The sequence below is a fragment of the Salvia splendens genome, chromosome 21 (assembly GCF_004379255.2).
Source record: "Salvia splendens isolate huo1 chromosome 21, SspV2, whole genome shotgun sequence".
In the NCBI taxonomy this organism is placed as follows: domain Eukaryota; kingdom Viridiplantae; phylum Streptophyta; class Magnoliopsida; order Lamiales; family Lamiaceae; genus Salvia; species Salvia splendens.
In genome coordinates, this window is record NC_056052.1 from 13832949 (window position 1) to 13905037 (window position 72089).

General features: G+C 39.5%; 1 protein-coding gene across 3 annotated transcripts; it reads right to left on the reverse strand.

Moving 5' to 3' along the window:
- Window positions 1-29786: 29786 nt before the first annotated feature.
- On the reverse strand, window positions 29787-55590 carry LOC121783550 (kinesin-like protein KIN-14A). 3 transcript variants are annotated; one of them, XM_042181653.1, is made up of 8 exons: window positions 53758-55590; window positions 53418-53613; window positions 52919-53042; window positions 50182-50622; window positions 49741-49895; window positions 49483-49581; window positions 49253-49393; window positions 29787-30106 (listed from the first exon to the last, which is right to left on the reverse strand). In XM_042181653.1, exons 5-8 carry the CDS (start codon window positions 49855-49857, stop codon window positions 30101-30103), a joined length of 363 nt encoding a protein of 120 aa, XP_042037587.1. In that variant the 5' UTR covers window positions 49858-49895; window positions 50182-50622; window positions 52919-53042; window positions 53418-53613; window positions 53758-55590; the 3' UTR covers window positions 29787-30100. The 3 variants fall into 3 exon arrangements, with proteins under 3 accessions (XP_042037587.1, XP_042037588.1, XP_042037589.1); XM_042181654.1 differs by having other exon boundaries at window positions 49741-49948; XM_042181655.1 differs by having other exon boundaries at window positions 49741-50002.
- Window positions 55591-72089: the final 16499 nt, after the last annotated feature.

The window sequence follows — 72089 nt, forward strand, 5'->3', positions numbered from 1 at the left end:
AAGTTCCTCGATGAAGCCTTCATTCTCCCGGTTGGGGAGCCCACGTGAGACATTCATTGAGCAAGTGCTCGGCTCGTTCGCACTAGAGTCATCCCAATCGAATGACACCATGGCAAAATTGTCTTTCAAATGCAAATTGTCGATGTGTTGAGCTTTGGAGTGCATGTCTCCCTTATGTGCCTTGCCTTACCTCTTCCTCGACACCAATTGGAATCCATCCTCGTCCATGCTTGGTTGACTCCCAAGGGGCGCTCGAGGAGCCAACGGATCGACGTTCATTGTACCCTCCTTGTTCTTCTCTTGGTTGCCACTATCTTTTTCTTTGTTCGTGTGATCAATGTTCAGTGAGGTGCCAACCCTAATCGCCGCCTTTGGACGCCATTCTCAACGGATGATCTTGTGATCGTGGCTAGGGTAGAACGCCTTGGTTGGTGTTCGGTAATCCTTGCCTCCAACACGACCCTTCCTTCCCAACGCATGACACTCATCAATGACATGCCCAACATGCTTACAATTCTCGCAAAACAATGGAATACGGTCCCATGCTACTTTGTGTCTTGAATTTTTGCCTAGGATGTTTAGCATGATCTCCTCCGTCGGGGGGTTGGAGATATCAATCTCAACACATATCCTAACAAAAGAGAGCTGGGTTTGATTGATTGTGGCATGGTCCGTTTGTAACGGCTTGCCTAGTAGCTTGCCGATCGCCATGAGGGCCGATTCCTCAAAAAGATGGGCCGGTAGTCCCATGATATTGCACTACACGGCAACGATGGGCGACTCAAAGAACGTATCAAAGTCCGGAGCCCATTTAAACACCCTCATTGGGTGAATGTCAACAAACCAAACCGGACTCCAATTAGGGCCACTTAAGACCTTAGCATAATCTGCCATATCTTGGAATTGAAGTAGGATGTGCTTGGCATTCAAGTATTTCCAAGTGAAAGAACCAACTAGCCCCATACCCCCTAAGCTTTTTTGAATTTGGAAAGAAGAAGGGAGTGAGTGGGAAAACTTCCCAACAATGGCTAGTCCTAGTTTCTCCGAGAGATATTCCGTTTCAACATCGGTAAAGGAGAGATAAGGGGTACCTTCAAAGTCTCCGGCTGTCCCCAAAAGTGTGAACTTGCCGGCGTCGAGTGGGATTGGCTCGTCCTTATGGGTTTTGAGCGGTGTTGAGGCTTCCACAATGCACCCCGTCCCCCCATGTGCGAACAAGTTTTTAGCCTCCTTCCATGCATTCGCCGGCGGGACCAGGTTTTCCGGTGGGTACTCCGGCGGCCGGCCGTCGGTGACATGGTCCCTCTTGTCTCCATCAATGCTGATTTGGGTGTGGATAGTACATGGTGCTGATTTTGAATTCAAAATGGCATTTACCTCAAATGGACCATCATTCTCTTGCCCAAGCAAAGTAACCTTTGTCTTTTCCTTCTTTTGTGAGTCACATGCCAACCCATCCTCTAGCCTAGGCGTCACATGGAGGGGTGTACTTGCATTGGTCTCCTTGTTGACCATCTCATACTCCAAGCATGAGACATCAAGGTCCCGGCCAGCCGGCGCCGGCGCAATTCCGGCCATCCCCTCACCATCAAGACCTTCCAAATATTTAGTCGAAGCTTTCTCATCCTTTATCATTTGAGCTAAGGAGCTCAACATCTCCCCAATAAGAGCTTGCTTAACATCCGGCGACCCCCTCCCTTCACCATGGAGTTTGCCGACGAGTCCATCAGCCATTTCGAACACCATCTTCTTCTTAGCCCGACTCACCTCCGAACCAGATTCAAGACCGGCTCGTTTGAGGGCTTGTCGAGCTTTCTCCGGGTGGGGCGTGCCAACCCTTTTGGTTTTGGGCCGTGCAATCGAACGAAACTTCCACTCCGGTGAGGAAGGGGGCTGCATCGTGTGTATCAAGGCAGCGGCCTCCCCCTCCGGCAGCTCACCACCGGACTTCACCATGTGTTGGATGCAACAATCACATTTCACATCCCTCAAAGGGGAGGGGAGGGAGAGTGGGCGAATTCTAGAGAGAAAGGAGAACTTCTCTCAGTGTTAGGCCTCCGTGGACAGCATTGGCATTTCGACGCAAGCTCTATCTTCCTCCATTGGAGCTTGGAATCGACCGGGATCCTATTTCACAAGAGTCGCCAATTAAAGATTGCAATAGATTTTGTGAGGCCAACCCTTCAAATGTCGTCGAGACCTTGAATTCTCAGCCTCTGCGTGCGTATAGTCTCCCAAGTTGTAGCAAGCGAGAACTCCCCGAGCCGAGAGAGCTTCCATCGAGGGACGTCCGGTACCCCCGCGACGATTGGAGTATCAAGGATTTGTTTGATAACCTCTTGTGGCATTCCGACCTGATTGTGAAGTTGGAGTAACTTAGCCTCGGCCCAAGTTCCATCCCTAATGTAGTCCGAGACCTTGGCCGCTAGGGCGCCTCTATAGTCAAGACAGAGCTCGCGAAGGGGAGAGTCACCAAGCCATATGTCATCCCAAAAGTAGGCATCACCCTGACCGATCACCCATCTAATGTGCGGATTTGCTTGATTTCTCTCTTTCATTAACCGTTTCCATGTCGGGCTGTGTCTCCCCGAAGGGGAGGTCGCAAAGGGGGAATTTTTGTGACAATACTTGGCTTTCATGTACCTAGCCCATAGGGAGTTTTGCTCTCGGAACCTCCACCATAGTTTGATACTCAAGGCTCGGAGGACTTCTTTGGATTTATGATTGTCGAGACCCCCTTCGGGTGTGGGGAGGCAAATCTGATCCCACCCAATCCAATGTGTCTTTGTTCTCTCGTTTGACGATCCCTAGAAAAATCGAGCCATCTGCTGATCCAATTGCTTAAGGGCCCCGGAGCTTGCTTAACATCCGGCGACCCCCTCCCTTCACCATGGAGTTTGCCGATGAGTCCATCAGCCATTTCGAACACCATCTTCTTCTTAGCCCGACTCACCTCCGAACCAGATTCAAGACCGGCTCGTTTGAGGGCTTGTCGAGCTTTCTCCGGGTGGGGCGTGCCAACCCTTTTGGTTTTGGGCCGTGCAATCGAACGAAACTTCCACTCCGGTGAGGAAGGGGGCTGCATCGTGTGTATCAAGGCAGCGGCCTCCCCCTCCGGCAGCTCACCACCGGACTTCACCATGTGTTGGATGCAACAATCACATTTCACATCCCTCAAAGGGGAGGGGAGGGAGAGTGGGCGAATTCTAGAGAGAAAGGAGAGCTTCTCTCAGTGTTAGGCCTCCGTGGACAGCATTGGCATTTCGACGCAAGCTCTATCTTCCTCCATTGGAGCTTGGAATCGACCGGGATCCTATTTGACAAGAGTCGCCAATTAAAGATTGCAATAGATTTTGTGAGGCCAACCATTCAAATGTCGTCGAGACCTTGAATTCTCAGCCTCTGCGTGCGTATAGTCTCCCAAGTTGTAGCAAGCGAGGACTCCCCGAGCCGAGAGAGCTTCCATCGAGGGACGTCCGGTACCCCCGCGACGATTGGAGTATCAAGGATTTGTTTGATAACCTCTTGTGGCATTCCGACCTGATTGTGAAGTTGGAGTAACTTAGCCTCGGCCCAAGTTCCATCCCTAATGTAGTCCGAGACCTTGGCCGCTGGGGCGCCCCTATCGTCAAGACAGAGCTCGCGAAGGGGAGAGTCACCAAGCCATATGTCATCCCAAAAGTAGGCATCACCCTGACCGATCACCCATCTAATGTGCGGATTTGCTTGATTTCTCGCTTTCATTAACCGTTTCCATGTCGGGCTGTGTCTCCCCGAAGGGGAGGCCGCAAAGGGGGAATTTTTGTGACAATACTTGGCCTTCATGTACCTAGCCCATAGGGAGTTTTGCTCTCGGAACCTCCACCATAGTTTGATACTCAAGGCTCGGAGGACTTCTTTGGATTTATGAATGTCGAGACCCCCTTCGGGTGTGGGGAGGCAAATCTGATCCCACCCAATCCAATGTGTCTTTTTTCTCTCGTTTGACGATCCCTAGAAAAATAGAGCCATCTGCTGATCCAATTGCTTAAGGGCCCCGGACGTTGGTTTGATGGCCTGGAAAATGTGAAGCGGCACCGCTTCAAGGGTGCTTTGAATTAGGGTAAGCCTACCTCCAAAAGAGAGGTGTCGATGGGCCCACCCCGAGATTCGTCCATATCTGTACGTTTGGCACCGCGATAAATGGGAACTCCAAGGTACAAAAAAGGGAAGGTACCTCGTGCGAAGCCTCCTTAATTTTGAATTAGGTTGGCGCACTCTTCATGTTGTTCGGCAATGTAGAAGTTGCTTTTTGCCAGGTTGATCTGCTGCCCGGAAACCCCCGCATATGCCTCCAAGCATATCCGAAGCTGCCGAAGATGCCCCTCCGCTGCTTGTGTAATATCACAATGTCATCGGCGTATGCGAGGTGGCTTATTTCCATGCAATGGCGAGTAGCTCTAAAAGTCATCTCTTTCTTTCCCAAAATGAGCTTGTCTAATTCCCTTGAGAGGTAGTCAGCTGCAATCACGAAAAGTGCCGGGGATATTGGATCTCCCTGTCTGAGGCCGCGGGTGAACTTAAAAAACCGTGAGGGGGCGCCATTGACCAGTACCGAGAACCAACACGAACCCACACATCTTTCAATCATAGAAATCCACGAAGCTAGGAATCCCATCCGGTGTAGCACTTTCAAAAGGAAGGGCCATTGTACTCGGTCGTAGGCCTTAGCCATATCGATTTTGACTGCGACATTAGGGGCCGGCGCACATCTCGAGAGCTCATGGAACATCTCCTGTGCCAAAAGGACATTGTCATTGAGGAGCCGTCCCTTCACAAATCCACTCTAGTTTGGTGAGATAACCCTAGGGATGAGTTGAGTCAATCTCTTCGACAATATCTTCGTGATAATCTTGTTGACGACGTTGCACATGCTAATGGGGCGGTAGTCGCTCCACGACTCCGGCACTAGCTTTTTTGGGATGAGGACTATGCTTGTGGCCGTGACGCTACGTGGGAGGTAGGCACCCCCGAAGAATTGTCCAATTGCCGCCACCACGTCTGGCCCGACCGTCGCCCAACAGGCCTGGTAGAAGAAGGCCGTGAATCCATCCGGCCCTGCGGCACTGTCCCCGTAAATGTCAAAGATAGCTTTTCTAACTTCATCTGCAGACGGGGGTCGGGGAGAGAAGCCACTTCATCCGAGGGTGGGAGTTGGTGAATCAAACTAAGGTCTGGCTCGGAAAGTGTGAGGCGGCCCGGGGCCAGGAGGTCTTGGAAGAACTCCACCACTGAGTTTCTGATCTCCATTTCATCCGAGATCTCTCGGCCGCCCACATTGATCTTGTGAATGCGCATGCGAATCCTTTTTTGCTTGACCCAGCTTTGGTAGAATTTAGTGTTCTTGTCGCCCTCCGCTAGCCATCTTAGGGTTGCCTTTTGGCACCGAAAATCCTCCTCCATTTTGAGGAGTCGAGTGTACTTGGCGATGCATCTATTGATCTCTGTTCTGTTCTCCGGGGTTGGCTTTTCTTTGAAATCGCTTTGGGCCATTGCAATTTTCGCCTCCATATCCTTGAGGTTGTTATGAATGTTCCCGATAGGCCAATCGAATTCCTTAGCCAGTTCCAAACCATGGTGTAAGGCCATAAGCTCGGCTTCAAGGGCCGACTGTACGGCAAGGGGTGTGGCAAGGGCTGCAAGCAACTTACCGTCAGAGTCCCGGACGACCCCTCCCCCTCCGGCTCTTTCGGTTTCCGTGTTATATGCCCCATCCGTATTAACTTTAATCCATGGTTGGTCAGGGGGTTTCCATTTAATCACCATGGGCCGTGGCCTTTCTATTCGTGCGTCGGCCCGGCTCGGGATGATGATTGTGGGCTGAACTCCTTTCCAGTGCTTTGGCTTAAGCTGTCCGTTGGCCATGCTATTCCGAATAAACATTTGAACCTGCCACACTACATTGTACGACTTGAATTGGACCTGATGGTCTCAGCTTCTGTTTCTTTCGGCCCAAAGAAACCGGAGAATGAGGTAAGGAATGACATAGCTCAGGTGTCTCTTATTTTGTTGTTGCGTCCTACTGGCCCATACTACGAGCCTCTCCGGGATTGTGTCGTTGATCCGCAATTGTGGAGAGGGGCCCAAAAACCAATCATCAAACTCCTTCCAAACATTGGCCGCCCCACATCCTTGGATGAAAAGGTGCTGAAGTGACTCCGTGTTCGGGCAGCGAGGGCAACATTGACACTTGGACGCCAGCTCTATTCTTCGCCACTGGAGCTTCGAGTCAACCGGAACCCGGTTCGAGAGGAGGAGCCGGTAGAAAATGGCTATGGACTTAGTAAGGCCCGTCTTCCAGATATCAGCGAGGCCTTGGATAATTGGCCGGTGTGACCGGATAGTCTCCCATGTAGTGGATAGCGAGAAGTCTCCAAGGCTGGAGAGGGACCATCTCGGCACATCATCATCCCCCGACATGATCGGACTCCCGAGGATTTGAGTAACTACTTGTTGTGATAATCCGACCTGGTTTTGCAGCAGTTGAAGTCGTGGCTCGTCCCAAGATCCAGCCCTAATGAAGTCCACAACCAGAGCCTTGGGGTCGCCCCTGTCATCTAAGCAATGGTCTTGGAGGGGCATATCTTTGATCCACACATCATCCCAAAAATAGATCTGCCCCCGTCCCACCATCCATCGAATAAACGGTTGTGCTTGAGCCCGGGCTTTTAGAAGCCTTTTCCAGATTGGGCTGTGCCTCCCGGAGGGTGTAGCTGCAAGGGGCGAGACAGAGTGGCAATACTTAGCCAACAAGTACTTGGCCCACAATGAGTTTTGCTCGTGAAAACGCCACCAAAGTTTGATATTACATGCGCGCAACACTTCCTTTGTTTTCCGGACACCAAGTCCTCCTTCTGCAACGGGAAGGCAAATCTGATCCCAGCTGGTCCAATGAGTTTTCCTCCTATCATTAGAGGCTCCCCAGAAAAACCTCGCTAGCTGCTGGTCCAACTGTTTGAGAGTTCCTCCCGTGGGCTCGATTGCTAGAAACATATGAAGTGGGACCGTTTCAAGAGTGCTTTTGATAAGGGTGAGCCTCCCACCTAATGAAAGATGCCGATGCGCCCACCCCGAGATCCGTCTAGCAATTTTCTCCCGGAGAAACATGAACATATCCGTACGTTTGTGCCCTCGGTAAATAGGGACACCCAAGTAGAGGAAAGGAAAGGTACCTCGGGAGAAGCCTCCAGCGACTTGGATTTGGTCCGCCTAGCCTTTGTGTTCCTCGGCAATGTAGAACCTACTTTTAGAGAGATTGATCAACTGTCCCGAGACCCCCACGTATTCATCAAGGCATCTTCTAAGTTTTCGAAGGGAGTCCCCAGCTGCTTGGGTGAAAATGATTATATCGTCGGCATAAGCTAGGTGGCTTATCTCCATGCATCGGCGGGAGGCTTTGAAGGTCATGTCTCTCTGTCCCAGGATGGCCTTGTCGACGGCCCTGGACAAGTACTCGGCGGCGATCACAAAGAGGGCCGGAGAGATAGGATCACCTTGCCTTTTGAAGAAGCCCGTGGGTGCGCCATTAATTAAGACCGAGAACCAACATGATCCAATGCACCTCTCTATCATCGAGACCCAACCCTCCGGGAAGCCCATGCGCCGAAGAATCCTAAGGAGGAAGAGCCACACATCATATGCCTTGGCCATGTCAATCTTGATCGCGACATTGGGGGAAGGGGAGCACCGTGGTAGCTCATGGAACATCTCTTGTGCAAGGAGGGCATTGTCGTTCAAGAGTCGGCCCTTCACAAAGCCGCTCTGATTTGGTGAGATAACCTCCTTGAGAAGCAAAGTAAGTCTCTTCGTTAGGATCTTAGTAATGACCTTGTTAATCACGTTGCAGAGGCTAATTGGCCGGTAGTCACCCCATGTTTTCGGGGATGGCTTTTTGGGAATAAGGACGATGCTTGTGGATGTAACACTCATGGGTAAGAAGGCCCCCTGGAAGAATTGTGTGATCGCCTCGACCACATCCGGCCCCACACATCCCCAACAAGATTGGTAAAAGGTCGCCGTGAGTCCATCTGGGCCTGGGGCGCTGTTTCCTGAAATGTCAAAGATGGCTCGTCTAACCTCCTCGGTATCGGGTGGGTTGGAGAGTCTCTCCGTGCAGGCCGAGGGTGGGAGTTGTCGGATGATCTCAAGGTCGGGCTCCGCTAACTCCAATGATTCGAGCGCAAGGAGGTTCTGATAGAATTCAACCGCCGAGTTCTTAATCTCCTCCTCTTGTGTAAGCTCGCACCCATTAGCCATGATTTTATGAATGCGCATCCGGATCCTTTTCTGTTTTACCCAACTTTGATAGAACCTTGTATTTTTGTCTCCCTCCGCAAGCCATCGGAGCGTTGCTTTCTGCCTCCAAAAGTCCTCTTCCATTTTGAGAAGGAGGATGTAATTAGCAATGAGTTTGTTGATCTCCGTCCTATTCCCCGATGTCGGCCTATCCTCAAAATCCTTTTGGGCCGAGGCAATGTCCTCCATCATTTTAATATTCGCGTGGATATTCCCAAAAACATCTTTATTCCAACTCTTCAATGCTTTCTTCGCTCTAGCCAATTTGATTTGAAGGTTGAGCAGGCCCCCGGCCTCTGTTGGTTGCGTCCACACTTGGTGGATCAGATCCAAAAAGCTTTCATGTCTTGTACACATATTTTGAAACCGAAAAGATCTACCTCCATGGTTTGTGCGCGGGAGCGTGCACTTGACAAGGATTGGGCCATGATCCGAGGCAACACGGGGGTAGATTCGTCACCCTCGTGGTCTCAAAGGCGCTAGCCCATGACTCACTCAGCAAAGCCCTATCCAACCTCTCAAATAAGCCATTCTTGGCCCAAGTGAAATCTGCTCCATCAAAACCCGGGTCTAGGAGTCGACAATCTTCAATGGCCTCCGCAAAGTCGATCATCTCGGCCTGCCGATTTGTTTCGCTACCGTCCCTCTCTCTAGACGACAAGATGGTGTTGAAGTCGCCCCCAATAAGCCAAGGGAGCCCCTCCTCAAGATGGGCGATATCTTTCATTTTCTCCCATAGTGGGTACCTGTCGGCCTTAGAACACTTTGCATAGACCGCCGATAGGGCAATGTGGTTAGCCAAGCAGGGAGATGTGAAGGAGCCATGTAGGATTTGGTCCGAATCATCCTTGATCACAAAGTCAGCCCCTTCCTCCACAAAAATCCATATTTTGGGTCGTCGCGTTAGCGATTCCCCTAGCGTTCCAAAACAAAATGTTGCAAGACATAATTAACAAGGGAGAACCGTACCCGGCAGGCATGAAGGGCCTCCTTGGAATACAATCATTTGGTGTTTTCCGTGTGCTTGCTTCGCGCCAGCCTTGGGGTTTAGGGATTGGTCTCCACCTCCCTCATCGCCCTCGGTCATGACCATCGCCGCATGTTCGAGGTTCTCGAACTCCTCACCCACAAAATCATCATCAGCCATTAACGAGTAGTATTGGTTTGCGCTAAGAAGATCTCTCTCCTGGTGGGCATCCCGACCCCTCGGCACGGAATGTCGCGCCGAGCCTCGCATCCCCCCTCGTTTCGACGTGAAGTCACCCCTTCTCCAGGCAACTTTTCCCTTCGAGCATTCGAGGAAGCAATCGTCCCGTGAGGAGGGTCCAGAAAATGGCACCCTAGGATGGGAGAGGGTCGTGCTTCCCCTCCTATCGATGGGGTTGATGGCGCCCGAGCCACTTTCATGACCTCCTCGGAGATCACCCATAATATCCGGCCCTAGCCACTCGTGGTCATCGTCATTCTCTGCCATTGGGGTGGCCTTAATTAGGGTAAGCTCTCCACTGATTTCTTCTTGGCGATTCCCATTATTAGAGTTGCCATTTTGCCTCGCCTGTCCTTGCTTTCCTTTCGTGGGTTGCTGTCCGTTTTGCGGTTGTTTGGATGCCCCAACATTGTAGTTCTTTCTCGGTGGTCGCACCCCTTTCCCGGCAGCGTAGCATACTTCACTTCTATGGCCCACGTGTTTGCATTCATGGCAATAAGGAGGGATTTTATCCCACTTAACTTGCTGCACCAATTCTCGTCCGCAAATATCCAAAATTATTTCCTCGGGAGGTGGCTTGGTGATATCAATCTCGATACAAATACGGGCACAAAATAGACGGGCCTTGTTGGCCGTAGCACGGTCCAGTTGGATCGGATTACCGAGGAGCTTCCCGATGGCAAATAAGGCCGCTTGATCATAGAGATGTATCGGGAGGCCGATAAAGTTGCACCAAATGGCCGCAATGGGTGACTCACAATACGCATCGAAATCCGGAGACCATTTGAAGACCTTTGGGGCCGCTTAGGAGTCGAGCATAATCCGTAATATCCTCAAATTGAACAAGAATATGCTTGGCATTATTATATTTCCACGAGAAACCACGACAAAATTTTGAGGTAGATGCAAAGCCAATGTTCGGGATGTTCTCGGGGACGAAGACTTGTGGCCCATCAGTGTGTGGAGTTCCCCGGAGCAAATCCGCCATGGTTTTTGGAGTATGATTGTGTCCCGAGTTAGTCGCGCCATAGCCGGCCTGGTTCGGGTCATGCAAATTATTGTTCGATGCCCAACCTGATTTGGCCGAGGAGTCTCGGCTCGGTTGCCCAGGGCTGACTCATGGCGTCTCCAGCAACGGCCCCATCGTGTGAGGACCCGACGGCCCCGCGCAAGGAACATGAGAGGTGTCGGCCTAGCCCTCGTGCGTGCCTTTCGTCGCTGCTGAAATGCTCGGCATATTCGAGTCACCCGCGACACCCGACGAGCCCGCCAAGCTTGTAGCTACCGCGACGCCCGGCGCACACGGCATATCCGAGATGCCCGCGACACCCGACGCACCCGCCATACCCGATACGTCCGAGACGCCCGAGACGCCCATCATACCCGATACGTCCGAGACGCCCGCCATCCCCGATACGCCCGAGGCTTAGCCGGTCTTACCATTAGTCGGTCCCGTGTTCGCCAGTCTAGATCCCCTCTCGAAGTTCTCCCGGAGCTTTGATGTTCTACCCTTTTCCAACGGCGGGAAGACTTCCACGGGCGGGACATAACCTCTCGGGTGCTTTATCATTATCGGTTCGACCTCCATTGGCAACGCAATGCAAGGGGTCCCGTTAGGTGGCCCCACCTCCGGTTGGCCACCGGCGAGGAGCGGTTGGGCGGATAAGGTGTCAAGCATGTCGGCCGAGTTCAAAGCGGCCAGCTGGAATAACTCGTCTCTTTGCTGGTGCGTTGGGTAGTCAACGAACTCTACATCACGTGATGTACCAAGAGGGGAAGGTGCCAACCCACTTTCCAAAGGGAGATTTGTCTTCATTTCCATTTTCGGCGAGGAGACATTACCAATTTCCAAAAGTGAGTTTGTTCCTTTTTCCACTTCGGTTATGTTGACTAGCGCACCCTCCAAGGCGTCCTTTGCAGCACATGGGTCTTGTATACTCGGTTGGTAAGGGACAAAGAAGCTTTCCAAAGGTAGTTTTGTTCCTTTATCCATTTCTGGTAACTTAGCTCTCCCAACCCCCAATGGGCCTTGGGAGTCACGTGTGCCAACGGTAAGCAATTGGGGATCAAGCAAGGGCATGTCTCCACTCGAACCAACGGTCGACAAGACGCCACTGGAGCCTTGGCCAGAAAATGGGGCCTCGGCAGTTGCATCACTCGAACCATGAGCAAGAATGTGCGTTACCTCCCCCTCGTCGTGGCTGAAGAAAGAGCCACCAGTCTCAGGGAGAGCCAACTCCTTGTCGCGACGTGGGCTCAGAGGAAAGATGGCTGTCCTGCAACGTGGGGTCTCCGGACCGGGGCTATTTTCAACGCCGAAGGATAGTTTTTTCCGCAGCTGTTTATCTTCCAGGAGAGGGGATGGTACGAATCGTTTCCGGCCATTCCCTTTGGTAGGAGGGGCCGGCGTATGTTTCCTTAGCTTGCATCGGGACTTAGCTGCCTTAACTCTTAAGGCTTTAGTCGACTGGGTGAGAGGAGTGTCTTCGGAGTACCGGAACACCATTTGTTGGTCCGAGAGCTCTTTCGCATTCTCAGTCTCAAGGTCGGGATCCGGAGGGGGTCCGGCATGGCCGGAGGCTGGTAAGGGGTCGAGGCACGGAGGCGGTTCTGAAAGAGGGGCGCGAGCGTGAGACGGCAAAGGGCCGGGAACCAACGAAGGAGATGACCGGGAGGTGGTGGGAAACGGCTGCACACGGGGTGTATGGAACGATGGGGCAAAAGTGGGGTGGTTCGGTGGGTGGACGGACGTGAGACGGTTCGGTGGGTGGTGGTCGGCCGTGACATGGTTCGGTGGGTGGTGGTCGGACGTGAGATGTTTAGGGGAGGGTGAAATCTAGAGAGAAGGAGGAGCTTCTCTCTCTAAACTTAATTTTTAGGATTGAAATGCGCCGGGTACGAAACCTCACTGTTAATTATATCCATTAACTTCATGTTTTGGAACGTTAGGGGTATTGCGAATGCGCCAACCCAAAACGTTTTAAAAAGATTAATTGAGTCTCATAATGTTCATTTTATTGCAATAATGGAGCCACTCACAAGGCTAAACCCGGAGAGATTCTCTAGAGCACTGGGGCTGGTCTTCAAAGGCTCAAATACTAATGGAAAAATTTAGATTTTTGTCGAAGAGGGTGCAAACTTCATTGTAGAGGATGATTCAGACCAGGCGCTACACGGCCGCTTCTCATCCCCGCGCCTTGTAAGCCACATTTCCGTCTCGGCCATCTACGCCAAGTGTACAAGGACGGATAGACAACACCTTTGGGATAAGATGACGGAAATCTCGGTCCTCACCAATGGAACTCCTTGGATCGTCAGCGGGGACTTTAACACTATTCTGTCCCCACAAGAGAGAGTCGGTAGCGACACCAACCGACAAGTGGAGATGATTGACTTTAACACTATTCGATGGATCGGCCTACACATGAGAAAAGAATGGACTCTTGGAGAGGCTTGATAGAACCTTGGTGAGCGACGCATGGCCACAGATCTTTGAGGCGACAAGAGTCACTAACCTACCACGTGTCTCATCGGACCATGGCCCGATTTTGTCTAGATGCAGAGGTGCTAGCCGGCACACCGGAAGAAAGGCCTTCAGATTCCAAAACATGTGGATCCGCCATGAAAGTTTTTTGGATCTTGTACATGATGCCCAACCTACCGAGACCGAGGGCCAACTTAACCTCCAGATCAAGCTTGCGAGAACCAAGAAGATACTCAAGCAGTGGAATAGAGAAGTATTCGGGAACATACACGCCAATGTCAAGGAAATGGAGGACAATGTGGCCGCGGCCCAGTGTGAGTTCGAGACAAATCCTTCGGCCGAGAATAGATCCTTGGTGAACAAGCACATTGCTAACTACATCCTCCTCCTCAAAATGGAGGAAAACTACTGGCGCCAGAAAGCGGCTCTCCGGTGGCTCGCGGATGGAGACAAGAACACGAGATTCTACCAAAGTTGGGTTAAACAGAAGAGGATCCGGTTACTCATCCATAGGATCTCTGTGAATGGACTTGAAGTCACGGGTGAAGAAGAGATCAAGAGCTCGGTAGTAGACTTCTTTAAAAACCAACTTGCCCCCACATCCCCGATCCTTGCAGAACCGGATCTTAACTTGATCCATCAACTCCCACCCTCGGATCAACTAAGGGACCTCCCTAAGCCACCAGCTGAGGATGAAATTAAGCGAACTGTGTTTGATATATCCGGAAATAGAGCGCCAGGACCGGATGGCTTCCCGGCCACCTTCTATCAATCGTGTTGGGATATTGTTGGACAAGACGTGGTGAAGGTGGTGAGACAGTTTTTACTTGGGGCGTTCCTTCCCCGGAGCATCCCGACAACGAGCATTTTCCTCATCCCCAAGAAGCTCACGCCCGAAACGTGAGGGGGACTATCGCCCCATCAGCTTGTGCAATGTGATCAACAAAATCATCACAAAAATCATCACAAAAGGTTAACCCCATTCCCCCCCAAGTCATTGCCCCGAACTAAAGTGGGTTCGTGAAAGGACGGCTTCTAAAGGACAATGTGCTCCTCGCCCAAGAGATGTTCCACGAATTGCCAAGATTTGAGCCCGCCCCGAATGGTGCCCTCAAAATGACATGGCTAAGGCTTATGACCGCATCCAGTGGCCGTTCCTCATCAAGATCCTATGACAGATGGGATTCCCGGAGGCATGGATCTCCATAATTGAAAGATGTATTGGCACATACTGGTTCTCGGTGCTAATTAATGGTGCCCCCTCGGGTTTCTTCAAATCTACCTGAGGCCTTCGACAGGGCCACCCCATATCCGAGGCTTTGTTCGTGATTGCGGCGGAGTACCTATCAAGGGCGATTGATAAGCTGATATTGGGACACAAAGATATGGCATTTAAGGCGACTCGGTACTGCATGGAGATAAGTCACCTAGCCTATGCCGACGATATCATCATCTTCACACAAGCGGCTACGACTTCCCTTAGGCGTTTAAGGTCTTGCCTGGAAGACTATGCGGAGGTTTCAGGCCAAAAAATCAACCTCGCCAAGAGTAATTTCTATATCGCCAAGATACATGATGAGTGGGTAACCTCAATTCAGTTGGAAGGAGGATTCACACGAGGTACCTCTCCTTTCCTATACTTGGGCGTCCCCATTTATCGAGGTGTTAAGCGAACCGACATGTTCATGTTTCTTCGGGACAAAGTTGCATCAAGGATTTCCGGATGGGCCCATAGGCACCTCTCTTTCGGGGGATGGCTAACGCTCATTTAGAGTAATTTAGAAGCGGTGCCAATCCACATCTTTCAAGCCATCAAACCAACAGCCGGTGCTCTCAAACAGCTTGATCAACAACTGGCCAGGTTCTTTTGGGAATCCTCAAACGAAAAGAAAGGGACACATTGGATCGGGTGGGATCAAATCTTCCTTCCCACCGCCGAGGGAGGCCTTGGCATCCGCAAGTCCAAGGAGGTACTAAGATCCTTCAATATCATATTATGGTGGAGATTCCAGGAACAAAATTCACTCTGGGCGAAGTACATAATGGCCAAGTATTGTAGCACGGTTTCACCGCTTGCGGCTAGGCCTTCGGGATGGAATAGCTCAACATGGAAAAGGCTCATGAAACTTCGGGCCCAAGCACAGCCGCACATTCGGTGGGTGGTGGGGCACGACAAGATTTTTTTTTGGGACGATATTTGGCTCGATGAAAGAGGATGCTCGAAGGACCTGGTTGGAGACTTCATCCCAAACGGACAATGGTATGAACCCAATCTCCACTCCTTCATGCCCAAGCCGGACTCTCACAACGAGCTATCAAGCAAATCCTTGACACACAAATCGTATCCGGTGAACCGGACACCCCAAGATGGAGCCTCTCCCGGCTCGGGGACTTCTCTGTTGCCACGACATGGGAGACCATCCGAACTCAGAGGCCTATCATCCAGGACTTGGATGACATCTAGAAGGCTGGCCTTTTTTTTTAAAACACCTTATCGGTGGAGGGTTCGAGGGTCCCTCATCCTTATACATCCAACAATTTCAGTTACAGTTCTCGGTTACAAATGATCTTAATCGAAGCCAAAATACAAAACTATTACAACCAACTCAAGAACAAAAGCTATCAAATGCAACTCACAAACATCAAACTTGGCTCTAAGCACTTAAGAGTAGGTCGGGGTCGTGTCATGGCTGGCTCGACACCTGCATACTCTATGGTGATCAATTAAGTCTCTCCATCTTCACGAACGCGGATATTCGGGGGCCCCCTTCTGCTCCAATCGGACAATATCTGTAATGGCCTCCGGCACATCTTGTTCGGACCAGGTTTGGCTGCAGATCATGTCCGTACCCATCTTCGCGAGTAAGTCGGCCGCCTTGTTGCCTTCCCGATGGATGAAAGTTGTTCGGAGGGTGAGCCTGCGCTTTAGCAAGGCAATGTGCGCCATGGCGTGGCGAGTATGGGCAGGGCCCCATTGTGCCCCTTTGATAAGGTTAATGGCTTGCTCGGCATCCGACTCGAGCCAAATTGGTTTCGCAAGGGCCTCGGCCATCTTTAATCCATGCTGTATAGCAAGCAGCTCGGCCTCGAGGTGGTGATTGTGCTTCGAGGGGTAAGGCATAAGCCAGTATTTGTTTGGAGGCTGCTATCTAACTGAATCCCAGTCGATACAAAGCTTCAATAGAGGAAGATGGAGATGGCATCTAAATGCCAATGCTGCCCACACAGGCCAAGTATTAAGTCACCCCAACACCTTTTTATACAAGGTTCTGGGGCAACCAAAGTGTGGAGAGAATTTGACGCCTGGTTCGAAGGGTCCTCACCCGCAATCCGGATCAACGATACCATCCCAGAAAGACTTGTGGCCTGGTAGCGAAGAAGCCAGCAGCCAAGCAAAAAACATCTTAGCCATACCATGCCATACCTCATTATGTGGTTCTTGTGGGCAGAGCGAAACAGAAGCCGTCACCAAATGGTCCAATTCAAGCCGTACAACGTGGTCCGGCAGGTACAAACTTTTATCTGAAATTGCATGACTAATGGGAGCATAAAGCAGAAACAATTGAAAGGCGTGAAACTCCACATGAAAATACCAATCGAAGCCGATACAAGGGTCCCGAGGCCACTCGCCATGTCGATCAAAAGACAACCCCCGGACGGATCATAGATAAAAGTCAACACGGATGGTGCGTTTTTGCACACATTGGGCAAGGCCGGAGGGGGAGGAGTTGTCCGAGACTCCACGGGGAAGATGATATCCGCCTTCGCAATACCACTTGATGCACACTATGCCCTGGAGGCCGAGCTTAAGGTAATTCACCTTGGCTTGGTCTTGGAAAAGGAGTGTAATCGACCAATATGGCTCGAGGTGGATTCCGAGCAAGCGCTCAATCTCCTCAACGGTGCAATTTGGGGGCTGCCTCATGTTAGACACGAAGTGGCACGGATGGTTGTCTTCAAACGCCAAATTCACTTCCGTGCATCCTTTATCCATCGTGAAGGTAACAAGGTGGCTGACTTCCTTACAAAAATGGGTGCCGAGAAGAGTGAATACCACCACATGACCATCGATACAGCACCACAGCTACTGAAGGCCATGGTCCGCATGGAGGAATTGGGGATCCCTAATATCCGAGTCTGAGGGGACGACCCTACCTAGAATAGTTGTTCGTTTGTTTTGTATTTTGGATGGAGTAGGATGAGGTCCGAACCATGTTGGATCGGACCGCTTACTACTCTCGTAGCTTTTTGTCGAAACACCACTTTGGGTTGTGGCCATGATATATAATTCTCTTATTCTGAAATATAGGGATGAGGGACCCACGAACCCTCCACCGTGAAGGTGTTTGATTAAAAAAAAGAAGAAGAACGTTTGTGCTTGATTTTTGTGGATGTAAAATGGATGAATTATTTTGTGGTTATTTGCAATTCTGTGAAATTTTACATGTTTATATTATTGGTGTTTATTCTCAGCTTAAACGAAAGATGATTACTACTTGGGAGATTTATTATGCGATACTTAGTTCGAGGAAGCATGATTCTGAATTATATAAGGGATTGAAAAATAGACTTGATGTTGACCTCTTGGTCAATGACTTGAAGTTGGTTCTCAGTGAGGACCGTCCTCCTACATTCCATTTACAAGATGAGGACAAGGAATTGCACGCTCGGTGGCATACTGCGGATTGTCATCTCAAGGGGTTTCTGTTGTCCACTATTGGCAATGCCCTTGAGAGGTTTGACGAACCCAATAGGCCATTGATCAACAAGCCCAAGTGGTTTGAAGAAGTGTCCTCCAAGGCAAGAGCTGGACTTGCTGTGAAGCATTAAAGGAGTGAAGTATTGGAAGGGGCCCATGACATGGGCAAGTATGTCCTAGTCATGCATGGCTACTTCCATGAACTTCTGTTGTCGGGGGTGGGGGGGAGGGGGAATTGACCCAGAAACCCTGTAGCACCCCGAAAATTTGCGACTTATTTTTATTTTATTAATGAGGATGTTGATTGGGAAATTCAATTATGAAATTTAATTTCTATGTGATTGAGTTAATTATGCGAAAATAGTTGTTGTGAGTTATGTGAGATGATGTGATTTAATTTCCAATGTGTGAATTAAATTAAGTTGGATCATGCATAATCATTCTAGCCACTTTATTGGAATTTTCGGCCACTCCAAATTATTGGAAATGATATTATTTATCTTGGATTTAACTAATTTTTTGGGATATTTATCCAAATTAAATCCAAACCAAATTATCTCTATGTTATTCTACATGATTTTCCACCCATTGTGCACTCCTTGAGAATTTTCGAATTCTCCTATTAATTAGGAGAATGAATTATTTTATAGATTAAATTGGTATCTTGTTTATTCATTCCTTCAATTAAAATCCAATTAAATCTTACCATTTTTTTAATTAAAAGCACCACGAGGGTGGAGGGTTAAGGCGGACCCACACCTGTGCATTACTAAGGACATTTGCAACGAACAACCAAGAACACCGAGCCGCCCAAAAGTGACGACTCGCCAAAACTAGTTAGAGTACAACGAGGGCCTCCCTACCAACTAGAGTGGTCATCAATGTACTCTCCTTACAATTAACACGGTGCAACCTTCGCATCACAAAATCCAAGGGCTGTCACTTAATTGAGGCCCGCAATAGGGATACTCCCGCAATGAACGATCCCTCCCGGATCGAGTTCCTCGATGAAGCCTTCCTTCTCCCGGTTGGGGAGCCCACATGAGACATTCATTGAGCAAGTGCTCGGCTCGTTCGCACTAGAGTCATCTCGATCGAATGACACCGTGCTGACATTGTCTTTCTATCGCAAATTATCGATGTGTAGATCTTTGGAGTGCATGTCTCCCTTATGTGCCTTGCCTTTCCTCTTCCTCGACACCAATTGGAATCCATCCTCGTCCATGCTTGGTTGACTCCCAAGGAGCGCTCGAGGAGCCAACGGATCGACGTCCATTGTGTCCTCCTTGTTCTTCTCTTGGTTGCCACTATCTTTTTCCTTATTCGTGTGATCACTGTTTGGTGACGTGCCAACCCTAATCGCCACCTTCGGACGCCATTCTCGACAGATGCTCTTGTGGTCATGGCTAGGATAGAACGCCTTGGTTGGTGTTCGGTAATCCTTGCCTCCAACACGGCCCTTCCTTCCCAACGCATGACACTCATCAATGACATGCCCAACATGCTTACAATTCTCGCAAAACAATGGGATACCGTCCCATGCTACTTTGTGTCTTGATTGTTAGCCTAGGATGTTTAGCATGATCTCCTCCGTCGGGGGGTTGGAGACATCAATCTCTACACATATCCTAGCAAAAGAGAGCCGGGTTTGATTGATTGTGGCATGGTCAACTTGTAATGGCTTGCTAATAGCTTGCCGATCGCCATGAGGGCCGATTCCTCAAAAAGGTGAGCCGGTAGTCCCATGATATTGCACCACACGGCAACGATCGGTGACTCGAAGAACGTATCAAAGTCCGGTGCCCACTTGAACACCCTCATCGGGTGAATGTCAATAAACCACACCGGACTCCCATAAGGACCGCTTAGGACCTTAGCATAATCACCCATATCTTGGAATTGGAGTAAAAGTGCTTAGCATTTAAGTACTTCCAAGTGAATGAGCCCACTAGCCCCATACACCCTAAGCTTTTTTGAATTTGGAATGTAGATGGGAGTGAGTGGGAGAACTTTCCAATTATGGCTAGTCCTAGTTTCTCCGAGAGGAATTCCGTTTCTAAATCGGTAAAGGAGAGACATGGGGTACCTTCAACGTTTTCAGCCATCCCCAAAGGTGTGACCTTGCCGGCATCAAGTGTGATTGGCTCGGCCTTTTAGAAATTGTGCGGGTTTGGGACTCCCACCACGGGTCCCGTTCCTCCTTGTGAGAAGAGGTCTTTAGCCTCCTTCCAAGCGTTCGCCGGCGGAACCGGGTTTTCCGGCGAGCACTCCGGCGCTCCGGCGGCGGGGCCACGGTCCCTCTTGTCTCCATCCTTGCCGAGAGGGAGGTGGATAGCACATGGTGCTGATTTTAAATTCAAAATGACAACTTCCTCAAATGGACCATCATTTACTTGTCCATGTAAAGTTACCTTTGTCTTTTCCTCCTTATGTGAGTCACATGCATCCAATAACTCACATGCCACCCCATCATTCACGTGGTGTATGGTACTTGCCATGGGCAGCGGGTTGACCATCGCCCTCTCCATGCTTGAACCTCCAAGATTCAGGCCTGCCGGCGCCGGCGACATTCCGGCCATCCCCTCACCTTCGTGCCCTTCCATTTCGCTCGTTGGAACGCTCCCTTCTTTTGCCATTTGAGCAAGAGAGCTCAACATCTCCCTAATTGGGACTTGCTTATTTTCCGACAACTTCTTCATTTCACCATGGAGTTCGGCAACGAGTGTATCAGCCATTTCAAAAACCATCTTATTCTTAGCTCTACTAACCTCCGAACCAGATTCAAGACCGGCTCGTTTGAGGGCTTGTCGAGCTTTCTCTGGGTGAGGCGTGCCAACCTTTTTGTTTTAGACCATGCAATCAAATGAAACTTCCACTCCGACGAGGAGAGGGGCTGCGTCGTGTGTTTCATGGCCGGGGCATCCCCCTCCGGCAACCCTTTTCGGATGCAACAATCACATTTCACCTCCCTCAAAGGGGAAGGAGGGAGAGGGTGAATTCTAGAGAGAAGGGAGAGCTTCTCTCACTTGAAATGGTTTTTTTTTTACCATATCTTGCCAAATCTTTCCTTATTCTATTTTAATTAGGATTTAAATTATTTCCTTGTGGAAATAATCACCATTTTCGATCCACCCCTATTTTTTTAAGGGATTAATATTTTATTCCTATTTTGTGGGATTCTTTCTATCCAAGTAAATACCAAATCAATTCCTATGATAATTAAATAGCAAATATTTCGAACTCTCTCTCTCTCAATACACACCTATTTTGTTTTAATTGTGGAATTTATTCATTGACCTCTATATTTTTCTTCCATAAATTTTAATTGTTTTATTTAACTGTGGGAATAAATCCTTGAATACCCTAACCCTAATCTTCCCCACTATCACACGCCCTCCCTCCCCCCTCCTCACTCTCTCCCTCTCTCCCACACGCCATCTCTCTCCCTCTCTCTCAAGTGCTCCAAATTGATTCTTCACAAAATTCTTCATCTTTGCCTTGATTCGAGTTGGAAACTCAAGATCCGTTGAAGAATCAAACCACTTGTCGTTTCTACCAATTGTTCTCCAAGGGAAAGGTATACTTTGATCGATGTTTCTCATTCTTACTGTTTAATCTGTAATCTTGAACCCCCCATACATATAGTTGAGTGGGGCAGAATTGTAGATCTAAGAACTAAAATGGTTGGTAAGGAGTTTGCACAAGAATATGTGTGTGGGTAGGTGAGTGTAGTGTGTGGTGGCTCGTGGGATGTATAATCACAAGAATATGTGTGTGCGCGTGTATGTGTGCGTGTATGTGTGTGTGCGCGTGTGGATGTATCAATTGTGAATATTATGTGTGATGAGGAAGGCATGGTTGTGAATCTGTTTTTAAGCATGAATGTGTATGTGGAAGCATGAATATGTATGTGAGGAAGTATGATAGACAAACTAGGGTTTGTGGGTGTTGAGCATGAAAACTGTTGTGTACGGGCAGTAGGTTCCGACGACTGTTAGACCAATCAAACGATCTTATTTTGGCACAAAATTTGAACTGGATGAGGTTTTAGATGTCTTCTGTATTGTGTCCAAATTTCAGCTTCAATCGATGACGGATGATTTTTAACGAATTTTACAATTGAACTGCGCAGTCCTGCCAGAATCGTGTTTTGCCTTGTAACAGTTCAGTGAGTTTCGACTTTGATTTGACCGATCAAAAGATATGATTTTGGTGCGAAATTTTAACTGGATAAACCCTTATGTGTCTACTGTGTGGTGATCAAATTTTAGCTTCAAAGGATATCGGATAAAATTTTAATAATTTTTACAAAAGGACTGCACTGTTCTGCCAGATTCATGTTTTGCCGTAATAGTCCTTGTTGACAAGTTTTGAATGAAGTGCATGATACATGTATGAGTAAGGATCTGATCCTATGAAGTGGTTATGTGTTGCACGTTGATGCGTGCTAAAGTAATAGTTTTTTAATTGTTAACCATTATGATGGGCAATGTAAGAAAACGATGAAAGGAACGATAGGGCATGCATGATTAATGTGTTGGTGGAAAACTGATTGTGTTATGTGCTTATGGTGTTGACAAGGGTTATTGTGCGTACGTGAGTACGAAGAAGCAAGAGTCGTGATAAAGTTGTGAACTGTGAATTAAAAGCAAGAGAGGTGGGCTTTCTTTTACTGAACTCTTCTACGCTTTCAAAAGTATGATTATGGTGTAATAAGGGTGGTTTAAACTGTTATGTCATGCCATGTTTGTTTGATGATGAGATTGCTGTCTGATGCCTAGATTGTGAGTTCGCTCCATTAGGTTATAGGGCTATGTTAAACGAATTCGGGTCTGAGTAGGGCCGCAAACCACAGGTGGGATCGTGAGCCGTCCTTGCTAATCGGCCGGTCTCGTGGGCGAAGAGTGTGGACACACTTTCGTCGCACTATGGTAAGAGGTTGTGATTGATCGATTGTTGAGAAAATGAGAGATTGTTTTGACTGGACAGTCTATGATATTGTTTTGTGTGTTCTCGATTATTTTTCTCAAGTTAAAACTCGAGTTCACTGTGGTATGGATGACATAACTTTTATCAACTGTTTTCGGCATAAGTCCACTGAGTATATTAAGTACTCAGCCCTACATGTGTTTTCCCTATGTGCAGGTTGAGTGGTGATGTAGCGGCGGATGTTGAGTCGAGCCTTAATAATTTCTGGATGCGTCGTATTGTCATACATGGGCGTTATCCCATGACTCTCTAGATACCTTTATTCCACTGTCTTGTTTTGAATTGTTTTTCTATAAGTCTTCCGCTTTACCCTATACTGCTTCTATGACATTAACTACTTTGAGATATTAATTCCGTTGTTTGACTATTTAATAGTACGAAATATTCCTTTTGAAGTTTAGTTAAGTTTCGAGTTAAATGTTGTCTTTTATTGTTTTCCCCATTTCTTCCCCGCTTCTTAGTTCCTCCCCTAGTCACGATTTCCCCGTCTTTACTATCCTTAGTAAGGGCGGTCGTGGCAGAGTGGTATCAGAGCCTCGTTCTTTCGCTCTAGTCCGAGAGTCTTCTTTTAGATTTAAGTCTAGATTAGTACCCCTAGACTAAAAGTGTCACGAAGGCTCAACATCTGAAGCATCACGCTCAACCGAAAAATGAGGTATGTTTAAGTTGTTGAAAGGATATGAAATCGATGATGTGTTGGTATACTCGAAAAGTGAGGAGGAGCATGGATGACACCTGCGAACCGTGTTGGAAACATCGCGGGAGGAAAAGTTTTATGCCAAGTTTAGTAAGGGTGAGTTTTGGCTGAATAAAGTGAACTTTCTTGGTCATATAGTGACGGCTGATGGAATTCAAGTGGACCCAGCAAAGGTCAAGGCTGTGCAGAACTGGAAGTCGCCGAAAACGCCGAGTGAAATTCGCAGTTTCTTGGGATTGGCTGGATACTACCTACGCTTCATCGAGGGATTCTCTAAAATTGCGAGACCGATGCAACTGTTGAAGAAGGGAGTCAAAGTGGGTTGGACGTCTGAATGCGAGGCAAGTTTCCAACTTTTGAAAGAAAAATTGACTACAACACCTGTTCTAGCGGTGCCGGAACCTGACAAGGACTTCGCCGTCTATACTGACGCGTCGAAAGTAGGACTTGGATGCGTGTTGATGCATGATGGAAAGGTGATAGCATATGCTTCCCGATAATTGAGGCCCAATGAGCTGAACTTCCCGACTCATGACTTGGAGCTAGCAGCAGTGGTGCATGCACTAAAAATTTGGAGACATCATCTATATGAAGTGAGATGTGAAATTTATACGGATCACAAGAGTCTCAAGTACTTCTTCGAGCAGAAGGAGCTGAACATGCGACAACGACGTTGGCTGGAGATCATGAAGGATTATGACTGCGGTATTCACTATCACCCGGACAAGGTGAACGTGGTAGCTGATGCCTTGAGTAGGAAGAACCAACCTCAACTGGCTTCTTTTTTAACTCAAGAGGAAGCGTTGATCCGTGAGTTCGATAGGATGCAATTGGAAATAGTGGAAGCGCCCGAGATAGTAGGAGAAAGAATAGCGACACTAGTAATTGAGCCAGACTTAAGAACCAAGATCATAGAAGCTCAACGACGTGATGAGAAGTTAGAAGAGACACGTGCGAAGGTGAGGACCGAGAAATATGACCACTTTCGTGAAGAGACGGACAATGCTTTGACATGCGATGGACGATTGTGTGTGCCGATCGACGAGGCGCTGAAAGATGAGATTTTGAGTGAAGCACACGACATGCCTTACACTGCTCACCCTGGAAGCACGAAGATGTATCAAGACTTGAAGCAGCGTTTTTGGTGGAATGGAATGAAAGGGGACGTAGCATCGTTTGTGGAACGATGTATAGCGTGTCAAGGTTTGTGTAAGGATCAAGGAAGCTCAAGATAGGCAGAAGTCGTATGCTGACGTGCGCCAAACGGAGATCAAATTCAATGTTGGTGACAAAGTCTTCTTGAAAGTATCCCCATCGAGAGGAGTTGTGAGGTTTGGGGTGAAGGGCAAATTGAAACCACGTTTTGTAGGACCGTACGAGATAATTGATGAAGTAGGTCCTGTAGCGTATCGCCTGGCGTTACCACCTAGTTTTGGGAATGTGCACAACGTGTTCCATGTGTCGCAGCTGCGCAAGTACGTGTTTGATCCCAAGCATGTGATTCAGCAAGGAGAAGTTGCCCTGACCCCGACATGAGCTACGAGGAGAGACCCGAAGCAATCCTAGTTCGAAAGGTGCAAGAGTTACGAAACAAGTCAATAGCATCAGTGAAAGTGTTGTGGAAACACCATGGTCCCGAGGAAGCCACGTGGGAGTTAGAAGATAGGATGAAAGAAAAGTACCCTGAATTGTTTATGTGAGACGACCAAATTTCGGGACGAAATTTCTGTTAAGAGGGGAAGGATGTAGCACCCCGAAAATTTGCGACTTATTTTTATTTTATTAATGAGGATGTTGATTGGGAAATTCAATTATGAAATTTAATTTCTATGTGATTGAGTTAATTATGCGAAAATAATTGTTGTGAGTTATGTGAGATGGTGTGATTTAATTTCCAATGTGTGAATTAAATTAAGTGGGGTCATGCATAATCATTCTAGCCACTTTATTGGAATTTTAGGCCACTCCAAATTATTGGTAATGATATTATTTATCTTGGATTTAATCAATTGTTTTGGGATATTTATCCAAATTAAATCCAAACCAAATTATCCCTATGTTATTCTACAAGATTTTCGACCCCTTGTCCACTCCTTGAGAATTTTCGAATTCTCCTATTAATTAGGAGAAGGAATTATTTTGTAGATTTAATTGGTATCTTGTTTATTCATTCCTTGAATTAAAATCCAATTAATTCTTACCATATCTTGCCAAATCTTTCCTTATCCTATTTAAATTGGGATTTAAATTATTTCCTTGTGGAAATAATCACCATTTTCGATCCACCCCTATTTTTTTAAAGGGATTAATATTTTGTTCCTATTTTGTGGGATTCTTTCTATCCAAATAAATAGCAAATCAATTCCTATGCTAGTTAAATAGCATAATTTTTGAACTCTCTCTCTCTCTCAATACACGCCCATTTTGTTTTAGTTGTGGAATTTATTCATTGACCTCTATATTTTTCTTCCACAAATTTTAATTGTTTTATTTAACTGTGGGAATAAATCCTTGAATGTATAAATATAGAAAAACCCTAACCCTAATCTTCCCCACAACCAATCTTTTTTTTATAACACCTTATCGGTACCCAAAATACGCAATACACACTACACTACACACACACTACACAAGATACAAGCACACGCATTAAACACATAAATATAAAACAAACAATACACTGTACACAAAAAACTAAATACAAATATTATAAAACATACTATACATACTCTGCACATACTACGAATATTACACACACTATAAATAAAATACACAAAACACATGCACAACATAAATACATACACACATTGTGCACACACTACATATACTATTACAAAATAAACTATATATACACTCTGCAACAAATGCACAAATAAAATACACAACTAATACACACGTGGTACATACTACAAACATTAAAAGCGTTATAAATAAAATACGCAAACACAATATAAATAAAACAAACAATACACACAATATTATAAAACATACAATACATATGAGGCACATAATACAAATAGTAATACAAAATACACTACTTAACACTATACAACAAATGCACAATTAAAATATACAATTTCACACATGGTACACACTACAAACATTAAACACGATATAAATAAAATACACAAACACAATATAAATAAAACACACACACACTAAACTGACTGACACACTATAAAAAAATGAATAACACTACATACATACTATGTACTATACATCATAGCACACCCTCTGCACATCACACATATACGCACACTTTACACACATACATATTAAACAAAAATTACACATTGTACACGAAATACATATACAAAATACAAACATTAAAAAAACACAACACTCAGTACGCGGCACATACTAGAAACACTAAACATATTATAAATAAAATATACAAACATACACAAAACATATGTACAACAATAATACTTACATACATTGCAAACGCTACGCTACATATACTAAAACAAAATACTCTATTAACATACTATACAACAAATATATACATAAAATTCACAATATATACAGACATGACACCTACTACGCACACTCACTACTGACAATTTATACTACGCATAAAATTTACAATTTATACTACGCACTAAATGGACTGCACATACAACCCACAGTCACTACGTACACAAAATACACAATTTAAATATACTATACAACAAACGCACACATAAAATACACGATATATACATGACACATACTACAAATATTAAATACTTTATAAATAAAACACACAAACACAATATAAATAAAACACACTTCATACACATTGCGCACTATATACACACTATACATACCACAAATATTAAACACACTATAAATAAAATACACTACACATGTACTATAAACATACATGCCTACATTGCACACACTACGGGTAGAAGCACAAAATACACAATTTCTACACTATACAACAAATATACATATAAAATACACAATTTATACATACGTGGCACATATTACAAATATTAAACACAACATAAATAAAATACACAAACACAAAATAAATAAAATAAACAAACATTAAATGGACCTCACATACCACTCACATTATACAAAATACACACTAGTACACAATTTACAGAATTAACATACTAAACATCACTATACAAAAATAAAAACTTTACACTATAGACAATACACACACTACACTACACAAAATATGCAATACACACACTACACTACACAAAATACGCAATACACACACTACACTACACAAAATACGCAATACACACTACATAAATATAAAACAAACAATACACACTGTACATAAAAAACTAAATACAAATATTATAAAACATACTATACATACTCGGCACATACTACGAATATTACACACAGTATAAATAAAATACACAAAACACATGCACAATATAAATACATACACACATTGTGCACACACTACAGATACAATTACAAAATAAACTATTTATACACTCTGCAACAAATGCACAAATAAAATACACACCTAATACACACGTGGTACATACTACAAACACTAAAAAAGTTATGAATGAAATACACAAACACAATATAAATAAAACAAACAATACACACAATATTATAAAACATACAATACATATGAGGCACATACTACAAATAGTAATTCAAAATACACTACTTATACACTATACAACAAATGCACAATTAAAATATACAATTTCACACAAGGTACACACTACAAACATTAAACACGATATAAATAAAATACACAAATATAATATAAATAAAACACACACACACACACAACTCAACGACACACTATAAAAAAATGAATAACATTGCATACATACTATGTACTATACATCATAGCACATAATACACATTGCACATCGTCTGCACATCATTGTACACGAAATACATATACAAAATACTAACATTAAAAAAACACAACACTCAATACACGGCACATACTAGAAACATTGAACATATTATAAATAAAATATACAAACATACACAAAACATATGTACAACAATAATACTTGCATACATTCCAAACGCTACAATACATATACTAAAACAAAATACTCTATTAACATACTATACAACAAATATATCCATAAAATTCACAATATATATAGACATGACACCTACTACGCACACTCACTACAGACAATTTATACTACGCATAAAATTTACAATTTATACTACGCACTAAATGGACTGCACATACAACCCACAGTCACTACGCACACAAAATACACAATTTAAATATACTATACAACAAACGCACACATAAAATACACGATATATACATGACACATACTACAAATATTAAATACTTTGTAAATAAAACACACAAACATTAAATGGACCTCACATACCACTCACATTATACAAAATACATACTAGTACACAATTTACAAAATAAACATACTAAACATCACTATACAAAAATAAAAACTTTAAACTATAGACAATACACACACTACTCTACACAAAATACGCAATACACAGTACACTACACACACACTACACAAGATACATGCACACACATTAAACACATAAATATAAAACAAACAATACACACTGTACATAAAAAACTAAATACAAATATTATAAAACATACTATACATACTCGGCACATACTACGAATATTACACACATTATAAATAAAATACACAAAACATATGCACAATATAAATACATACACACATTGTGCACACGCTACAGATACTATTACAAAATAAACTATTTATACACTCTGCAACAAATGCACAAATAAAATACACACCTAATACACACGTGGTACATACTACAAACATTTTAAAAGTTATAAATAAAATACACAAACACAATATAAAACACACAATATTATAAAACATACAATACATATGAGGCACATACTACAAATAGTAATACAAAATACACTACTTATACACCATACAATAAATGCACAATTAAAATATACAATTTCACACATGGTACATACTACAAACATTAAACACGATATAAATAAAATACACAAACACAATATAAATAAAACACACATACACACACAACTCAACGACACACTATAAAAAAATGAATAACACTGCATACATACTATGTACTATACATCATAGTACACATTGCACACTGTTCAGAGGACGTAGAATTTTCATCATTTCTTTTTAGATAAACCGGGATATTAGATTGACTAATTCTCGTTGAGAGGACGTAGAATTTTCATCCTTTATCCGGAATAATACACATTGCACACTGACGCCCCGAAATTTCATCCTTTCTTTTTAGATAAACCGGGATATCAGATTGACTAATTCTCATTGAGATGACGTAAAATTTTCGTTGTAATTTCTGACTTCGGAATAAATTGAATACTGTTGTCAAGGGAAAAACAAAGTGCATTAAATTATTTCAAGGATAAAAGTGAAAGATATACTTTTATTAGATAAATACCTAGAGGAGTATTATTACAAGAATGATGGAAATACAAGTGGTGCATGCCTCGATTTCCACACAATGAGAACAACGTAACAACTAATCCTACTCTAAGCTTTGAAAGGAGCCAACTTCAACTAATGGCTAAACTAGGGCTTGGTCAAGAGCTACTCCAAACCTAATGCTTCAACAATTGCTAAACTTAGCAATAAGACAAGTGAGTGATGTAGTAAATCTCTTGTCTTCCTCCACATCTTCTCGATTTCCAGCCCCCACAACACTCCAAATGTGCAGCCCCTAAACCTGCAAAGATAGCACAAAATGGGGTAAGAAAATGTACTCATGAGAGAAGGGAGGGAGGGGAGAGCTTGAATGAAAATGGAGAGGAAGCAGGCTGATTTGTACAGCCAAGACGCTGCCTTTTAGGCAGTGAAATCAGCCATTTTGTCAGATTCTCATCTTTCATCAAAGTAGAAGTTAGAACAAATGAGCATGGTAGAATGAGCCCTATGTTCATGCACAAAATGAACATGAATCAGAGCCTCTTTCCCATCACTAAGGCTGGAAGAACAGCCAAGGAGAGCAGCCCCAAATATTCACCAATCTAATAAGAACAACATTATCACAAAGCTCGAAAGGAAGCTAAGAAACAGCCCCAAAATAGCATCACAACATCCCAAAAATCGGCACAAAGTGCCAAGAGAGGGGGGCTATATAAACAGCCCTTCACCACCTTCTCCCTCCCCATTTTCGAGCACTCAAAATTCACGTAGCAAGAGTGCAGCCGAGGGGAAGGAAGAGGAACAAGTGTGGACAAGGGCGAGAGAGCAGTCTGGCAGCCGAAGGGAACACCCCAGGCAGAGGTAACGACAAACACCCCCATACCCTCTCTTGCATCATGTTAGAACGATAGTTAGCCGAGTATAGAACTCGATAAGATATCCACAACAACATGAACAAGTATCACATAGGCTTAGCCTCAATAACCAAGTATGCCACAAAACAATAAGGGCTGCTTAAGCCAAGAAAACGGAAGAACTTAGCCTTAGCGAGAGGTGCAGGCCACCACAGTAGATCACACAATACACTCAATCGTCAAGATCACAATCTCACATAGCTACTGCCCAACTTACAACAAAACAAGAACAAGCATAGTAACTGAGTAACGGCGACAACGAAACAACGGGGGAAGGGGGATGTGACTTAGCTTTATCACGCGGAGGCGGCGACACCGCTGGAGAAATCGCACGAACGACGGTGAGGCGCCTTGAGTCCCGCCCGAACAGCGGCAGCAGCGGGAACCTCGCGAAGCATCGACGGCCTCCGACTAGGGCGGAGAGCTCGACGGAGGAGGTTCGGCCGTCGCGCGGAGATAAACCGACGGATCCGTCGAGATGGCGTTCCGACGGGACAGGGGAGGGAAGAGGCGACGCCTCCCCCCCCCCCCCCCGCCCCCAAATCGGTAAATCCGCCGATTGGAAGGGAGAACCGGCGGCGAGAAGTCGGAGGCAGTGGCGGCGCTACACCCCACTTATATCGAAAATCTCCAGACTCTGGGAGGTTCCTGAAGTCCGAGAAAGGGGAAACAAGGGAATGCGTGAGATAGAGAGAGAAACGCCGGAGGAGGGCGTGAGCAACGATGACTGATCCTCGCCGGGAGTTACGTCGAGATGAGGAAGCAGAAAGGGGATAGGCTGCAGTATGAAATTAGGGATTTGGAAGAGAAATTGATTTGGGGATTTGGCAGAGGGAGAAATCGACGGGTGGTGATAAGGAGTCTAGGCTTTGTGCCTTCTTAATTCATTGGAATTGGGCCACTAAAATATGGACTTCATTTTAACTCTTGGGCCAAGGAAATTCACCAAGAATGGGCCGATTCATGGAGTGTGGGGGAAGTATAAATTAGTTGTTGGGCCACTTGATGGAATTAATAATTGGGCTAATTGAATAGGAACTCCAAATTAATTTGGCATTCGGGCCGACAATAATCATTGAGCTTGAGAATTTATTTTGCCTGGTTGGGAATTATTTAAGGAATTAAGCTGGGAGCTTAATTGATCCCGAATAAATTATTGGGTTACCGAGGATGGAAAATATTAATGTGAGACGCGAAGGGCAGACCGACGCAGTGAAGTCGAGTTAGGATTTAAGAAAATTCCTATAAGCCGAGACTAAGAGATAGATGCTATCCTATAGGATGCATGCATTCTTTTCTCAGAAAAATAGTTCAAATACTAATTAGCGTATTACGCTATTTATTTTCAAAGGAGAAATTATTTAAGGGCAAGTGAGTCCACCAAACGAGGATTGTTAATTGGAGATGAATAACACTCCATACATACTACAATTGGAGATGAATAACGCTATTTAGTTATGTGTGTGCGTGTTACACATGGTACACACTGCAATCATTAAACACAATATAAATAAAATACACTAACACAATATAAATAAAACACACACAAACTCAACGACACACTATAAAAAATGAATAACACTCCATACATACTATTATCATAGCACATAATACACATTGCGCACCACATCACAGATATACGCACACTTTACACACATACATATTAAACAAAAATTACACATTGTACACAAATATACAAAAACAATACACTCAGTACGTGACACATACTACAAACAGTAAACATACTATAAATAAAATATACAAACATACACAAAACACATGTATAACAATAATACTTACATACATTGCAAACGCTACGCTACATATACTAAAACAAAATACTCTATATATATACTACACAATAAATATATACATAAAATTCACAATTTATACATACGTGGCACATACTACGCACACTCACTACAGAACATTTATACTACGCATAAAATTCACAATTTATACTACGCACTAAATGGACGGCACATACAACCCACAGTCACTACGCACACAAAATACACAATTTAAATATACTATACAATAAATGCACACACTATATACATGATATATACATTACACAAACACAATATAAATAAAACACACTTCATACACATTGCGCACTATATACACACTATACATACCACAAATATTAAACACACTATAAATCAAATACACTACACATGTACTGTAAACATACATGCCTACATTGCACACACTACGTGTAGTAGCACAAAATACGCAATTTATACACTATACAACAAATATACACATAAAATACATAATTTACACATACGTGGCACATATTACAAATATTAAACACAACATAAATAAAATACAAACACAATATAAATAAAATAAACAAACATTAAATGGACCGCACATACTACACACATTATATACAAAATACACACTAGTATACAATTCACAAAATAAACATACTAAACACCACTATACAAAAATAAAAACTTTACATTATAGACAAAATACACACTGTCCACACAAAATACGCAATACACACACTACACTACACACACACTACACAAGATACATGCACACACATTAAACACATAAATATAAAACAAACATTACACACTATACACGAAAAACTAAATACAAATATTATAAAACATAGTATACATACTCTGCACATACTACGAATAATATTACACACACTATAAATAAAATACACAAAACACATGCACATACATTGTGCACACACTACCGATACTATTACAAAATAAACTATTTATACACTATGCAACAAACGCACAAATAAAATACACAACTAATACACACGTGTTACATACTACAAACATTAAAAACGTTATAAATAAAATACACAAACAAAATATAAATAAAACAAACAATACACACAATATTATAAAACATACAATACATATGCGCCACATACTACAAATACTAATACAAAATACACTACTTATACACTATACAACAAATGCACAATTAAAATACACAATTTCATACATGGTACACACTACAAACATTAAACACGATATAAGTAAAATACACAAACACAATATAAATAAAACACACACACACACACAACTCAACGACACACTATAAAAAAATGAATAACACTCCATACATACTATTAACTATACATCATAGCACATAACACACATTGCGCACCCTCTGCACATCACACGCTACGCTACATATACTAAAACAAAATACTCTATTTATATACTACACAACAAATATATACATAAAATTCACAATTTATACATACGTGGCACCTACAACGCACACTCACTACAGCCCAATTTATACAACGCATAAAATTCACAATTTATACTACGCACTAAATGGACTGCACATACAACCCACACTCACTACGTACACAAAATACATAATTTAAATATACTATACAATAAATGCACACACTATATACATGATATATACATTACACATACTACAAATATTAACTACTTTATATAAAAAATATACAAACACAATATAAATAAAACACACTTCATACACATTGCGCACTATATACACACTATACATATCACAAATATTAAACACACTAGAAATAAAATACACTACACATGTACTGTAAACATACATGCATATATTCCACACACTACGGGTAGTAGCACAAAGTACACAATTTATACACTATATAACAAATATACACATAAAATATACTCCCTCTATCCCATTAGAAATGATACGTTTTCCTTTTCGGTCTGTCCCATTAAAAATGAAACGTTTCTAAAAATTGAAACAATACTCTCTCTACTTTTTCTTCTCTCTTACTTTACTCCCTCTTCATTAACTCACAAAACAACACTACATAAAATCTTGTGCCGAAAAGCAAATGTTGCATATTTAATGGGACGGAGGGAGTATAATTTATACATACGTGGCACATATTACAAATATTAAACACAATATAAATAAAATACAAAACACAATATAAATTAAATAAACAAACATTAAATGGACCGCACATACTACACACATTATATACAAAATGCACACTAGTACACAATTAACAAAATAAACATACTAAACACCACTATACAAAAATAAAAACTTTACACTATAGACAAAATACACATTGTCTATACAAAATACGCAATACACACAATACACTACACACACTACACAAGATACATGCACACACATTAAACACTTATATAAAACAAACAATACACAGTGTACACGAAAAACTAAATACAAATATTACAAAACATACTATACATACTAGACACATACTACGAATAATATTACACACACTGTAAATAAAATACACAAAACACATGCACAACATAAATACATACACACATTGCGCACACACTACAAATACTATTACAAAATAAACTATTTATACACTCTGCAACAAATGCATAAATAAAATACACAACTAATACACACGTGGTTCATACTACAGGCATTAAAAATGTTATAAATAAAATACACAAACACAATATAAATACAACAAACAATACACACAATATTATAAAACGTACAATACATATGCGGCACATAGTACAAATACTAAGACAAAATACACTACTTATACACTATACAACAAATGCACAATTAAATTACACAATTTCACACATTGTAGACACTACAAACATTAAACACGGTATGAATAAAATACACAAACACAATATAAATAAAACACAAACACACACAACTCAACGACACTATAAAAAATGAATAACACTGCATACATACTATGCGGCACATATTACAAATACTAACACAAAATAAACTACTTATACACTATACAACAAATGCACAATTAAAATACACATACGTGGCACTTACAATTCACAATTTATACCACGCATAAAATTCACAATTTATACTACGCACTAAATGGAATGCACATACAACCCACCGTCACTACGTACACAAAATACATAATTTAAATATACTATACAACAAATGCATACATAAAATACACGATATATACATGACACATACGACAAATATTAAATACTTTATAAATAAAATACACAAACACAACTCCATACACATTGCGCACTATATACACACTATATATACCACAAATATTAAACACACTATAAATAAAATACACTACACATGTACTATAAACATACATGCCTACATTGCACACACTACGAGTAGTAGCACAAAATACACAATTTATACACTATACAACAATATACATATAAAATACACAATTTATACATACGTGGCACATATTACAAATATTAAACACAATATAAATAAAATAAACAACCATTAAATGGATCGTACATACTACACCCATTATATACAAAATATACACTAGTACACAATTCACAAAATAAACATACTAAACACCACTATACAAAAATAAAAACTTTACACTATAGACAAAATACACACTGTCCACACAAAATACACAATACACACACTACACTACACACACTCTACACAAGATACATGCACACACATTAAACACATAAATATAAAATAAACAATACACATTGTACATGAAAAACTAAATACAAATATTATAAAACATATTGTACATACTCGGCACATACTACGAATATTACACACACTATAAATAAAATACACAAAACACATGCACAACATAAATACATACACACATTGTGCACACATTACAGATACTATTACAAAATAAACTATTTATACACTCTGCAACAAATGCACAAATAAAATACACAACTAATACACACGTGGTACATACTACAAACATTAAACACATTATAAATAAAATCCACAAACACAATATTATAAAACATACAATACATATGCGGCACATACTACAAATACTAATACAAAATACACTACTTATACACTATACAACAAATGCACAATTAAAATATACAATTTCCCACATGGTACACACTACAAACATTAAACAAGATATAAATAAAATACACAAATACAATATAAATAAAACACACACACACACAACTCAACGACACACTATAAAAAAATGAATAACACTCCATACTTACAATTAACTATACATCATAGCACATAACACACATTGCGCACCCTCTGCACATCACACGCTACGCTACATGTACTAAAACAAAATACTCTATTTATATACTACACAACAAATATATACATAAAATTCACAATTTATACATACGTGGCACCTACAACGCACAATCACTACAGCCTAATTTATACAACGCATAAAATTCACAATTTATACTACGCACTAAATGGACTGCACATACAACCCACACTCACTACGTACACAAAATACATAATTTAAATATACTATACAATAAATGCACACACTATATACATTATATATACATTACACATACTACAAATATTAACTACTTTATAAAAAAAATACACAAACACAATATAAATAAAACACACTTCGTACACATTGCGCACTATATACACACTATACATATCACAAATATTAAACACACTATAAATAAAATACACTACACATGTACTGTAAACATACATGCATATTTTTGCACAAACTACGGGTAGTAGCACAAAGTACACAATTTATACACTATACAACAAATATACACATAAAATATACTCCCTCTGTCCCATTAGAAATGATACGTTTTCCTTTTCGGTCTGTCCCATTAAAATGAAACGTTTCTAAAAATTGAAACAATACTCTCTCTACTTTTTCTTCTCTCTTACTTTACTCCCTCTTCATTAACTCACAAAACAACACTACATAAATTCTCGTGCCGAAAAGCAAATGTTGCATATTTAATGGGACGGAGGGAGTATAATTTATACATACGTGGCACATATTACAAATATTAAACACAATATAAATTAAATAAACAAACATTAAATGGACCGCACATACTACACACATTATATACAAAATGCACACTAGTACACAATTCACAAAATAAACATACTAAACACCACTATACAAAAATAAAAACTTTACACTATAGACAAAATACACATTGTCCATACAAAATACGCAATACACACAATACACTACACACACTACACAAGATACATGCACACACATTAAACACATATATAAAACAAACAACACACAGTATACACGAAAAACTAAATACAAATATTACAAAACATACTATACATACTAGACACAAACTACGAATAATATTACACACACTGTAAATAAAATACACAAAACACATGCACAACATAAATACATACACACATTGCGCACACATTACAGATGTTATTACAAAATAAACTATTTATACACTCTGCGACAAATGCATAACTAAAATAAACAACTAATACACACGTGGTTCATACTACAGACATTAAAAATGTTATAAATAAAATACACACACAATATAAATTCAACAAACAATACACACAATATTATAAAACGTACAATACTTATGCGGCACATAGTACAAATACTAAGACAAAATACACTACTTATACACTATACAACAAATGCACAATTAAATTACACAATTTCACACATTGTAGACACTACAAACATTAAACACGGTATGAATAAAATACACAAACACAATATAAATAAAACACAAACACACACAACTCAACGACACTATAAAAAATGAATAACACTGCATACATACTATGCGGCACATATTACAAATACTAACACAAAATAAACTACTTATACACTATACAACAAATGCACAATTAAAATACACATACGTGGCACTTACAATTCACAATTTATACCACGCATAAAATTCACAATTTATACTACGCACTAAATGGAATGCACATACAACCCACCGTCACTACGTACACAAAATACATAATTTAAATATACTATACAACAAATGCATACATAAAATACACGATATATACATGACACATACGACAAATATTAAATACTTTATAAATAAAATACACAAACACAACTCCATACACATTGCGCACTATATACACACTATATATACCACAAATATTAAACACACTATAAATAAAATACACTACACATGTACTATAAACATACATGCCTACATTGCACACACTACGGGTAGTAGCACAAAATACACAATTTATACACTATACAACAATATACATATAAAATACACAATTTATACATACGTGGCACATATGACAAATATTAAACACAATATAAATAAAATAAACAACCATTAAATGGATCGTACATACTACACCCATTATATACAAAATATACACTAGTACACAATTCACAAAATAAACATACTAAACACCACTATACAAAAATAAAAACTTTACACTATAGACAAAATACACACTGTCCACACAAAATACACAATACACACACTACACTACACACACTCTACACAAGATACATGCACACACATTAAACACATAAATATAAAATAAACAATACACATTGTACATGAAAAACTAAATACAAATATTATAAAACATATTGTACATACTCGGCACATACTACGAATATTACACACACTATAAATAAAATACACAAAACACATGCACAACATAAATACATACACACATTGTGCACACATTACAGATACTATTACAAAATAAACTATTTATACACTCTGCAACAAATGCACAAATAAAATACACAACTAATACACACGTGGTACATACTACAAACATTAAACACATTATAAATAAAATCCACAAACACAATATTATAAAACATACAATACATATGCGGCACATACTACAAATACTAATACAAAATACACTACTTATACACTATACAACAAATGCACAATTAAAATATACAATTTCCCACATGGTACACACTACAAACATTAAACAAGATATAAATAAAATACACAAATACAATATAAATAAAACACACACACACACAACTCAACGACACACTATAAAAAAATGAATAACACTCCATACTTACAATTAACTATACATCATAGCACATAACACACATTGCGCACCCTCTGCACATCACACGCTACGCTACATATACTAAAACAAAATACTCTATTTATATACTACACAACAAATATATACATAAAATTCACAATTTATACATACGTGGCACCTACAACGCACAATCACTACAGCCTAATTTATACAACGCATAAAATTCACAATTTATACTACGCACTAAATGGACTGCACATACAACCCACACTCACTACGTACACAAAATACATAATTTAAATATACTATACAATAAATGCACACACTATATACATTATATATACATTACACATACTACAAATATTAACTACTTTATAAAAAAAATACACAAACACAATATAAATAAAACACACTTCGTACACATTGCGCACTATATACACACTATACATATCACAAATATTAAACACACTATAAATAAAATACACTACACATGTACTGTAAACATACATGCATATTTTTGCACAAACTACGGGTAGTAGCACAAAGTACACAATTTATACACTATACAACAAATATACACATAAAATATACTCCCTCTGTCCCATTAGAAATGATACGTTTTCCTTTTCGGTCTGTCCCATTAAAAATGAAACGTTTCTAAAAATTGAAACAGTACTCTCTCTACTTTTTCTTCTCTCTTACTTTACTCCCTCTTCATTAACTCACAAAACAACACTACATAAATTCTCGTGCCGAAAAGCAAATGTTGCATATTTAATGGGACGGAGGGAGTATAATTTATACATACGTGGCACATATTACAAATATTAAACACAATATAAATTAAATAAACAAACATTAAATGGACCGCACATACTACACACATTATATACAAAATGCACACTAGTACACAATTCACAAAATAAACATACTAAACACCACTATACAAAAATAAAAACTTTACACTATAGACAAAATACACATTGTCCATACAAAATACGCAATACACACAATACACTACACACACTACACAAGATACATGCACACACATTAAACACATATATAAAACAAACAATACACAGTATACACGAAAAACTAAATACAAATATTACAAAACATACTATACATACTAGACACAAACTACGAATAATATTACACACACTGTAAATAAAATACACAAAACACATGCACAACATAAATACATACACACATTGCGCACACATTACAGATGCTATTACAAAATAAACTATTTATACACTCTGCGACAAATGCATAACTAAAATACACAACTAATACACACGTGGTTCATACTACAGACATTAAAAATGTTATAAATAAAATACACACACAATATAAATTCAACAAACAATACACACAATATTATAAAACGTACAATACTTATGCGGCACATAGTACAAATACTAAGACAAAATACACTACTTATACACTATACAACAAATGCACAATTAAATTACACAATTTCACACATTGTAGACACTACAAACATTAAACACGGTATGAATAAAATACACAAACACAATATAAATAAAACACAAACACACACAACTCAACGACACTATAAAAAATGAATAACACTGCATACATACTATGCGGCACATATTACAAATACTAACACAAAATAAACTACTTATACACTATACAACAAATGCACAATTAAAATACACATACGTGGCACTTACAATTCACAATTTATACCACGCATAAAATTCACAATTTATACTACGCACTAAATGGAATGCACATACAACCCACCGTCACTACGTACACAAAATACATAATTTAAATATACTATACAACAAATGCATACATAAAATACACGATATATACATGACACATACGACAAATATTAAATACTTTATAAATAAAATACACAAACACAACTCCATACACATTGCGCACTATATACACACTATATATACCACAAATATTAAACACACTATAAATAAAATACACTACACATGTACTATAAACATACATGCCTACATTGCACACACTACGGGTAGTAGCACAAAATACACAATTTATACACTATACAACAATATACATATAAAATACACAATTTATACATACGTGGCACATATTACAAATATTAAACACAATATAAATAAAATAAACAACCATTAAATGGATCGTACATACTACACCCATTATATACAAAATATACACTAGTACACAATTCACAAAATAAACATACTAAACACCACTATACAAAAATAAAAACTTTACACTATAGACAAAATACACACTGTCCACACAAAATACACAATACACACACTACACTACACACACTCTACACAAGATACATGCACACACATTAAACACATAAATATAAAATAAACAATACACATTGTACATGAAAAACTAAATACAAATATTATAAAACATATTGTACATACTCGGCACATACTACGAATATTACACACACTATAAATAAAATACACAAAACACATGCACAACATAAATACATACACACATTGTGCACACATTACAGATACTATTACAAAATAAACTATTTATACACTCTGCAACAAATGCACAAATAAAATACACAACTAATACACACGTGGTACATACTACAAACATTAAACACATTATAAATAAAATCCACAAACACAATATTATAAAACATACAATACATATGCGGCACATACTACAAATACTAATACAAAATACACTACTTATACACTATACAACAAATGCACAATTAAAATATACAATTTCCCACATGGTACACACTACAAACATTAAACAAGATATAAATAAAATACACAAATACAATATAAATAAAACACACACACACACAACTCAACGACACACTATAAAAAAATGAATAACACTCCATACTTACAATTAACTATACATCATAGCACATAACACACATTGCGCACCCTCTGCACATCACACGCTACGCTACATATACTAAAACAAAATACTCTATTTATATACTACACAACAAATATATACATAAAATTCACAATTTATACATACGTGGCACCTACAACGCACAATCACTACAGCCTAATTTATACAACGCATAAAATTCACAATTTATACTACGCACTAAATGGACTGCACATACAACCCACACTCACTACGTACACAAAATACATAATTTAAATATACTATACAATAAATGCACACACTATATACATTATATATACATTACACATACTACAAATATTAACTACTTTATAAAAAAAATACACAAACACAATATAAATAAAACACACTTCGTACACATTGCGCACTATATACACACTATACATATCACAAATATTAAACACACTATAAATAAAATACACTACACATGTACTGTAAACATACATGCATATTTTTGCACAAACTACGGGTAGTAGCACAAAGTACACAATTTATACACTATACAACAAATATACACATAAAATATACTCCCTCTGTCCCATTAGAAATGATACGTTTTCCTTTTCGGTCTGTCCCATTAAAAATGAAACGTTTCTAAAAATTGAAACAATACTCTCTCTACTTTTTCTTCTCTCTTACTTTACTCCCTCTTCATTAACTCACAAAACAACACTACATAAATTCTCGTGCCGAAAAGCAAATGTTGCATATTTAATGGGACGGAGGGAGTATAATTTATACATACGTGGCTCATATTACAAATATTAAACACAATATAAATTAAATAAACAAACATTAAATGGACCGCACATACTACACACATTATATACAAAATGCACACTAGTACACAATTCACAAAATAAACATACTAAACACCACTATACAAAAATAAAAACTTTACACTATAGACAAAATACACATTGTCCATACAAAATACGCAATACACACAATACACTACACACACTACACAAGATACATGCACACACATTAAACACATATATAAAACAAACAATACACAGTATACACGAAAAACTAAATACAAATATTACAAAACATACTATACATACTAGACACAAACTACGAATAATATTACACACACTGTAAATAAAATACACAAAACACATGCACAACATAAATACATACACACATTGCGCACACATTACAGATGCTATTACAAAATAAACTATTTATACACTCTGCGACAAATGCATAACTAAAATACACAACTAATACACACGTGGTTCATACTACAGACATTAAAAATGTTATAAATAAAATACACACACAATATAAATTCAACAAACAATACACACAATATTATAAAACGTACAATACTTATGCGGCACATAGTACAAATACTAAGACAAAATACACTACTTATACACTATACAACAAATGCACAATTAAATTACACAATTTCACACATTGTAGACACTACAAACATTAAACACGATATGAATAAAATACACAAACACAATATAAATAAAACACAAACACACACAACTCAACGACACTATAAAAAATGAATAACACTGCATACATACTATGCGGCACATACTACAAATACTAACACAAAATACACTACTTATACGCTATACAATAAATGCACAATTAAAATACACATACGTGGCACTTACAGTTCACAATTTATACCACGCATAAAATTCACAATTTATACTAAGCACTAAATGGACTGCACATACAACCCACAGTCACTACGTACACAAAATACATAATTTAAATATACTATACAAAATGCATACGTAAAATACACGATATATACATGACACATACGACAAATATTAAATACTTTATAAATAAAATACACAAACACAACTCCATACACATTGCGCACTATATACACACTATATATACCACAAATATTAAACACACTATAAATAAAATACACTACACATGTACTATAAACATACATGCCTACATTGCACACACTACGGGTAGTAGCACAAAATACACAATTTATACACTATACAACAATATACATATAAAATACACAATTTATACATACGTGGCACATATTACAAATATTAAACACACATACTATACATACTCGGTACATACTACACTATAAATAAAATACACAAAACATATTATAAAATACACGAAAAACTAAATACAAATATTATAAAACATACTATACATACTCGGTACATACTACACTATAAATAAAATACACAAAACATATGCACATCATAAATACATACACACCTTATGCACATTTCAGATACTATTATAAAATAATCTATTTATACACTCTACAAAAAATGCACAAATAAAATACACAACAAATACACACGTGGTACATACTACAAACATTAAACATTAAACATGTTATAAATAAAATACACAAACACAATATAAAAAAACAAACAATAGACACAATATTATAAAACATACAATACATATGCAGCACATACTACAAATACTAATACAAAATACACTACTTATACACTATACAACAAATGCACAATTAAAATACACAATTTCACACATGGTACACACTACAAACATTAAACACGATATAAATAAAACACCCACAACTCGACACATAACACATTTTGCACTCCCTCTACACATCACACATACTCACACTTTACACATACATATTAAACAAAAACTACACATTGTACACAAAATACATATACAAAATACAAATATATACATAAAATTCACAATTTATACATACGTGGCACCTACTACGCACACTCACTACATACCAATTTATACTACGCATAAAATTCACAATTTATACTACGCACTAAATGGACTGCACATACAACCCACACTCACTACGTACACAAAATACATAATTTAAATATACTACACAACAAATGCACACATAAAATACACGATATATGCATGACAGATACTACAAATATTAAATACTTTATAAATAAAATACAAAAACACAATATAAATAAAACACCATTCATACACATTGCGCACTATATACACATTATACACCCACAAATATTAAACACTACAAATAAAATATAATACACATGTAATGTAAACATACATGCCTACATTGCATACACTACGGGTAGTAGCACAAAATACAAAATTTAAACACTATACAACAAATATACACATAAAATACACAATTTATACATATTTGGCACATATTACAAATATTAAACACAATATAAATAAAATAAACAAACATTATATGAACCGCACATACTACACACATTATATACAAAATACACACTAGTACACAATTCACAAAATAAACATACTAAATACCACTATACAAAAATAAAAACTCTACACTATAGACAAAATACACACTGTCCACACAAAATACACAATACACACACTACACTACACACACTCTACACAAGATACATGCACACACATTAAACACATAAATATAAAATAAACAATACACATTGTACATGAAAAACTAAATACAAATATTATAAAACATATTGTACATACTCGGCACATACTACGAATATTACACACTATAAATAAAATACACAAAACACATGCACAACATAAATACATACACACATTGTGCACACATTACAGATACTATTACAAAATAAACTATTTATACACTCTGCAACAAATGCACAAATAAAATACACAACTAATACACACGTGGTACATTCTACAAACATTAAACACATTATAAACAAAATCCACAAACACAATATTATAAAACATACAATACATATGCGGCACATACTACAAATACTAATACAAAATACACTACTTATACACTATACAACAAATGCACAATTAAAATATACAATTTCCCACATGGTACACACTACAAACATTAAACAAGATATATATAAAATACACAATATAAATAAAACACACACACACACAACAGAACGACACACTATAAAAAATGAATAACACTGTATACATACTATGTACTATACATCATAACACACCCTCTGCACATCACACATATACGCACACTTTACACACATACATATTAAACAAAAATTACACATTGTACACGAAATACATATACAAAATACAAACATTAAAAAAACACTACACTCAGTACGCGGCACATACTAGAAACACTGAACATATGATAAATAAAATATACAAACATACACAAAACATACGTACAACAATAATACTTACATACATTGCAAACGCTACGCTACATATACTAAAACAAAATACTCTATTAACATACTATACAACAAATATATACATAAAATTCACAATATATTCAAACATGACACCTACTACGCACACTCACTTCAGACAATTTACACTACGCATAATATTTACAATTTATACTACGCACTAAATGGACTGCACATACAACCCACAGTCACTACGTACACAAAATACACAATTTAAATATACTATACAACAAACGCACACATAAAATACAACATATATACATGACACATACTACAAATATTAAATACTTTATAAAAATTGAAACAATACTCTCTCTACTTTTTCTTCTCTCTTACTTTACTCTCTCTTCATTAACTCACAAAACAACACTACATAAAATCTCGTGCCGAAAAGCAAATGTTGCATATTTAATGGGACGGAGGGAGTATAATTTATATATACGTGGCACATATTACAAATATTAAACACAATATAAATAAAATACAAACACAATATAAATTAAATAAACAAACATTAAATGGACCGCACATACTACACACATTATATACAAAATGCACACTAGTACACAATTCACAAAATACACACTGTCCATACAAAATACGCAATACACACAATACACTACACATACTACACAAGATACATGCACACACACTAAACACATACATAAAACAAACAATACACACTGTACACGAAAAACTAAATACAAATATTATAAAACATACTATACATACTAGACACATACTACGAATAATATTACACACACTATAAATAAAATACACAAAACACATGCACAACATAAATACATACACGCATTGCGCACACACTACAGATACTATTACAAAATAAACTATTTATACACTCTGCAACAAATGCATAAATAAAATACACAACTAATCCACACGTGGTTCATACTAAAGACATTAAAAATGTTATAAATAAAATACACAAACACAATATAAATACAACAAACAATACACACAATATTATAAAACAATATTATAAAACGTACAATACATATGCGGCACATAGTACAAATACTAAGACAAAATACACTACTTATACACTATACAACAAATGCACAATTAAAATACACAATTTCACACATGGTACACACTACAAACATTAAACACGATATAAATAAAACACCCACAACTCAACACATAACACATTTTGCACTCCCTCTACACATCACACATATACTCACACTTTACACATACATATTAAACAAAAACTACACATTGTACACAAAATACATATACAAAATACAAATATATACATAAAATTCACAATTTATACATACGTGGCACCTACTACGCACACTCACTACATACCAATTTATACTACGCATAAAATTCACAATTTATACTACGCACTAAATGGACTGCACATACAACCCACACTCACTACGTACACAAAATACATAATTTAAATATACTACACAACAAATGCACACATAAAATACACGATATATGCATGACAGATACTACAAATATAAAATACTTTATAAATAAAATACAAAAACACAATATAAATAAAACACCCTTCATACACATTGCGCACTATATACACATTATACACCCACAAATATTAAACACTATAAATAAAATATAATACACATGTAATGTAAACATACATGCCTACATTGCATACACTACGGGTAGTAGCACAAAATACAAAATTTAAACACTATACAACAAATATACACATAAAATACACAATTTATACATATTTGGCACATATTACAAATATTAAACACAATATAAATAAAATAAACAAACATTATATGAACCGCACATACTACACACATTATATACAAAATACACACTAGTACACAATTCACAAAATAAAAACACAATATAAATACAACAAACAATACACACAATATTACAAAACGTACAATACATATGCGGCACATAGTACAAATACTAAGACAAAATACACTACTTATACACTATACAACAAACGCACAATTAAAATACACAATTTCACACATGGTACACACTACAAACATTAAACACGATATAAATAAAATACACAAACACAATATAAATAAAACACACACACTATACATATAATGCACATGTTGCTCACTATACAAAAAAACACGCACTATGCAACACACATTCTATACTCACCATACCATACAAAAAAACACGCACTATGCAAGGCACTATGCAACACAGATTCTATACTCACCATACCCACACAATACATTATGGTGTGCATATATAAACAAAATACATGCACTACAAACATACATACACAGTACATATATTGTACACTATACACAAAATACATACTCGTACATTATACACAAAAAAAACATACCTAAACAAAGTACACAAAAAATAACACCCTTTATGCGCCCAGTACAAACAAAATATACCCCCACTGTACACCATATACACAATATACATGCACCACACACAAAGTATAGTTACACTACTACACAAAGTATACTAATACATATTATACACTACACGTAAAATTCACACACTTATATACAAAATACTCATAGTGCCCACACAATAAACACACTGCACTTCACACACTATACACAAAATGTATACACTGCCGGCACTACACAAATACACACACTTTACACATACAGAAAATACAGACATTATAAACACACTTCATGATGAATGACAGAAAAGTTGAAGCATCTGCGACATCTGCCAGAAAGTTAAAAGATGAGAAATTGGAGAAAGATGAAAAACCTTGACTTGCTTCAGTATGCTGTCGAGGGAGATTAACGACACTAGCCTTGCATCTTCAGCAGAAGTGGAAGGACTCCGAATAGGTGCAGCGCCACTTTCTAAATTTAACATCTCTGTGCCGTTTTTCATTTGTTGTAAAATCTGATTCGAGTAAACAGTGTTTGCAGAATTTCAGTATTTGAGAAGTGAGGTAACCAAGAAAAAGAGATCCAGCGCGCTATAATACAGACCTTTCTTCTCTTGTGATCAACAGATTCAAGAGCTGAACGTAGCTTAGCTACTTGAGCAGAGTCTTCCGCTGCTTCAGTCGCCAAAGTACCAGCAATATCCTTATGGACCAATATAACCGTAGATATCAGTATGTGAACCATAACAAACCACATTACTGTAAACAATATAAAAAAAGCATACAGTAAAAGATCTAGATAATGGCACTCTGTCCGTAGCTGCACAAAGATGGGAATCTAAAGAAAATGGTAAGAGCATACCTTCAAATGTTGCAGCTGTGAAGTATAAAGACATCTGGCATATTCAGATAACAACTGTCCAAGAGCATCGGTAGTCGGAGGCTGGCCAGCACCAAGTCCAGCCATCCAACCATCCATTATTGCTGTAGAGAGAAGTTCCAGCTGACCAGTTGCTCCTGCAGCCGTGTCATCAGCAATGGAAAGGAAATCATTGATTGTTGCTTTGCTTCTGAAATGACAAGGTTAGAATGGCCCATCCACTGTGTGTGGATTTGTTGCTTTGCTAATACAAATTACAAGGAAATCGTTTCAATTTAGTATCTTATTCAGGCTTAAGCTGTTAGAGAGGTGTAACTCATCTATACAGAAATAAAGAATAACATAAACATGCTAGAATGGAAAAGACATTAAATCTAGTGATGAGTACAAATGGAATCAAGAAGGAAAACACGACTAATTTACCTGATCAATTCCACGTATCTTCAGAACTACTGATGACAACTTTGACTTCTTCTCTGGTTTTATATTTACTTTGAACCCTTGAATTCGGTCCCCAACCAGCATATTCCTTGAACTAGGGTTTAGGGTTAAGAATAGACTTTTTCCTTCAGTTTTCCACCGTGTCCCCCTCATCTTTTAAGTTAAGAACTCAGTCGCCCACTACCACCCTCGACCTTCGGATCGACTAAGTACTTTCTAGTCTATTTATGTACTAGGAACTATCTCAGAAAACACCTTAGTTCCACGAGAGATAACATTTGCAAGAACGAATCTAAATGCTTAGAGAGGCCTTCAAATTGACTAAGAGTAACACGAGAATATGCTGAATTATCTCAGTAGCCTCAAACGCAACGAGTTTGGTACACAGCAGCTCTGCAATCTGACTCAAACAGAAAGTCTTTCCTGAATACACAGCCAAGAAAAGGGTTACAGGTTTAGTGCAACAAGTAGAAGAATTCCAAGGAGATAAAAATAATAAAGTGTTGTATGTATTCCACTTCCTACAACTAAATAAAAAATTATGTCTAAATGTATGTACAAAGAAGAGAATAACTAACCACACATCCTGGTATCATGATGATATCGTGTTCTTCAGAATTAGACAAAGCAAGTCCAACCCCAATTTTATCAGGTACCAACAAGTATAGAGCATCATAAAGATTTGGCAATAGTTCTTCATTGATGGCTTTAGTATGAAATGACACACTAAATATCGAACTAAAGTTAAAATAAATGTTTGAATATTGAAGCAAATATTGGTTGCAGCTTTATACTCGCTGGAATAAATAGTGAGGTGGTCAAAATTGAACTGGAGCAGTAGTACACTACCCTCCATTCCATCCATTTTGTAATAACAAGTTAAACAATTACCCACACACATCAATTACTTCCCAAACATAAGTCTTGCTCGCCCTCAAGCAAGTTAGATAAATAAACACATTCACAAGACATTTGATAATCCTCCACTTCAAGTCACGTCAAATCACATGAATCATTTAGAGAAATTAGGTTGAGCCCGAATTCACGCGCGAGTAAGACTTTAGAACAAGAATTGTACACGAACTAATTCCCTAAGAGCTAGGCATCCAATGCTTCAATGTAAGTTCGATTTATGTCTTGGGAGTCTCAAACCATCGTCGCTAATTCATAAAGAGAAGTTCTTCCAGTTATTCTTTATTTTAAGCACATAAGATCTTTCTCCCAAAATCAAGCAAAATTCATCGCTCACAAGTCAATATGATGCATAAATCAAAAGGTCTTTTTTCATTTGGATGTAATGGGGCTTTTGGTAAAGGTGTGATCATATTTGGATAAGTAGCTTATCACCATTCTTAAAATGCTAGCACATCCCTCACAACATCCTTCACAATATCCTTCCCATCTCACTGAATGCGTACAAAATTCTGACAGCTCAACACCCCAAACATGAGATTTTTCTACCATCTAAACCAAGTCATCTTATTCTTTTGAGCATAATTCTGTTTTTTGCTCGATATTCTTTTTTCTAGCCTTGGCTTTTTTAACTCATGAAAGGCTGCCTTTTTATTTTATTTTTTTTACTTGCCTTGGCTTTTTTTTACACATGAAAGGCTGCCTTTTTATTTATTTTTTTCTAGCCTTGGCTTTTTTTTACACATGAAAGGCTGCCTTTTTATTTTTTATTTTTTCAAGCCTTGGCTTTTTTTTACACATTAAAGGCTGCCTTTTTATTTTACTTTTGTTTGAAGAGACAGCTTTTTTCATTTGTATCTCAATATAAATGAATACAACCTAATGAATGTTCCAGGACTTCCATCTTTTCCTTACCACCATAAATACCCTCCCAAGAATGTGCTAGCACTTTAATTTTAGTGACTAGGGTAGAAAATATAGGCCAACAAACGGATATAATAAGTAGGCTAATATAGTGACTTCAAAATTTTCAACAAAGAAATTAGGCTTTTGGGGCTCAAAGCGGCTCACTAGTGGTTTATGTAGGGTTAGGCATGTGATAATTTGGATATGAGGCTTTTAGTCCTATTGCCTAAATCATTTTTATGCACCAATATCAACAAGATTGCAACTCATAAAGCTCTCATTCAGTTGATCAGCCCTATGGCTTTTTCAATTAATTTTTCAAAACCGGAATAGTTCTCTCTCCTTAGCTCAAGAAATCGGGCACCAAAGAACACTATTGTCACTGTATTTGAAGCACTGGAAACCTAGTTCTCCAGAAGTTAGTAAGCAACAAGTAGTTTACGGACCAACCCTCGAGAGAAACGAACTCTACACTAATAACCCAAAAAAAGTGGTGAAAGTAGTGACAATCAATGGAGAGAAAATCTTGCATGCACACACAAATAGCAAGTGTTGAAACACTGTTCGTGGAAGCTTTTCGTTCTCACTACAAAGTAGCATAGTACTAGGGCAAATTTTGGATATTTATGAAGCTAATATCCTTTGTTTATCGACTGGTGGTGTATGAAATCATTAAAAACTAGGGAGATGCACATATTAGAGAGCCGTGACGGACAACCTCTCGAAAATTTACTCTTGATCATAACATGTCAATTAACATTTAAATTCTCTATAAAATTCAACATATCAGGCATGAATGAGAAAAAATAGCAGCTAGGCACTCATGTATAAGTAGGAAACATCTCAAGTTGAGTATATACGGGTTTGAATAACACCCGAAAAAGATGAGAAGTAGAATTACCAGAATCCTCAAAGACCAGGATTTTGACAACTACAAAGATGAGAAGTAGAGCTACTCCTTTTTCATCAAGGCCGAGTCCAACACAGGAAGCTAGTTGCTCTGCAGTCCACCACTTCCCAAGCTCCTGCAAGAAGAAACAAACTTCATTAAAATCTTATCAAGAAGACAACAGATATGATTATGATAAAAACAGATGCACTTAACATTTTATGGAAAAGGATGACTGATATCCATAGGTTAAGCTAGTTTAAGCCAGAGAGGTTTTACATGGACTAAATGATCTCCGATGCAGAACGAACGATTCGGGACTCAAATTGACTTATAAATAACATACAAAGAAGATTGTCAATCTTAGATATCCTTAAAAATGCATTAAGTACAGAATGCATGCATGCACATAATGATAAATGTGGTGAGTGAAGCAGGTTTATTAAAGAAATGTCAATGCGTTCAAGTAGTAAAAATTCTAATCAGATGACAGGGTAAAATCTAGAAAAACCTGGTTGTTAACAATGCATTCCCGGAACAACTTTTGCTGACACAGGGGCTGTAGAAATTGAAGAGAAGAATCACACTGCTGCCAGAGATGATTCAAGGTCTCTTCAGTAGTAGGGGATGCACTTCTAGATGAATCGTTGGTCTGCAGATACTTGACATCAAACAGCAGCAAATGCTGCCTCTTTGAATATGTACACCTGCCACAAACTCCACTTACTCAGCCACAACATAATTTGATAACACTTTGAAATAACAACAATCAAGAAGATGAAGTGGGAAGATTTATAACATTAAACTAGTAATTTAATGTTCTCAGTTTTCACCAAATCCTGGATTGCTACCTTGTAATACGCAGTCAATGCTTGAGCAACCTCTTGGTAATGTGGAGAAACAATGACTGTCAACAATTGTAGACTGCAAGCTACGAGAGCCGCATGAAGAAAAACCATGTCATTGGGAATGGTGTGAGATTCCTGGATACGAAGTAGTAAGTACTTATCTACAAACAACAGATAAAAGACCAGGTCAATCAGTTGTTCTGATATCTTCATATCTTCAAGCAATATCTGAAGAAAACATATGATGATATATGAATTAAGGGGCATACTGAGGATGTATACGCATATAACCACATCATAACACACGTAAAAAATATGTTGCCAGATGTTGAGAATGACTATATTTCAAGTACAAAAAACAGGGAAGATAAATTAATAAAGAGCTAGGATCAATGTGAAGATAAGGAGCTGTGAATCAAAGTTATTAAAGGTTAAAGGTTAAAGGGCTCTGGAGAGGTGGAACTAAAAAACCTATAAAGCATTAAGTAGCTCATATCATACAAATGATGGGTGAGTTTATGATCTTAGAAAGTTGTGGTTTATGCAAAAGCATTAGCAACTGCTGTTACAGAAAACTAGAGGAAATTATGCAGAAAGGTTTCAGGATAACTAAAAAAAAACTTGTTAAAATACTTTTAAACCTGACTGCAAATCTCATAATATTGAGAATGAAAAATGAGAAGCAACCAAAAGCAACTTAAAGCAAAAAAAGGAAAGCGAAAACAAACATATTGTGACATGATGCAGTGGAAAAAAACCACAGAGAATAAAGTTGCTAGTAAAGCAACCAAGTCAAAATAAAGATTTTCTTTCCATCCTTATATGTTTGTTGTCTTGCATCAATCAGCACACAAATCCAATTATAAGTGTAATATAGGACTTTTGAAAATTAACAAAAAAAATAGAGCAATGCCATCTGCCGAAGGGAACACCCCAGGCAGAGGTAACGACAAACACCCCCATACCCTCTCTTGCATCATGTTAGAACGATAGTTAGCCGAGTATAGAACTCGATAAGATATCCACAACAACATGAACAAGTATCACATAGGCTTAGCCTCAATAACCAAGTATGCCACAAAACAATAAGGGCTGCTTAAGCCAAGAAAACGGAAGAACTTAGCCTTAGCGAGAGGTGCAGGCCACCACAGTAGATCACACAATACACTCAATCGTCAAGATCACAATCTCACATAGCTACTGCCCAACTTACAACAAAACAAGAACAAGCATAGTAACTGAGAACGACGACAACGAAACAACGGGGGAAGGGGGATGTGACTTAGCTTTATCACGCGGAGGCGGCGACACCGCTGGAGAAATCGCACGAACGACGGTGAGGCGCCTTGAGTCCCGCCCGAACAGCGGCAGCAGCGGGAACCTCGCGAAGCATCGACAGCCTCCGACTAGGGCGGAGAGCTCGACGGAGGAGGTTCGGCCGTCGCGCGGAGATAAACCGACGGAGCCCCGGCATCAGTCGAGATGGCGTTCCGACTGGACAGGGGAGGGAAGAGGCGACGCCTCCCCCCCCGCCCCCAAATCGGTAAATCCGCCGATTGGAAGGGAGAACCGGCGGCGAGAAGTCGGAGGCAGTGGCGGCGCTACACCCCACTTATATCGAAAATCTCCAGACTGTGGGAGGTTCCTGAAGTCCGAGAAAGGGGAAACAAGGGAATGCGAGAGATAGAGAGAGAAACGCCGGAGGAGGGCGTGAGCAACGATGACTGATCCTCGCCGGGAGTTACGTCGAGATGAGGAAGCAGAAAGGGGATAGGCTGCAGTATGAAATTAGGGATTTGGAAGAGAAATTGGTTTGGGGATTTGGCAGAGGGAGAAATCGACGGGTGGTGATAAGGAGTCTAGGCTTTGTGCCTTTTTAATTAATTGGAATTGGGCCACTAAAATATGGACTTCATTTTAACTCTTGGGCCAAGGAAATTCACCAAGGATGGGCCGATTCTTGGAGTGTGGGGGAAGTATAAATTAGTTGTTGGGCCACTTGATGGAATTAATAATTGGGCTAATTGAATAGGAACTCCAAATTAATTTGGCATTCGGGCCGAGAATAATCGTTGGGCTTGAGAATTTATTTTGTCTGGTTGGGAATTAATAGATGATATCCTATAGGATGCATGCATTCTTTTCTCAGAAAAATAGTTCTAATACTCCCTCCGTTTCGCTATAGTTGAGGCGGAACTTTTGGGCACAGAGTCTAAGAAAGGGATGTTTAGTGGATTAAGTGGATAGGTAATAAAGTAGATGAAGTAGGTGGACTTTTAAAATTTGAATGACTAATTTTGATTTGAATTATTATTCGAACTTGAAAAAAAAATTATTTTTATAAATTATTTATTCATTTGTTAATTATCCAAATCCAACATTTAAATTCTATAGATAACAAAAAAAAGAGAGATAGACCTACAACGTTAATTATTATTTAAATAAAAACTCATTTTCCTTCTTCAAAAAGGAAATGAATATTTTGTCCCTACTTTTTCATTTTTCGGCAATTTTATTTGGTTAGTCATACCCTTTATTCGGAGTATTTGTTTTTTGCTGAAACAGAACAAAGAGATAATACCACAATTATCAAAAGCAGACTCCGTTGAGAGAGAGAGAGCATATGAAATGAGCTTGGGGTTTTTAAGTTAAATCGGAATAGAAATTAAATAAACAGATTAAAACAAAATTGTTGGAAGATCGAGAAGACGAACTGAAATTGAGATTTTTATTGATTTGAAGTTAAATCGGAAATCGAAATATACACTGCTGGAATCAGATTCCGTTGTCGGAAAATAAATAATCAAATGAAACGAAAGTGTTAAAGAGAGTGAAGATGAACTTGAACTTGAGATTATCATTTCTGAACTTGAGATTATCATCGCGAGGCACCAATTGCCCCTGCGCCATCACCATCACAATCGATTTGTAGATCTCAACAATCATCCTCTCGTCGTACTTCTTGATCGGCCGCGCACCGAATCCGGTCACGCCGTCGCCGGGAAATCCGCCGCCGAATCAGCTCCCGATCATCCTCGTGTTCGCGATCTTCATCATCATGCCGATGTACGCGTCCCGCAGCCCTATCAGCAGCTTCTTCGGCAAGAATCAGAGCTTCAGCTTCAGCCGCAGCGTCAGCTTGATGCGCCACGACCTCTGCCGAGGCGCCGCGCCGGAATCGCCTAGCTCGACGACTCGCGTCTTCCGCTTGTTGCCGGCGTCGGTGATCCATTGTGGGGTCGGCAAAATGAGAGGGGATGAGGGCGGCAGATCTGGATCTAGGGTTTCAGAATTGGGGAAGAGAGAAGGGAGAGTTGTTGTGTAGAGAGAGAAGGCAGACGTGGATAATGAGGCAAACAAAAGGGCGCTTGGTTTTCTTCATTTAATTACACTAATTAAGTGTAATTAGGGTGGTTAATAAATATGCATAAATCACCATTAAATTTGCTAATTATTTCCTTTTTTGGAAACGACTCAACTATAAAGAAATTTCCCGAAATGGTAAAATGACTCAACTATGGCGAAACGGAGGGAGTACTAATTAGCGTATTACGCTATTTATTTTCAAAGGAGAAATTATTCAAGGGCAAGTGAGGCCAAACGAAGATTGTTAATTGGAGATGAATAACACTCCATACATACTACAATTAGAGATGAATAACGCTATTTAGTTGTGTGTGTGCGTGTTACACATGGCACACACTGCAAACATTAAACACGATATAAATAAAATACACTAACACAATATAAATAAAACACACACACATAACTCAACGACACACTGTAAAAAAATGAATAACACTCCATACATACTATTAACTATACATCATAGCACATAATACACATTGCGCACCACATCACAGATATACGCACACTTTACACACATACATATTAAACAAAAATTACACATTGTACACAAACATTACAAAAACAATACACTCAGTACGCGGCACATACTACAAACAGTAAACATACTATAAATAAAATATACAAACATACACAAAACACATGTACAACAATAATACTTACATACATTGCAAACGCTACGCTACATATACTAAAACAAAATACTCTATATATATACTACACAATAAATATATACATAAAATTCACAATTTATACATATGTGGCACCTACTACGCACACTCACTACAGAACATTTATACTACGCATAAAATTCACAATTTATACTACACACTAAATGGACGGCACATACAACCCACAGTCACTACGCACACAAAATACACAATTTAAATATACTATACAATAAATGCACACACTATATACATGATATATACATTACACAAACACAATATAAATAAAACACACTTCATACACATTGCGCACTACATACACACTATACATACCACAAATATTAAACACACTATAAATAAAATACACTACACATGTACTATAAACATACATGCCTACATTGCACACACTACGGGGTAGTAGCACAAAATACGCAATTTATACACTATACAACAAATATACACATAAAATACATAATTTATACATACGTGGCACATATTACAAATATTAAACACAACATAAATAAAATACAAACACAATATAAATAAAATAAACAAACATTAAATGGACAGCACATACTACACACATTATATACAAAATACACACTAGTATACAATTCACAAAATAAACAAACTAAACACCACTATACAAAAATAAAAACTTTACATTATAGACAAAATACACACGGTCCACACAAAATACGCAATACACACACTACACTACACACACACTACACAAGATACATGCACACACATTAAACACATAATATAAAACAAACATTACACACTATACACGAAAAACTAAATACAAATATTATAAAACATACTATACATACTCTGCACATACTAAGAATAATATTACACACAATATAAATAAAATACACAAAACACATGCACATACACACATTGTGCACACACTACCGATACTATTACAAAATAAACTATTTATACACTATGCAACAAATGCACAAATAAAATACACAACTAATACACACGTGTTACATACTACAAACATTAAAAACGTTATAAATAAAATACACAAACAAAATATAAATAAAACAAACAATACACACAATATTATAAAACATACAATACATATGCGCCACATACTACAAATACTAATACAAAATACACTACTTATACACTATACAACAAATGCACAATTAAAATACACAATTTCACACATGGTACACACTACAAACATTAAACACGATATAAATAAAATACACAAACACAATATAAATAAAACACACACACACAGACAACTCAACGACACACTGTAAAAAAAATGAATAACACTCCATACATACTATTAACTATACATCATAGCACATAACACACATTGCGCACCCTCTGCACATCACACGCTACGCTACATATACTAAAACAAAATACTCTATTTATATACTACACAACAAATATATACATAAAATTCACAATTTATACATACGTGGCACCTACTACGCACACTCACTACAGACCAATTTATACTACGCATAAAATTCACAATTTATACTACGCACTAAATGGACTGCACATACAACCCACACTCACTACGTACACAAATTACATAATTTAAATATACTATACAATAAATGCACACACTATATACATGATATATACATTACACATACTACAAATATTATCTACTTTATAAAAAAATACACAAACACAATATAAATAAAACACACTTTATACACATTGCGCACTATATACACACACTATACATATCACAAATATTAAACACACTATAAATAAAATACACTACACATGTAATGTAAACATACATGCATACATTGCACACACTACGGGTACTAGCACAAAGTACACAATTTATACACTATACAACAAATATACACATAAAATATATTCTCTCTGTCCCATTAGAAATGAAACATTTTCCTTTTCGGTCTGTCCCATTAAAAATGAAACGTTTCTAAAAATTGAAACAATACTCTCTCTACTTTTTCTTCTCTCTTACTTTACTCCCTCTTCATTAACTCACAAAACAACACTACATAAAATCTCGTGCCGAAAAGCAAATGTTGCATATTTAATGGGACGGAGGGAGTATAATTTATACATACGTGGCACATATTACAAATATTAAACACAATATAAATAAAATACAAACACAATATAAATTAAATAAACAAACATTAAATGGACCGCACATACTACACACATTATATACAAAATGCACACTAGTACACAATTCACAAAATAAACATACTAAACACCACTATACAAAAATAAAAACTTTACACTATAGACAAAATACACACTGTCCATACAAAATACGCAATACACACAATACACTACACACACTACACACACTACACAAGATACATGCACACACATTAAACACATATATAAAACAAACAATACACACTGTACACGAAAAACTAAATACAAATATTATAAAACATAGTATACATACTAGACACATACTACGAATAATATTACACACACTATAAATAAAATACACAAAACACATGCACAACATAAATACATACACACATTGCGCACACACTACAGATACTATTACAAAATAAACTATTTATACACTCTGCAACAAATGTATAAATAAAATACACAACTAATACACACGTGGTTCATACTACAGGCATTAAAAATGTTATAAATAAAATACACAAACACAATATAAATACAACAAACAATACACACAATATTATAAAACGTACAATACATATGCGGCACATAGTACAAATACTAAGACAAAATACACTACTTATACACTATACAACAAATGCACAATTAAATTACACAATTTCACACATTGTAGACACTACAAACATTAAACACGATATGAATAAAATACACAAACACAATTTAAATAAAACACAAGCACACACAACTCAACGACACTATAAAAATTGAATAACACTGCATACATACTATGCGGCACATACTACAAATACTAACACAAAATACACTACTTATACACTATACAACAAATGCACAATTAAAATACACATACGTGGCACTTACTGCGCACACTCACTACAGACAATTTATACTACGCATAAAATTCACAATTTATACTACGCACTAAATAGACTGCACATACAACCCACAATCACTACGTACACAAAATACACAATCTAAATATACTATACAACAAATGCATACATAAAATACACGATATATACATGACACATACTGCAAATATTAAATACTTTATAAATAAAATACACAAACACAACTCCATACACATTGCGCACTATATACACACACTATACATACCACAAATATTAAACACACTATAAATAAAATACACTACACATTTACTATAAACATACATGCCTACATTGCACACACTACGGGTAGTAGCACAAAATACACAAATTATACACTATACAACAATATACATATAAAATACACAATTTATACATACGTGGCACATATTACAAATATTAAACACAACATAAATAAAATACACAAACACAATATAAATAAAATAAACAACCATTAAATGGATCGCACATACTACACACATTATATACAAAATATACACTAGTACACAATTCACAAAATAAACATACTAAACACCACTATACAAAAATAAAAACTTTACACTATAGACAAAATACACAATGTCTATACAAAATATGCAATACACACACTACACTACACAAAATACGCAATACACACTACACAAGATACATGCACACACATTAAACACATAAATATAAAACAAACAATACACACTGTACACGAAACACTAAATACAAATATTATAAAACATACTATACATACTCGGCACATACTACACTATAAATAAAATACACAAAACATATGCACAACATAAATACATACACACCTTGTGCACATTTCAGATACTATTATAAAATAATCTATTTATACACTCTACAACAAATGCACAAATAAAATACACAACAAATACACACGTGGTACATACTACAAACATTAAACATTAAACATTAAACATTAAACACGGTATAAATAAAATACACACACAATATAAAAAAACATACAATAAACACAATATTATAAAACATACAATACATATGCAGCACATACTACAAATACTAATACAAAATACACTACTTATACACTATACAACAAATGCACAATTAAAATACACAATTTCACACATGGTACACACTACAAACATTAAACACGATATAAATAAAATACACACACCCACAACTCAACACATAACACATTTTGCACTCCCTCTACACATCACACATATACGCACACTTTACACATACATATTAAACAAAAACTACACATTGTACACAAAATACATATACAAAATACAAACATTACAAAAACACTACACTCAATACGCAGCCCATACTACAACAACTAAACATACTATAAATAAAATATACAAACATACACAAAACACATGTACAACAAAAATACTTACATACATTGCAAACGCTGCGCTACATATACTAAAACAAAATACTCTATTTATATACTATACAACAAATATATACATAAAATTCACAATTTATACATACGTGGCACCTACTACGCACACTCACTACAAGCCCATGGGATTAGTAATCCTTGCCTTCAACACGGCCCTTCCTTCCCAACGCATGACACTCATCGATGACATGCCCAACATGCTTACAATTCTCGCAAAACAATGGGATACGGCCCATGCTACTTTGTGTCTTGATTGTTTGCCTAGGATGTTTAGCATGATCTCATCCGTCGGGGGGTTGGAGACATCAATCTCTACACATATCCTAGCAAAAGAGAGCCGGGTTTTCTTGATTGTGGCATGGTCAACTTGTAATGGCTTGCTAATAGCTTGCCGATCGCCATGAGGGCCGATTCCTCAAAAAGGTGAGCCGGTAGTCCCATGATATTGTACCACACGGCAACGATCGGTGACTCGAAGAGCGTATCAAAGTCCGGCGCCCACTTGATCACCCTCATCGGGTGAATGTCAATAAACCACACCGGACTCCCATAAGGACCGCTTAGGACCTTAGCATAATCACTCATATCTTGGAATTGGAGTAAAAGTGCTTAGCATTTAAGTACTTACAAGTGAATGAGCCCACTAGCCCCATACACCCTAAGCTTTTTTGAATTTGGAATGTAGATGGGAGTGAGTGGGAGAACTTTCCAATTATGGCTAGTCCTAGTTTCTCTGAGAGGAATTCCGTTTCTAAATCGGTAAAGGAGAGACATGGGGTACCTTCAACGTTTTCAGCCATCCCCAAAGGTGTGACCTTGCCGGCGTCAAGTGTGATTGGCTCGGCCTTTTAAAAATTGTGCGGGTTTGGGACTCCCACCACGGGTCCCGTTCCTCCTTGTGAGAGAGGTCTTTAGCCTCCTTCCAAGCGTTCGCCGGCGGAACCGGGTTTTCCAGCAAGCACTCCGGCGCTCCGGCGGCGGGGCCACGGTCCCTCTTGTCTCCATCCTTGCCGAGAGGGAGGTTGATAGCACATGGTGCTGATTTTAAAATTAAAATGACAACTTCCTCAAATGGACCATCATTTACTTGTCCATGTAAAGTTACCTTTGTCTTTTCCTCCTTTTGTGAGTCACATGCATCTAACAACTCACATGCCACCCCATCATTCACGTGGTGTATGGTTGAAGTTGAGTTGGGCCTGCCTCTCGACTCTAATGTCGAATGACTAGACTCAGGAGTAAGCAAGTGTGCAATATGAGAATTAATGCAAGGCTCGGTCCAGACACAACGCTCCTTAAATCCACTGGATCACTGGGTCCAGGAACTCAAGAGAACTACAGTGTTTTTGTTGTTGGACACACTCGACTCCCCTTCAAAAAATAAATCCCTCAACCCGAATACTATGAATTAGTATAGGGAAGTGGGGTCGATCCCACAGAGATGGATTCGCAGGGTAGTGCTAAGAGACTATGGAAACAAACGGCTGCTGCCACGCAAAGGGGTTGAGATTTTAACTACCACTAGATCTAGGCAAGAAATGTAAACGCTAGACCTAGGACACAGAAAACTTACTGGAATCAGACATCAAATCCGAAAGACACAATCACTTCCTTGACTGAGTAAATAACTAACTGATTGAGACTAGGCAGAAAGAATAAAACAGCGGGGAACATGATTCCAAATATAGCAAGTACGGTAAAAAGCTGCAGATAACAGATCAGCTCCAGCTAGCTTCGCATGCAAGGTTCCTAACAGATTCAGAAACGCAAATGCAGAAAACAGAGCATACTCCCAGATTCGAACATAATATAGAAATTGAGATGCCAGAAATTTGCTACGAATCGGAAATAAACCAGATCTACGTAAACTAGGCGAAATGAAATGAAAACACGTAAGCTAGGCATGAAATTTAAACACTCCTGCTCAGAATCACGTCGGACGCTTAATCCACTCCGGATCCAAGCAATCCAAACTTAACAATCAACTAAATCAACTCCATAACTCCGATTCTAACAGATCTGCTCCGATCACCGCCAAATTCGATCAATCAAGAACAATCTGCAAACAAATCACAAACTCCAGCAAAACCCAACCTCCGATTCATCCAAAAACAGAACCATTCTTCAGATCCAAACGAAAAATATCAGCAAATAATCAGAAACCAACTGCAAAAAAAATAAACAACTCCGACAATCCAACTCGAAATCAAGCGAACTCAACCAGCAAACCAGAAATGAACACAATAGACATAAGCGAAAGTAAAATCTGGAATAAAACAGGAAATATTGGTTAACAAAAGAAAACCGAGCTTCGAACAGCGAAGCTCGGCGGGATCAGTGTAAATAGCAACGGAAATGTAAATTGTTTCTTCGCCCTTGAACTAGGACGGTGTTACAACCCTCGAACCACTCTCGGAAAGCTAAAACGTGAACCCCAGCCAAGTGCTAATTGGAATCTCTCGCGAATTTGGAGTCAAGTGTGTGGAAAGGTGAATCGAGCAAGGGGCTGTTAGTGAGGCCTCCACCCGAGAAGGTCCCTCCAGCCTGCATGCTTCTCCCTTTTATAGATGCGGACATAGCCTTCTAGAGTTTTCGTAGAAATCCCTATTCTACCCTTCAACTCTGAGGCTTCCTCCGTCTAGCAATTTTCTTCCAATTGTTCACCCTTTCGCCAGTTTCCTAGGACCATGCAAGCGTCCTCTTCTTTTCCTGGATCTGGCGAAAAACTTCACATACCTGACTTAATTCAATGCGTTAGACCCAGTAATTTCATGAAATGAACCCCTAGACCGATGCATGAAATTAGCCTTATCAAACTGCTCACACTTAAACCATGCTTGTCCTCAAGTATGAAAGACAAGAAAATAGGAATAAGGCGAATTTCAATGCATGGTTACCAAGTAAAACTTAAAAAAATGAAAACAAAACAAACTCCTAGACCTAAGCAACTACGGACTTAGAAAAGAAAATAACACAAAGAACAGAAACACAACAAAACAAACAAGCATGAACTAGTTTCGAATTTTTAAGCTACTATCCCCACAAGTTTAAGTTCAATCTGATCGATTACAGTCTTCAAATCTTCCCCCTTCCTTCGTCTGCCTAAACGGTCTGTTAGTTAGTCAAGATAGCCTATTGATTTCCCATCTGTTAGGTTCGCTCGATCACTCATTCCTCACCAGGGATGTTATGATCAAAAACGCTCCAAAGTTAGAGTTATACCACTGATGCGTCGGGTTATGAGAGTTTTCTCCCTATTCTTCCTCCTTTCCTATGAATTTCCCTGGGCCAGGCTACGATTTTTTTTTCCTCATTTTTCTGTATTACAACCCCATTTCCCCTGGACTTCGTCCAGCTTATTCCTCCTTTTTTTTTCCCTGGACTTCGTCCAGCTTATACCTCCGGTTTCTGGACTTCGTCCAGCTTATTCCTCCTTAACCCATTTTTTTCTCCTTCATACTCTACTCCCTAAGCATCAAGTGATAGCCCATTGTTTCATGTTAGCTCTAAAAGTGTTTAGGCTTATAACTCTCTTTATAGTAGGGCTGTACAGCTAGGTTATCTAAGGCGTTTTCCATCGTCCTAACTTCATTCAGATCGCATTCGGCTTATTAAGGAAGAAAGTGTCAAAGTTGATCTGCTTTCTCTCTTCAATCACTCTTACTAAGGGGATCTTGCCTTATTATCTAGCTAGCTCATGCGAAGCACACATCCTAAGACACAAAAACGATACTTACTCCCCCCCTCCCGCTTCACTCAAGCTTGTCCCCAAGCCATCGTAGTGAAGTGGGGAAAAGGGAAGTACTAACAGCAGACTGATAAAGCAAACAACAACAAACACAAATACAGAGCAAAACTTCTCACACTTAGACCGAGCATCGGGCTAAGTGGGAGAAGGCGCAACAAACAAACTAAGGCATGCAAAAAAAAACAAAACACCCCCTTCTCACACTTAGACCAAAAGTTGGGCTAAGTGTAAGAAAGGCAACACATATGTACAATTACAGAGCATGCTGGCATATAAGAACACAAACAAAACGGAAAATAAAATAAAAAATAAGGGTTACTTGGCTCCGTGGGGGGTTCAATTCGGGGTCTGGCCCCCGCGAGGGCCAGACTTTGGTGGCGCTGTCTGGTGGGTCACCTTAGCTTTCTTTCTGGCTGGCAACTCCGGCTTCTCTTGTCGTTCTTCTGTCGGGCGGGGTACGGTTGTCTTCAATATCACGGGCCGAGAGGGAGATGGAGTAGTCTGAGGCCTCGGGGCATGCGGTGGCTTCTGCGCAGTCAGACTTCCTTGACCTGGCGTTGTAGAATCGCCGCTAGGCTTCGGAAGTTCCTTCGGTGTCTCTGGGAACCTTGCTCTAAGCCACTTTGTCATTGCCATCATCAACTCAACACCTTCCGTCATCTTTTCAGTACATCTGGTCGATGTTGCCACAAGATCAGACATGCGCCCCTTGAGGGTCACCATTTCCTCCCTAACCTTCCGAACTTCTACTCTTATTTCTTCCATCTCCGTTCGTACTCCGGCGACTTCCTTCCTCACTTTCTCAGCCTCACTACTATCCTTCCCTTTACCCCGCAGGGACACAATTTCATTCCGAACTGGTGCCAACTCCCTCCAAAAATTTTACTCCACAACTCCTTACCCTTGTGAATTCCTTCTGCAAAATCACACTTAGAGAAAAACATTAAACTAAAAATTGAAACGCCAGACTCCCCGGGTCTAGGGTATGACAGTATCAAAAACATTCCTTAAGGAGTCTGGTATTTCGAAAATATTTTTGGAAGATTATTTTTTTCTGATTTGTTTGGGTTTTTCTTGATTTAAAGAAGGCGATTGAATATTTACAATTTATGTTCAAGTGTTCTCAAGATTCCCTAGGTCAGGTCATGCTAAAACTTCTTGGATGCTGGACCTAGGAAATTTCTAAGAACACTCACTTCCCAGATCTATTAGGCGATATCATGGAGTGCGCGTAGTGGCATTTCGTCCACTACACACATCTCCGAGCTATCCCTAAATACCTTTACCCTATGACCGTTAACAAGAAAAGGAGTAGAGTTTGAAGAACTTCCCTGGATTTCTACAGCTCCATTTGCACGCAGACTCACAACAGTGTATGGCCCAATCCATTTGGACTTTAACTTACCAGGCATTAGCTTGAGCCGGGATTGGAATAGAAGAACCTTCTGCCCGACTTGCAATTCCTTGACCCGGAGGTTCTTGTCATGCTAGAGTCTCGTTTTCTCTTTGTACCACATCGCCGATTCATATGACTCCAGCCTTAGCTCCTCCAACTCCTGCAGCTGCAATTTCCTCTCTTCCTCGCAGGATTCAGGTCTCATGTTTATCTCCTTGACCGCCCAATATGCTCGGTGTTCTACTCCCACGGGCAAGTGACACATTTTTCCGAACACAAGCCTATATGGTGACATCCCAATAGGCGTCTTGTATCCATCCGGTAAGCCCATAGTGCGTCTCCAAGCCTCTTACTCCAGTCTTTCCTGGACGGATTAACCGTCTTTTCCAGTATCGCCTTTATTTCTCTGTTGGATATTTCCGCCTGGCCGTTGGTTGAGGATGATAAGGTGTAGACAGTCTGTGGTGGACACCATATTTTCTCATCAGAGCTTCAATAGTCCGGTTGCGGAAGTGCGTCCCATTGTCAGATATTATAGCTCTGGGCACTCCGTACCTGTTGAAAATGTTAGCTCTAAGAAACTTTGCTACCTCCTTAGCTTTACACGAGGTGGTTGCTTTTGCCTCTATCCACTTTGACACATAATCCACTGCCACAAGTATGTAAGTGTTCCCGTATGAAGATGGAAATGGACCCATGAAGTCCATCCCCCAAACATCGAAGATCTCACACACAATCACTGGAACTTGCGGCATCTCATCCCTCCTGGATATTCCCCCGGTCTGTTGACACCTCTCACAATTCTGACAAAACTCGAACGCATCCCTATGCAATGTAGGCCAGTAAAAACCATTGTCTAACACCTTCCTTGCGGTCTTCCTAGGTCCAAAGTGACCTCCACAAGCTAGGGCATGGCAATGATTCAGCACATCCCTCTGTTCCCACTCCGGGATACACCTCCGGATTACTTGGTCGGCTCCCATTCGCCACAAATACGGGTCATCCCAGAAATAGTACTTGGCCTCGCTCTTCAATTTCATCTTCTGGGCCCGGGAGATTACTTGCGAACTGGGCACTTCTCCAGTGACTAAGTAATTCGCCAGGTCTGCGAACCATGGCTCAGCGTTTTGATGGCATTTCCCTTTTTCGACATCCCCTGGACCTGTTAACTCCATAACCTCCTCCCAGCTGATAGGTCGAGGAATTTTTTTCACGTAATACAAATGTTCCTCAGGGAATGCGTCCGGTATTGCTTCCTCGGTCTCCCCTTGAAATATCCTGCTCAGATGATCGGCTACTTTATTTTCAGTTCCCTTTTTATCTCTAACTTCCCAATCGAATTCTTGCAAAAGCAACACCCAACGGATTAATCTCGGCTTGGATTCTTTCTTCGCCAGCAAGTACTTTATTGCAGCGTGATCAGTGAAGACTATCACCCTCGACCCAAGCAAATATGGTCGGAATTTTTCAAAAGAGTACACGACTGCCAACATTTCCTTCTCCGTGGTGTCATAGTTTTTCTGGGCCTGGTTGAGGGTTTTTGATGCATAGAAAATTACGTAACTTTTTCCGTCAACTCTTTGACCTAGCACCGCCCCTACTGCATAGTCACTCGCGTCGCACATTATTTCAAATGGCAAACTCCAATCGGGTGCTCGGATAATGGGAGCCGATACTAGTCTATCTTTCAGTAGTTGAAAAGCCTTTATGCACTCCTCATTGAAAACAAACTCAACATCATTGTGCAGCAAATGAGTGAGTGGCTGAGCAATCTTCGCAAAATCCTTTATGAATCTTCTATAAATCCTGCGTGCCCTAGGAATCCTCTTACCTCCTTCTGGTTCGTCGGGTAAGGTAGTTTTGATATCACCTCAATCTTTGCCTGGTCTACCTGTATACCTTTTTCCGAGACTACGTGCCCTAGGACAATTCCCTCAGGGACCATAAAGTGGCATTTCTCGAAGTTCAAAACCAAATGTTTTTCCTGGCACCTTCTCAATACTCTATCCAAACTAGCCAAACATGAGTCAAATGAATTCCTGTACACAGTGAAGTCGTCCATAAAAATCTCGATGCAGTCCTCCAAAAGATCCGAGAAGATACTCATCATACACCGCTGAAAAGTGCCTGGTGCGTTGCACAGGCCAAACGGCATCCTCCTGTAAGCATACGTGCCGAAAGGACACGTGAAAGTTGTCTTCTCCTGGTCCTCGGGATCCACATAGATTTGAAAATACCCACTATACCCGTCTAGGAAACAGAAATATTGCTTGCCCGCCAGCCTTTCCAGCATCTGGTCAATGAAAGGTAGAGGGAAATGGTCTTTCTTGGTCGCTTCATTTAACTTCCTATAATCGATGCACATCCTCCACCCAGTGACTAGTCTGGTGGGCACCAATTCATTCTTGTCGTTCTTGACCACCTGTATTCCTGACTTCTTGGGTACCATATGGACTGGACTCACCCATTCACTGTCTGGTATGGAATAAATGATTCCTAGGGAGAGTAGTTTCAATACTTCCTTCAGCACTTCCTCCCTCATGTTAGGATTCAATTTGCGTTGAGGATCTCTGCAGGCTTTTGCTCCTTCCTCCAAACGGATGTGATGCATGCACAAATCTGGACTAATTCCTACCAGGTCAGAGAGTGTCCACCCAATAGCCTTCTTGTTTCTTCGGATTACCTTCAGCAGTTCCTCTTCTTGTCATTCGGTCAAGCTGCTGTTGATAATAACAGGGAAAGTTTCGTTCTCCTCTATATAAGCATACTTTAGGCCTGGTGGAAGTGTTTTCAGCTCTTTCTTGGGAACATCTTTTTCCTGGGGCAAGGGATTTTTCTCTGTTTCTTCCGTAGTCATTCCCTTCCTCGACCCAGCAGAACCTTCCACACTCGCCACATACGGTGTCTTTCTTGACCTAACTAGTTCCGGATTTGCACAGAATTCCAGAATTGCTTCAGCTAACTCCTCATCAGATAACTCACTTGTGTTCATTGCTTGACACCAACTGGCTACCTCTCTATCAATGGCATGACTCATCTCGGAGTTCTCAATCTGTTCCTGCATTAGTTCCGTCTCAAGGTATTCCTAGACCAAAGGGTTAATAACATCTATAGCCTGCAGGTTTTCAACGTCAAGAGGTTTCTTCATTGCCTCATCTATACTGAATGTATATTTCTCCCCATTATAATCAAGGCAAATTGTTCCATCAAAAACATCAATGATAGTTTTAGCGGTACGTAGGAAAGGTCTCCCTAAAAGTACTCCGCCCGACTCAGCAGACTCATTATCACTCATCTTAATCACATGGAAATCAGCAGGGTACAAGAAGTCATGTTCCCTGACTATCACATTCTCAAGCACCCCTTCAGGACAGATGCATGACCTATCCGCCAATTGAATCACAACTTTCGTATCTACCATGCCTACCCCAACTAACTTCTTGTATATGGAAAGTGGTAACACGTTTATCGACGCACCTAAATCACACATAGCATGCTCGATTTTCACGTCACCAATAGAGATGGGTAAGGTGAACATACCTGGGTCATTGCATTTTGAAGGCATCTTCCTCTTCTGAATTACTGCGGAGACATTATCGCCTATCAGAATTTTCCCACTGGGCCTAGCCTTCCCAGCTATAAATTCCTTAATGAACTTGCTAAAGACTGGCATCTTCAGGGCCTGTAAAAATGGCAGATTGATTTCCAACTTCCCAAAAATGTCCATGAAGTCTACCGGTTCTTCCTTCTGTTTCTTGGCTTCCCCCCGACTTGGAAAAGGTTTCAGTCGCTTCCCTGCTCCGGTAGAACTTTCAGCTGATAACTCTCCAGTTTCTTCTCCCACTGCCTCATCTTCCAACTCCGGCTCTGGGTCGAGGAAGAATGGTTCGGTCGGTCTAGGCAATTGTTTCTCCAAATCTTTTTCCTCAAGATCATCCTTGACCAAGGGACTTCCTCCCTCCAAGTGTCTGGGTCTGGGAGTTGTATCCTCTTTCTTCTTTCCTTCCTTAGGATCTGTCCCCTCCTTTGTTCTCACCACCGGTCCCTCATATCCTTTCCCAGAACTCAAGGTAATCTGACTTATATTAGCTCTATCAGGTGGCCTTACTGAGGCCAGAATTTTTCCTTCGTTTCCCCGCATGTCACTCAAAGAAGTGGCTATTTGGGACAATTGCTTAGCCAGCATATCCATGGCTGCTTTCTGTTCTTGCTGAGCGTCTTGAAGCTTGTGCACTACGTTATTGTTCGATTGCAGGTTGTTTTGCATATGTTGCTGAGAACTGACGATGTCGTGCACCATATCATCGATACTTTTTGGTGGTTTCGGGGGCTGACTGGGCCCTGGCCCTATACTCAGAGTTGGTCCACTCACTTGATTCTGACGAGCGTTTCCTTGACCGCCTGAAGAGTTATTGTATTGATTTCCTTGGCCCTGGTAATTGTTCTGAAAATTCCTTTGGTGTGGTGGTACATAAGAGTTCCCCTGATTGCTCTTATTTCTGTTTCCCCAGTTTGGGTGGTCTCCTTGGTTACGATTGATCCAGTCGCCCTGCCCTTCTTGATTCCTTCCTGACCAGTTACCTTGTCTTTCGGGCTGAGGTGCAAACTGCTGACTTTGTTGTGGTGCCAGCTGATTCTGTTCATTGTCAGTCCATCTGAAATTTGGATGGTTTCTCCAAGGCGCCTCTCTCTGTCTCCCTGGATTCCAGCTCCCATCGGGATTCCAACTTCC

What these genes read in the sequence shown, in the direction of transcription:
- LOC121783550 (XM_042181653.1), bottom strand. Translation starts at nt 49,857, where the DNA reads ATGGATGGTTGGATGGCTGGACTTGGTGCTGGCCAGCCTCCGACTACC. An exon ending in CACAGCTGCAACATTTGAAG is followed by an intron (nt 49,582 to 49,740) that starts GTATGCTCTTAC and finishes TTGGTCCATAAG; the next exon opens with GATATTGCTGGTACTTTGGC. An exon ending in TTGATCACAAGAGAAGAAAG is followed by an intron (nt 49,394 to 49,482) that starts GTCTGTATTATA and finishes TACTCGAATCAG; the next exon opens with ATTTTACAACAAATGAAAAA.